The 72,089-nt window shown below is 46.1% G+C and overlaps 2 pseudogenes; one reads left to right on the forward strand and one right to left on the reverse strand.

Annotated features, from left to right (window-relative positions):
- Positions 1 to 13,196: 13,196 nt before the first annotated feature.
- On the forward strand, positions 13,197 to 18,063 carry LOC123409763 (annotated as a pseudogene).
- Positions 18,064 to 21,940: 3,877 nt separating this feature from the next.
- Positions 21,941 to 42,640, reverse strand: LOC123409066 (annotated as a pseudogene).
- Positions 42,641 to 72,089: the final 29,449 nt, after the last annotated feature.

Genomic DNA, 72,089 nt, shown 5'->3' on the forward strand with positions numbered 1-72,089 from the left:
AGGGGACCCCACAAGCCCCCTAGGCGCGGCCAGGGGGACCGCGCCTAGCAGGCTTGTGGGCCCCCTGTGGCACGTTTGACCTACCTCTTCCGCCTATAAATTCAGAAAAAATCCAAAACTGCGCGAGAGATCCACGAAAATACTTTTCTGCCGTTGCAAGCTTCTGTCTCCGCAAGATCCCATCACGGGCACATTCTAGTGTCCTTCCGGAGGGGGATTCGGATACGGAGGGCTTCTTCATCAACACCATGAGCTCTCTAATGATGCATGAGTAGTTCACCATAGACCTTCGGGTCCATAGCTAGTAGCTAGATGGCTTCTTCTCTCTCTTGGATTTTCAATGCAAAGTTCTCCATGATCTTCATCGAGATCTATCCGATGTAATCTTCTTTGGGGTGTGTTTGTCGAGATCTGATGAATTGTTGATTTATGATCACATTATCTATGAATCTTATTTGAGTTTCTTCTGATCTCTTATATGCATGATTTCATATTCTTGTAATTCTATTCGAGTAATGGGTTTTGTTTGGCCAACTTGATCTATTATTCTTGCAATGGGAGAAGTGCTTGGTTTTGGGTTCATACCGTGTGGTGACCTCTCCCAGTGACAGAAGGGGCAGCGACGCATGCATCATGTTGTTGCCATCAAGGGTAAAAAGATGGGGGTTTCATCATTGGTTTGAGTTTATCCCTCTACATCATGTCATCTTGCTTAAGGCGTTACTCTGTTCATCATGAACTCAATACACTAGATGCATGCTGGATAGCGGTCGATGTGTGGAGTATAGTAGTAGATGCAAAGAGTATCGGTCTACTTGTCTCGGACGTGATGCCTATATGCATGATCATTGCCTTATATATCGTCATGACTTTGCGCGGTTCTATAAATTGCTCGACGGTAATTTGTTCACCCACCGTATTATTTGCTATTTTGAGAGAAGCCTCTAGTGAACACTATGGCACCCAGGTCTAATTCACACCATATTTTCAGCCTTACACTTTTACTTCGTTACACTTTCTGCCTTCAGATCTCACTTTGCAATCAATCTTGAAGGGATTGACAACCCCTTTATAGCGTTGGGTGCAAGCTCTTTTGTGTTTGCGCATGTACTCTGGACTTGGCGCGATTCTCCTACTCGATTGATATCTTGGTTCTCAAACTGAGGGAAATACTTACTGCGCCTGTGCGGCATCACCCTTTCCTCTTCAAGGGAAAAAACAACGCAAGCTCAAGAGGCAGCAGAAGGATTTCTGGCACCGTTGCCGTGGATTTCTGTTGCTGTAGCAGTGGCCCACGACTTTGACTTGCAAACGTAATTAATCGGAAGCCTTCCGAGGCCCCGTGAACTAGAACCTCACAATAGCCCGAGTTATATCGGCCACGCTAGCAGGCCCAGAGCGCTCATTTAATGGGATCTTGTAATTTTGTTTCTCCGATGAAAGATTAATAATTTCATGTTTCCCTCTATTTATTTGTGTACTTAGTACACTGGCACGTCCCCAACATTTATTTCCCCTGACGCGTAGAGAGATAATAACATAACCACCACATTATTGTTTATTATTTATCGCGTCGAACACTCTAATTGCAATAGCCAGATGAGATACCCTGTGCTCCTTATTTAAGATGAAACGATATGTTGTTGGACAAGGAAGAAGCAATTCATCCGGAAGCAGTAAGAAGAACTTCAGTAAATCTGTTAGATGAGGAAAGGTTTGGTGTTTATTTTGCTTTGCAAGTGACCAGAGCGGAGATGGATCTATTCAAGTAGAGGATAAGATACTCGTTGCAAGCCTGTTGAATACATGCATACAAACAGTTGAACAAAAACCCAAAGAGAAGAAAATAAATAAATTGCGGAAGGCCAAGAAATAGTTGTCGCAAGCAAAGGGAAAGGTAGAGTTGGAAGAAAGAGAAAAATCTAGACCCAACAAGGGCATTGACAATCCCCTTGAACGGAAGAAGAATTATTCGATCTCTAGCAATGTCTCTCGGTATTCCCTGATCGACCGTACACATGAGGTTCAAGTTAGGTGAGCTGAAACGTTTCAGTTGCACCGTGAAGCCTTCCCTCAAGCAAAAATAAAATATTGCAAGGCTGAAGTTTTGGATGTCCATGCTCGATGAGCTTTAGCTCTCAACTCATGGTCCTCTTTTCAATCGAATGACAGACATGGTGCATATAGATGACAAGTTGTATGATATGACAAGAGTTAAAACATGTACTATCTACTCCCAAAAGAACCTAAACCCGAGCGCCTCGTGTTGAATACGAACTAAATTGGCAAGGTCATGTTCTGAACAGCTGTGGCCAAGCCATGATATAGTGACGATGGGTAGGTCATATTTGATGGCAAGATTGGAAGAACCATCTTCATACATCATTATAATGCCAAACCACATGTCCTCCCTGATGACGTGGTTATCAATAGGCTGTAGCACAAATAGATCTTGAAATTCGGTTGTTGCAACAGCCACCCAACCACATTGATATGAATAATTTAGACCTTTTCTTGCACTACTCTCTTCATTCCCTAACTAATTGCTTTTCACCTAAAAATATTCAGGAATTGTAGAAGGCGTGGAGGAATAGTTCAGGCACTATGATGTTGAGAACCCGTTTAGAAGCTCTTTGACACTACAAGCAATTACAACTGAGTTTATGAAAAATAAAGGAGGCAAGGAGTATACACTCCGCATTTGCATAAAGATCAGGGCCCTTATAGAGAAAAGGGGGAATGAAGGAATGCAAGGAGCATCAAGGAAGGCCAACAATCTTTATAGCTTGGGATGCTCAACTAGTTGCTGAGATCAGGGCCCTTATAGAGAAAAGGGGGAATGAAGGGAGGGGCAGGAGAGAGAGAGAGAGGAGTTAGGGAAGGAGAGAGAGAGAGGAGCTTTATCTTATGTATTGTTGTATTTAAATAATTGGAGTAATGTGTAGTATTGTGTATATATTGTCTTGATTATTTGAATTTATTTGACTTTTTGGAATTTATTTGAATTTGTTGGTATATATAGGAATTTATGGCAATCGGACTATTGGACATTGATGATCGTCTACTCATGGACAGTGCTACTCCACATGGACAGTGCCTATCACATTTGGGGAAGGGAAAAGGAAAGGCGTAATTGAACATGACCATGCAAACTATCAACAATCGAGTGAGTTGGAGTAACACTAACTCACTAATCAAGCATCCAAATTTTACTGCATATCCATTTAGTCCATTCATATTTTTAGTCCATTTACATTAACCTAATCAAGCATCAAACAATACTCCCTTCATTCCCTTATACAAGACCACTATGGATAATAAATTTTGTATTTATATAAGGCCACTAACAGTAATCGAGGCAAAAATTAATGATGTTTTTTGTAGTACTACCTCCCTCACAGTTTAGAAGGCACACACGTGTACCTAGGTCGTCAATTTGACTTATATAAAATCTATTGTTTAATATAAAAATTATATCATTAGAAAATAGAACATCTAAAGTTTTTGCTGATATATTTTTTGTAATATATGCTTATCATTAAGTTGGTCAAATTGACGGTCTAGGTACAAGTGCCGGACTTACATTCTGAGATGGAGGGAGTGGCAAGTTACTCTCCTCGTTCCTAAATATAAGACCTTTTGGAGATTCCACTATAGACTACATACAAATGTATATAGACATATTTTAGAGTGTAGATTCACTCATTTTACACCGTATGTAGTCCATAATGAAATCTCTAAAAGGTCTTATATTTAGGAATGGAGGGAGTATTTAATACCTGCATGCATGTAGTCATAATGACACTTAGTTTTTTCTTCTCATTCCTTCCTTGCATGCATGTGGCGTATTAATGACCCCGGTTAACGAAAAAATTGATTTACAAAGGAGTCATTAATTTTTACCTCGGTATCTATAATATGAGTTTGTCTCCTTGTATAAGGGAATGTGGGAAGTAGGTGATGTGATGCACATAATCCATGTAATTTGCTCTGAAAATCCAGGGGCATCAACATTGCACACATTAACAAATTTAACATAAAACTTATACTCATGTAAACAGAGTATCCAGGAGCATAAACATTGCACACGCTAATTAGGCTAGTAATTATACTCATCCATAAGTAAATAGAGCATCCAACACACATGACCATTCAATTAATCTCCATCATAGCAGTACACACAAACCATGAACTAGATGCTAAATTGAAAAACATAGGAGAAAATCCATAACTTAAAAAGTGCACGCAAATCACAACTAGCACCATGAACCAGTGTACCACTAGGAGCAACAGTTCCTGAATCACCAGGATTCAGGTCATAGAACAGAGGAGTGGGAGGAAGAATTTAAAAACAGTGGTTATAGCCGATGGAGAACACAACTCTGTCACGATTGCGGCAAACAGAGCACCATCGCCGTCCCTACACGGTGAGGAGGAGATCACTGCATCACGCCAACACCACGCGCGTCGAGGAGGAGCACCAAGAAGCGCCAGAGGACGCACCTGATCACATCGCCACTGTTAGAATTGTGTCGAGTATTGTACAAGGTAGGTTACAATTGGACTTGGATTAGACTATGTGTAGACAAGGTAGGAGTCGTGTTCTATTAGGACACATGTACCTCTAGGCCTCTTATATAATGAGAGGGTAGACACACAATGTAATCTATGCCAACATAATAGCACATGTACGCGGGGGAGCTGGTGGCATGTGCCGGCACCTGGGCGGCTAGGGTGTGGAATTGTGAAGGTGTCATGGGGAGGAGCACCCGTAGTCATGCCCCAGGGATGTAGCCGTACCGGTGAACCTCGTTAACAAATCTCGGTGTCGTGCTCGTGTGATTTCTTGGTCCTCCATAAATGGACGAAAAGCCTCGGGTTGTTCTAACAGGCTAGTATTAGAGCCTAGGTATCCAAAATAAATCTTGGTGAATCACGGGTGGTCGGTCATGGTTGGTGGGCTGGAGACACTGGTATTAGCGGGCGCGTGGTGACCGATGTGTGAGGGGGAGATTATTGGGTTTAGTCCCACATCGGTTGTGGGAGGAGAAGTAACATGACTTATAAGGATGGGGGTGTCCTCTCCTAACATGCTAGTCTTTTTTGGGGGGAGAAGGCCCAAGGCCTCTCATAAATTGGTGTTGTTCCCCGGTTTGGCTCGCTAGACGAATGTGGGTCGGAAACGATGGTGTGAGCGGACCCGGGATTGCGTAACAAGTGGTATCCTGAGCAAGGTTGCAAGACGCGGGAGTCGAGGGAATTGATTTAGAGGAGGAAAACTCAACGTGGATCATGTTGTCCGCACGATCATGTGCAGGCACGAAATTGATCCGGAGAGTCAGTGAGTACAGATAGCAGTCAAAGCACCAACTAGAAGGCACCAATAGTTGTGCGATAGGATCAGATCATCGTGTAGAGGCAACACCGGGTGCACGTACAGCAGACGACCTAGCATAAACGACGGCGAAATATGGATCAGGTCAAGGCGAATTCAGCGAGATCGAATCGAAGCTGAGACAGGATTGGCTGCCCGAGCCAGGCGAAAAGTGGGTGGGGAAGCTAGGTGGGCCGCTTGCCCATGTTGGGCTGGCCAACTAAGGTGCACAACGTGCAGGAATGGGGCGATTAAATTGGCTGCACACGAGGCATTGGTGCTAGCTGCAGAGGCATGAAGGTACGGGATTTGTTTGAAAATATATTGGTTCGAGGAGGAGCTGCAACGTGTTGGAACATGGGATTCATTGGCTGCCATGACATGTTGATTTCGTGCACGAAAAAGAATTGAACAAGAAAATTAGTCAATAAGTCATATGGTGCTACTCATGTGGACGAAACTGCTTGAGTTGGTTGCACACGTACACAAGAGACTACAGGGACTAGTTTTGGGTTCTTCGCTTCGTACACTAAACAGTTGATGACATGGTAATAGTGGTGTTGTTCGACTAGCAGTTAAACGGGAACCGAGGCTGGTGGCGTGCGTATAAGGCTCGGAGGAGTCTTGAGTTCATCGTGGAAGGATCATGCAAACACAGGGCGTCAAGCAATGCATGGAGATGTGCAGGCGGACACGACGCATGGTGAAGCATGGTTGCAGTCGGATATTTTCGGCTAGATTGGACTGGACAGTCTGATGGATCGACATGGATGTGGGTCAAAGCAGAAGATGGCGATGATTTCAGCGACAACGACATAGGAGCGTGATGCTGATGGTGGCCAACTTCTAGGGAATGGAAACACGTGGTGTAGTCCCAAGGGATTGGGCGGCTTCGACAAGACTATGACGCGGGGTTGATTCAGGACAGCGCACACATGAGAGCTTGAAGTTGATAGGGCATTGGGTAGCACGACCAACTACATGGAGTCATGTTGAAGGTGGAGTTGGAGTCTGCTGGAAGACTTCACTCTATCCTGATGAAGGCGCTACGACGTAAGAGTTCGAAGAATCATAGCCTATTTCAGTGGGATAGCGATTGGACTGGGTACGAGTGGTCTCATTGGGACATGATACTCGGTGTTGGTCGGTGATGATCGATGGTTCTCTATAGTGGGGGTTGAGTGGTGTGGGTTCGCGGCCCTGGAGTCTTGACCAGGACAGCAAAGACTCAACACAGTGATAGCAGTGAGGCATGCTGTAAGCACAGGACACAGCGACAGTCCAAGGCACTGGTGTTGGGACAAAGTGTGCAGGGTGCTGAACAGTGTTGACGAGTACAAGATTGAAGTTCGTGACTGGTTCTATAGGTGCTAGTTGATGGACAAGAGTTGGCCATGGAAAATCTGAGAAAGTGATGGAAAGTCCTAATTGTCATAAGCAAAGAGAGTATATGCCCGTATATTATGTGGTGTTTAGTGCACATGGCAAAGTGCGGATGACAAGTACAGAAGGAGGCGGAGTGTTATAGCCGTTGGACATGTCAGAGACTATCCGGGAAAAGAGTGAGATAACTGCGAAATTGACTCGGGGTGACACAGGACGACGATGAAATTCCTTCATGTTTCAGACGGACGGTCAAGGAAGAGCGAGGTTGTTGAGTTCAGGTAACTCTTATATGTGAAATCCAATATGTAGTTTGTTCACTTTCATGTAGGTCAGTGATCAGTGTGTGATAGCGTTGAACGGATATTCCGGAAGTTGGAAGCACAAACTAGAGTAATAAGATACTTAACTTTGCTCGAGGATTGACTGTGAAGAAGACGAGAAGGGACTACAGTTGAAGGTGGACTCACATGGAGTCTGGGAGTAGCAGTGGAACTCATGGCGTATCTCAAGTCCAATGTACATGGAGGTTTGATGCATGGACGAATCCAAGGTGGCGGAGAATATTCGCCAAGGTGGAGTTTGTTAGAATTGTGTCGAATATTGTGCAAGGTAGGTTACAATTGGACTTGGATTTAGACTGTGCGTAGACAAGGTAGGAGTCGTGTTCTATTAGCACACGTGTACCTCTAGGCCTCTTATATTATGAGAGGGTAGACACACAATGTTATCTATGCCAACATAATAGCACACGTACGCGGGGGAGCCGGCGGCGTGTGCCTGCACCGGGGCGGCCGGGATGCGGTATCGTGACAGTGTCACAGCGAGGAGCGCCCGTGGTCATTCCCCGGGATGTAGTCGTATCGATGAACCTCGTTCACAAATCTCGATGTCGTGTTGCTTGGTTCTCGGTAGATCGACGGAAAGCCTCGGATTATTCTAACAGCCACAGCAACGATGCCACCGGATCGAGCTTCCCGCTACCAGGTCTACAACGCTACCAACGGATCTCGCACTTCTGCCTCCGGATGAGTAAAAAATCAAAGGTTTTTCCACCACCAAGTGTTGGAGGTGAAGCGCGAGGCGAGGCGAGGGTGAGGTGCTGCTCCACAGAGCCACGAGGGAAGAATGCGGCGAGGTGAGGTGGCATGGGACGGTGGCAAGTTGGACGGGGTGATGGATGGAAGGAGGACGGAGGCGAGCTGGATGGGGGAGGAGTGACGATGGGGGAGAGGAGTGGCACGGGGGAGGAAAGGAGTGATTGTGGTGGTGGGAGGACTCGTTCATTGTTATGGAGTTAATTATACAGAAGTATCACAATTGGGGTAGAACGTGCAGATTGGTACCAAGATTTTTTATGTTTTCATGTCAGTACCAACTTTGTGTGAGGCGGTTGCAAATAAATCTCTACCTGTGTTTTATACGTATTGACGCTCGATATGACCGGTCGGGCCCACCCGTCAGGTGCTACAGTGGCTAATCGATGCGTGCCCGCGCATTGACGAGGACGAGCCTGACGCTGTCGCTCTTAATGAGCTCGGTCGAACCGAGTCGAGCACTTCATCGAGCTGGACCCCTTTGACGAACCCTAGCTCTCCCTGTCCTCTCTCCCCTCTCGGGTGATGGCTGCGGCGACCCCCGGTGGCGGCGGTGTTGTGGGCAGCTACGATGACCTTCCTGGCCTCGGGGGCGATGACCGCGTGGGTCTTGACGGCTCCAATGGATCGTACTACACCGGCGACGAGGAAGAGGAGGAAGATGTCCCCCTATCCATGGATCAACGGGTGCGGCTCGCTGAGATGTGGTTGACCAACCCCACCACAAGCCATCACTGGACCAGTGGAGTTGGCGGAGCGTTGTAAGTCCCTCCATATTTGCTTTTGTCATTTGCAAATCAGAGGCCTTGGGTGTGTGTTCTAAAAGCTTTGAAAATATTCAATTTTTGCCATGGCTTGTAGGTTAGATGATGCTCTATTGGATGTTAGGATTCACTTTGATGTTGGGCACAATATTGATAGGAAGATCTGCAGCAAGTTCATTAGTAGTGTTAATTCACTTTGTTAGAATTCACTGTTAACTGAAATAGAAAACTATATTGATTAGTAGTGTTAATTTTTCTTTCATTTATTTTGTAGGTTGGATTAGGAGGAGGGGATTCTCAAGGGGTGCACGCCATTCATTGGTTAGTTTTTGAACCTTGCGCACCACTTACATATTGTATCTCATTTGAATGTATTAAATTTCTTTGAATCTTGATTATGCAGGTGTTGATGGATGCTTTATTAAGCTCATTACTCGTGCTCAACTCCTTGCTGCCACTGGTAGAGATGGCAACAACAATATATATCCATTGTCATTTGGCATAGTTGGACATGAGGACGCACCTAGTTGGTGTTGGTTTCTACACCAACTCAAAATTTGCCTAGGGGGAGAAGTGTGACAGTTTGAACCATATACTATAATGTCAGATAGACAAAAGGTATGTGTATGCACATTTAATTGTGTTTTCCATAGGTGTTTACAATGGCTTGCAACACTTCAATTTGTTATCTTTCTTCTAGCTTGTAGCTTAGACCTTTGAAATTGTGTGTATCAGGGGTTACTACATGTAGTGAACGTCATGTTTCCAAACTGCAACCAAAGATTCTGCCTTAGACATATATATGCAAATTTCCAGAATGCTGGGTTTAGGGGGGAAGGTCTTAAGAAGTGCATGTTTAATGCTAGCATGCCTACAATGAACACAAATTTAATATTGCAATGAATGATCTTAGAGGTGAAAGTGAGGAAGCTTGGAAGTGGCTTAGTGCAATACCAAAAAAACATGGGCAAGGCATGAATTTGACACAAACTGCAAAACTGACTCGGTAGTGAACAACTTGTGTGAGGTGTTCAACAAGTACATTCTAGATGTTAGGAGAAAACCTATAAGGACAACGTGTGATGGGATAAAAGATAAGAGGATGGTATGATGGCACAGGAACACAGATAGTGGAAAGACAATAAGATGGAGGATAACACCTCATTATAGTGAGAAGCTAGAGATTGAGAAGGAGAGGGAAAACTACTACAAGCCAATACAAGTTGGGGTGAACTTATGGCAAGTTACAAGTGGGCAGCGAACACATGTTGTCAACTTGGAACTTCAGACTTGTGGATGCAGGAAGTGGGATCTTACTGGCATCCCATGCAACCATGCCATCTCTGCAATAAACAAGGCTAAAAGGTTTCCATAGGATTTTGTCAGCAAATTCTTCAAGAAACAATTTTATTTGGCAGCTTAAGAACCAATGATCTTTCCTATTATTGGTGAGGATGATTGGACAAGGAACAGTGGTCCGGAAATAGAATCACCTGCCTTTAAAGTGAAGAGAGGAAGAAAGAAAGAAAAGAGGATCAAGGGCAAATATGAAGTACCAAAGCCAAAAGACAGTTCAAGAATGGGGACTATAACCTGTGGAAATTGTGGTCTCCAAGGGCATAGTACACAAGTTGTCTTAAACAGCTGAAGCCTAAGCTAGCTTTGAGGAAGAACAAACATGTGGTAATAATGTTTCACCTTAAAGTATACTACTTTTTCCTTTCTTGTACATTTCTTTCCTTCGAGTATTATTAATTATTTTCCCTGTGTATGCAAGGCTACTCCAAGCAACTCACAGCCAAGAGCTACTGGTCATGCTCCCACAACACCATCAACACTGGCAAGAGATGCTGCTACAACTCCTACACCACCACCAACATAGCCAAGAACTGTTGGCAGAGGAGGTGCTGGCAAAGGAGGTGCTGGCACAGGAGGAGCTGGCATACACTACTAGGAAAAGGGCTATAGATAATATAGACACTAATGGCACACCAGACCAGTGGTGCGCCACTACTATATAGCAGTGGCGCACCATGTGCAGGTTCGCCATTAGTGCGATGGACACTAATGGCGCACCACACACACGGTGCACTACTACTAACAAACTTTTTTTTTCCAAAAGTACTAATGGCGCACCGGGGCAGAGTGCGCCATTACTAGTTTAAGTAGTAATGGCGCACCACTCACCCAGTGCGTCACTACTATAATTTTTTTTTTGCAAAACTACTAATGGCGCACCACCAACTGGTGCGCCATTAGTAACCAGGGTTACTAATGGCGCATTTGTAGGTGGTGCGCCATTAGTTACCTTCAAACGCGCGGGACACAACGAAATATCAGGCGGGCTTTCCCCAAATCGACCGCACGCTAAGTATTTTTGCCAAATCCTGTCGCTCACCTGCCCGTGCCCTCTCCCTCCCGTAGCAGATCTCAGCGCGCCCCTCAATAGAGCCCCCTCCACCGGCGCCCCACCGCACCCTCCACCGGCACCACCCACCGGCGCCCTTCACCGGCAGCCCCCACCGGCAGCCCCCACCGCCCCCTCCACCGACGCCCTCCACCAGCGCCCCCCACTGTCCCCTCCTCCCGTGCCGCCTCCCTCCCGCAGGAGATCCCGCCGGGCCACCGCTACCGCGCCATCTTCTCTCCGCCGGCAGGCCCTCACAACCCTTCTCGACCTACCGGCAGCCAGGCCCATCTTCGCGCACTACAAGCCGGCGTACTACGCCATCCTTGCCTTCGTCCTCTTCGTCGCCGTGCCGGTGGTGCTGGCCACCGCCTTCTACCTGCCGTGCTGCGCCGACGGCCGCCGTCGCCGCCTCCTCGGCTTCGCCAGGGGCTCCTGCCCTGCGTTTACGTGCTGCTCCTCGTCGTCATCTCTGTGGGTGGGTTCGTCCCCTTTAAGTTCTGACCTTTAGGTTATGTTCTTCTTGATGCTCTGCAAGGAAGACATGTTGTGTTAGCGAATCTGAATCTGTATGCCGCGGTGCTATCCTCTGCCTGCAAACAAATAAGTCCTTGTCATGGTGTTCGTCCATGTGTCCCATATATGCACTCTTCTTCCTCACATACGACTATACGAGGATGGGTTCGTCAATACAAATTTCATGCCTGGCTCTGCTTGGATTCAGATTCTCCTGGTATTTGATTCGGATTGTTTTCACTACATTAATTGGCCTGATTTAGTATTCAGATCGTTTTGGGTGGAGTAAAACTGGCCTGGTGTTGGATTCAGATTGATTTGACTGCAATGATTGGCCTGATATTGGATTCAGATTGTTTTGAGTACATCAATTGGCCTCGTATCGTATTGATTCGTATTTTTCTGAGTACACACTGATTGGCCTGGGCATTGAATTCAGGTTGTTTAGGTACACATTAATTGGCCTGGTAATTAGATTCAGACCTCATGTATATGTGTTGAGTAACGCTACTGATCAAGATCGAGCAACCCCTCTTCTTTATGCATGTCAATTTTTACCTATGCCATCATTAGTTAGTAATGTTCCTCATGTGTTGTATATATGTTGTAGTCTATTGTCTGTTTGTCTTACTCTTGTATGACAGTTATTTTAGGGCTTAAATGGCAGATCCATCGAGTTGATGTGCTTGCACTGTTTACCAATTCAGGAACGGTTTTCTGGGAAAAAGTTAGACTAGTAGCATTTCTAAATGAAGGAAATGGAGCCATTCCAGAAGAAGCATGCGAATATGCCCCTTTTTCCACAGTTTACTACTCTGCTCGAGCAGCAGAGATCCTGGATGGAGAAAGATTGGTCCAACCGATGTTGAAACGAGGCGGTTTCGGGTTTATAATAAGAGCAAGATGGATCTTGTGGGCTTGGCTATCATAATACTAGATTACTCTTCAGTTTAATTGAGCTCCTCCTTATTCGCTTTTAGTTATTTTGTGTTATTACCATTCAGTTTATGCAGGGGTTATTTAATTGCACTTCTTGGTGCAGAGAGTGTGTGTGTGATTAGAGAATGTTCAGTTCCCATCGTGGTAGCCTTTGTCATTTATTTAGACAATATGTGCAGGTTCACATGTGTGAATAGAAAGTTTTCATGCAAGGTGGCAGGAAAAGGCCTTACGGTTTTACCTACGGTACCACGAGTGGCAAATATATGAGCCCATTCCTTGCATGATGAGGTGTTGAACCGACGGTGTTCTTGACAATAGTTGCATCACTGCACATGAGGTCCAGCTAAATATATACCAATGCCTAGCTCGGTGTACCATGGCCTTAGATCTTGCACTGGTATATATGTAGGTACGGTATTAGATCCTACACTGGTATATATACCAGTAGTTTACCATGTCTAACTAAAAATAAGTGTAGGATGATCCAATACCGGTCTAGCTAATGAGTATATACCAGTCTTCTCCAGCTATTTTTTATGTATGAAAATAGATAATGTGTTTGTTTGTTTGTTTGTTGTGTTTGGTTCCTGTGTCTTTTAGTCAATGCACCTGTAACGCAATCAACAAAAGTAACCATAGACCCTTCTTGCTAAATTAGAATATAACAGTACAAATCAGCTAGATGGGCTGCCGATGCTCCTCATTGTTACTGAATGATAGGACAAAACGTTATCTGCACTCACCACGAATAGCTTATCTAGAGCTTGGACAATCAAACAAGTTACTATATAAAGCAGTTCTCTTAACCTACTACCAGCCACCGACCGCCCTATCCATTCCCCTCTCTAGGTGCACATAGTTTCTTTGTGAGTGCTCAAGAAGTAAAGCCAAATCTGCATTTTTCATGTTCAATGATCTCTGATCACTGAGTTTCTGTTTCAGGTGACCAATTTGATTTCGGTCCATTACTTTCTACTATGTTGATAAAAGATTGAAGGATCGTTGTGAGGCACATCGATGTCACGAGGTACCTCCATCTATTTACCATATTCGATATTCAATTTTCTGTGTGTTTTTGAGTCGAACGAGAAGACCCACTCACAATAGCTGTTAGAGCATATATCTCCATATGTGGTTTTGGTAATTGATGACAATTCCTATGGACTAATGGTTGCCTTAAGTTACATTTATAGGATTTGTCCATAGGCACTTCTTGAAGTGCATCTGTTGGGTTCAAGGAGTTTATATGATGACCAAGATGGTATTCAAGGTATTATCCAAAGAATGGTCATAGAGACACATGGTTGATCAAGATCTCAGACAAAGAGTAAATCAAGATGATCAACACAAAAAGCGTACAAGATGTACCGAGACGGATCAAGTGATCCCATGGTATGGTAATTATTGTCCATTACGTGTTTGTGTACTAACCCATGGTCTTCGTGAGAGTTCTATGTGGGGGTTAGGTGTGTTTCCATCGGCTTGCGTCAAAGGGAAGATCTCATACAACCCATGAAGTATGACGTCAAGTTGTGATCGTCATCAAGATTGCGATGTGCAAGTTCAAGTGGATCAGCACGAAGATATCATGCTTGAAGCTTGCCTTCCATTCTGGTGGCAATGGACTTGTGAAGATATGCTAAAGAGTGGCTCACCCATAGTGAGTATGGGGGAGCAATCAACTAGTCCTCATCAAGCCAACGCAATCAAGAAAGGTGGTCCATCTTGAGGAAGCCAAGATCATCATCATCTAGCTCAAGAGGACGAGGTGTAAGGTATAGGTTTGCCCTTGATGGGTTTTCTGTTTAGGATAGATTGTTGTACTATCAAGGGGGCTCTCAAGTGAGTAGCTTGATCGTATCGTTCGTTGAGAGCTCAAACCATTTGCATCCTTGCATCATACTTCTTGGTTCTTGTTTGGTGTTTCTCTTTGTGAGTTTTAGAGCTTATGGTCATCTTCGTGACAAGCTCGAGTTCATCGAAAATGGAGTCCATATGCATCTACTATGATGTTTTCGATGTTGGAGTTTTTGCCGGTTCTTCATTCATAGAGGACTCACATCTCTATATCATTGGCATTTTCATATCTGCATGGTCTTAAGATTTCCAAGTTTTTAGTACCGTCATCTTTGCGGTTGTACTGCGTCGGACATTTTTGTGAAGACTTTCTTGGCGGTGGTTGGCCCGGTAGTATCTTTGCGCTACCATGGGCTCACTGGTAGTACCGCTGCAGCCAGCGGTAGTACCACTGGAGGGTCAGCGGTAGTACCGCTGCAGCCAGCGGTAGTACCGCCGGAGGGTCGGCGGTAGTACCGCTGGGCTCGGGCTGTAAGTGGGGGTAACGGTCTGATTCCTTCCCCCACTATATAAAGGGGGTCTTCTTCCCCCTTGGCCTTATCTATCCGTTGAGCTCTTGTTCTACCTCCATTGTTGACATTCTTAGAGCTTGCTTACTCTCAATCCCTCCAATGATTCTTGCTTGTTCTTGAGGGAAAAGAGAGAGGAGATCTAGATCCACATCTCCACCAATCACTTTCTCCTCTATGTGAGGAGAACCCCTTGGATCTAGATCTTGGAGTTCTTTGTGAGCTCCTTGTTCTTCCTCTCATATTTCTCCATAGCTTTCGTTGTTGTGGAGGGATTTGACTGTGAGGGACTTGACCACTTCGTGTGTTCTTGCCATTGCATTGGTTGCATCGGTTTGAGTTCTCCACGGTGATACGTGGAAGTGAAGTTTGAGAAGCTTATGACCTTTGGTACTTAGTACCCTAGATATTGTTCTTCGTGGATGCTTTGGCGTCCTAGAAGCTTGGTGGTGTCTCGGAGCTCAATTATTGTGGTGTGAAGCTCCGGGCAAGCGTCGGGGTCTCCAATTAGGTTGTGGAGATTGCCCCGAGCTATTTGTACGGGTACCGGTAACCGCCCCAAGGGTTGCCACGTGTACGGGTTCGGTGACCGCCCCCAAGGTTTGCCATTTGTACGGGTTCGGTGACCGCCCTCAAGGGACCCTTAGTGGAATCACGGCATCTTGCATTGTGCGAGGGCGTGAGGAGATTACGGTGGCCTTAGTGGCATCTTGGGGAGCATTGTGCCTCCACACCGCTCCAACGGAGATTAGCATCCGCAAGGGTGTGAACTTCGGGATACATCATCGTCTCCGCGTACCTCAGTTATCTCTTACCCGAACCCTTCACTTATGCACTTTACTTTGTGATAGCCATATTGTCTCTTGTCATATATCTTGCTATCACTTACTCCCTTCGTTCCTAAATATAAGTCTTTTTAGAAGTTTTACTAATAGAGTACATACGGATGTATATAGACATACTATAGAATGTACATTCAATCATTTTGCTCGTATGTAGACTCCTAGTGAAATCGCTTAAAAGACTTATATTTAGGAACGGAGGGAGTAGTTGTTTATCTTGCTTAGCATAAGTTGTTGGTGCACATAGGTGAGCCTAGTTGTTTGAGGTTTTGTGCTTGACATATTAAACATTAGTTTTATTCCGCATTTTTTCAAGCCTAAACCTTAATTATTTTAAAGCGCCTATTCACCCCCCCTCTAGGCGACATCCACGTCCTTTCAATAGCTTAAGAGCTCTTACAGTTCGTCGCTGCCATCGGCATGGGCTCCGTCATGATGATTTTGATCTGTGGATACTCTCTAGGGGTATGGTATGGAGCCACGCTGATCATAGAGAAGGGATACACTGGTGCCCAGCTCATCAATGCCATCTTTGCGGTGCTTACCCACTCGCTATAAGTGATCTCCACACCTTCCCGATCATAAATTCAGTTGCACCAATCTCAGTTTTTTGATTAAATATTAGTCTTATCAGGAAAGAGAAGGTATGTTTCACAACCATCAATGGTTGGTGCTAGGTGGCATCGTCCTGGCCATCGTCATGACATGTATTTAATTGTCATGACATCGTCCTCGAAGGTCGCCGTCTCCGGCGCGCTCGCGCTCACGCTGTCCTTCTCCTGTTGTAAGCCATCCATCTTATCCTTCCTTCATATTCAGCCTCCTGAGTGTGAGTGTAGCATTTTCTAGTGGGAACTTCCCCTTGATGGGTACGTGCTTTGCAGTTGTCGGTCTGGCCAATGCCAAGGCCGGGGTCAACAAACCCAAGTTGCTCCCCAAGGAGTTCACCACCGTCATCGAAGTCGCCGGTTCTCTCTCCGCAGGCCAGGTAAATTTACACCTCAAATCTTGCACCATGAGTTGTGTGTCTGTCTGCCTGATGATTCACAGCCACTTTGCAAATTTGGCGTCCGCGAGAAATAGAGCGGCGCTGAAACCAACACAACAGTGCAAGGATGAGATGGTGTTTTCCATCCTTGCCTTGCCTGATAGTTCCCTTGTGCCTAATTTTCTTTTTAACATGTCGTATTGACTTCCATTCCATAAGGGTGCGACTACAAATATAGTTCTTATCTTCAGAGGGTAGTCTTAGTCTCCCTACCTTTTATTTTTTTGGTCGAGAATTGGATAACACATGTTATGTTAGACGTACGGTTGCTGACTATTTTGATTTGTTCCTAGGAAAATCGTATACGTCAAGAGATAGAAGACCTATAGAAGGACACTGGGTATAAGCTGAGAGTTCTCGCACAAAATTACCCGAATACACCAGGTGACTGTTGCTTCTTCTTTTACACATTTGTATTGTATGAGTCGCTTTGTATTTTATTTTATTACTGTATTTTATATTGCTGATCCTAAGATAGCACCTTTTGACCCTGTGGAATACAAGTCTGGCCCATGAGGGCAGGTGCATATGTATTCAATGGATCGGGAATGCTGATGCCCTGCGTTTGCTGGACTTATGCAGATTAATTTTTGAATCTATCTGATTCTTTTTACTTGACAATCTTTTTTATCAATGTATAGAAACCTCGTGTAATATGGAGCAGGATTATTCTCTCCTTATGTGACAATCATTTACTCTCAAAACCAATGTAGAGCTTGTTGTTGCGATTATCATTGGCCAACATGACATGTATAGACTATTATCATATAATGTCTTATTAAACTATTAGCATATAATGTCATGTCAAACATGTGTTATAGTAAATTTATATAGAAAATTTACATGTTTTGTATTTGCATACAAAGCATTTGTCAAAAACCTGTGTGGTCAATTCACCACACTCCTCTCAACGTGGCTTCACCAGTGCATCCGATGTGATAGTCCTAATTTTACTTTTTATACTAGACCCTGTTTGAAATGTAGGAACTTCACTGAATCATTCTTGTGAAATCTGTAGAGTATTTCTTATGTTTTTGCTCCAGGTATATTTTTGCAAAAGTTGTTTTGGTGTTCTTATGTCCTATCTTGAATTTTTAGTTTTGTAAGTAGAGATCATTTGACCCATTTGAAGATCAAATTTATAATTAGAGACCATTCTTGAAGATATTCATGATTTAGAGTGTTAAATTTGACATGTTGATGATTTCATCTTGTAGGTTGCCATGCGGATGCTCTTTGGACTATGATATGGACATGAAGGCATTTGTTTTAGTGCCAAATATTACTTACTAATGCCCGCAAAGTATCATTGTGTATTATATTTGCTATGGAGCTATGTATGTATGGATGTTGTGGAACTATATGTATATATGGATGCTATGGAATTTTGGATGTATGGATGCTATGGAATTTTGATATATGGATCATGAAATTTGTTATGCAACTTTGCATATATGTTATGTGTTGTGGATCAGTAAAACTATTGGGCACATATTATGTATTATATATTTGATATATATGTTATGTGTTGTTGAATTCGTGGTTTTGAAACAAAACATATATATGCCAGAATACCAGATACTAATGGAGCACCATGGGCTATACTAATGGCGCACTGCCTGGTGCGCCATTAGTATATATGCCCTGGGAGGCATATAATGGAGCACCATGGGCTATACTAATGGCGCACTGCCTGGTGCGCCATTAGTATATATGCCCTGGGAGGCATACTAATGGAGCACCATGGGCTATACTAATGGCGCACTACCTGGTGCGCCATTAGTATACCAGATAACATTAGTAAAAAATTCTAATTGCGTGATGCTAGTGGCGCACCTGTAGTGCGCCATTAGTAGCCAAAACAGGTGCGCCACTAGCAGGCCTTTTCCTAGTAGTGATAGGTGCTCCAAGGCCATTCACTGCCCCTAGACAATTTGTTGCCTCCACTTTTGGTGCTATTCCTACTCATGGTACACACACTGGATGGATGGCCTACTTCACTGCTAGCGGTGTTGGAAGATGTGCCATGTAATGTTGAACTGATGCTAGAGTTTTCCATTATTTTGGTTCATGGTACAATGTAATGTTATGCTACAAAGTGATGTTGAACTTGATGGTGTTATTTATGGACTTGATGCTACAATGTGTTGCTTTGGTTCATGTGTACATGATTTGATTCCTCTGTTGTTTACTTTTATTATGTGGATGCATATGTTGATGGATATGTTGTTACTTGTTCAACTCATAAATCACACCAACTCAGATATCACAACTCCAACTCAAAAAATAGCATAAACCTAACAATTACCATAAACCTCAAATTCACAATTAATACCCGCAATTCACAATTAATACCCACAACTCACAAATAATACTCACAACTCACAAATCACCTGAATATCACCAATCACAAATCATACGAGCACAAAGCTCACAATTACCATAAACCTTGCAATTCACAAATACATAGTGGAGTTCAAATGCTTAGTTCAACATACAAGAACCATGGTTCACAAATACATAGTATGGTTCAAATGCTTAAATTCATCCTTTGCTCACAAAGGATGACAGTTGCTTGAGCTCTTGTGAGGTTAACCAGGAGTTGATACTTGTCATTAAGATGCTTGGGATCTCCATCTTTCTTTGCCATTTGTCCTTTCATATCAGCCACCAGTTCAATTTTGCATTGATGCTGATAGGTTAGGTTAGACTGCAGATAACTAGAATCAATCACCCTTTCCTCCTGGAAATCCATCAGTTCATGCACATCTTTAACTAACTTGTCATAGTTGGCATCCAGAGCATTCTTCTCTTCTGTTAGATGGTGAACAGTCAGAGCACTTTCAAGATTATCAGTCACCCTAGCATTCATGGAATCTTCAAACATTGCCCAAAGCTTCAACAATGCATTCTGCATTGCTATGGGCCACTCCTGATCAACCCATTCAACAAAATCACAATTATCACCTTCCTGCAAAAAGAGCTAAATAACTAGTGAGTTCATAATATGGATGACAACATGTGCATCCCAAAATTAAAAGACTTGTGCCATTCAACAAAACCACAACATGATATGGAGTTTACTTAACAACAATCGGAGCTCTAAAATTCTGCTATCCATTGTTCAAAGGCAAGATTAACAACAACTGGAGCCCGAAAATTCTGTTGTTCTTAAATGTTATTAGAGCATAAGTACATCAATTACTCTAACAATAACTATATATCTCAAATTCTGCACTTTTTGTACAGCAAGAAGAGCTCTAAAATTTTGTTGTTCTTTGTTCAACTACAATATTATCCAACTACAAGAGCATATGAAACTGGCATCAAGCACGCTATCATTTCTTCAGAGTAAACAAACAAATATAACTGCCACTTTCAAGCTATATAACTGCCACTGCTCGAATTACTACTTATCATCTGAGAAAGAAACTTACAGGCTCTGCACATGCTAAGAACCTTCTCCCTGTGTTTGTTCCTTCAAATGCAACATGCCTCTTCGATGCCCTTCCGTGCTTATCACAGAACAACATTATGTCAAGCTCAAGCCCATGGTAATCCGGGTTCAAAACTGAAACTGGAACCTGCACAGGCTAATACACATCACTCCACTGCCAAAGGATGAGGAACAAACCAAATCAAAAGAAACCTAAACAGAAAAATCCCCGAAAATTCTAACCCTAACCCTAACCCTATCTCGAATGAGCTCACCTGGTAAATCCCGTCGGTGGAGGAGTTGGAAGAGTGCATGTATGGGAGACTAGACTGGTCGTCGCTGCTCTCGTCCTCGAAAACCATGGCGGCGATGACGATGCAGTGTTGCGGGCGTGTGGCGCTCATGACCGTCGGCGAGTGGTGGGGTGGGGAGAAGGGGAGAGTGGTCGGGTGGGGGAGGAGGGAAGAGGTCAACGGGGTAAGAGAGCGACCGCGTCGGGCTCGTCCTCGTCAGCGCGTGGGCACGCGCCGATTGGCGACCGTGGCACCTGACGGTTGGCCTGACCGGTCAGATCGAGCGTCAATACGTATAAAACACGGGTTTAGACTTATTTGCAATGGTCTCGCACAAAGTTGATACTCACATAAAAAAATTAAAAATCTTGGTACCAATCTGCACGTTATGTCTCAATTATGATACTTCTGTGTAATTAACTCGTTGTTATGCCAAACGGCTTTTTTTTGCAAATGCCCGTTGTCATACACTTTAATCGGGAGAGGGGGGAGGGGAGTATAAGAAGAGTTCATAAATCATTAAAAAATACAATAATATAGATATAGAAAGACCAGTATTCAAGGTCAAAAGATATAAATGAAGCATATGAAAAATACTATAAAATCAAACTCAAAACTATTAAGTAAGACACAAAAAGCCTAAATTTATAAATAAACCAAGTACTATAAAAAATCATTGTGAACCAGCATGATGAATCACTGAAAGAAAACAAAAACAGATGCTCCAAGAATTTTTAGTGTCCCTCCTCCATATGAAGTACAGTAGTTTGCTTCGCACCTCCTCGTCCCTAACGGCCATTTCCCTTACCTCCTCGGCAGTGAACGGTGGCGGCAACGTGCACAGCTCGTGCCCGCCCACATACTTCTCCCTCGACTCCATCATGAGAGCATCTCCAACAGACGCCCAATATTAGTGTCGTGCCCAAAAAATCACAAGTTTAGCGCGCGCGGAGTTAAAAATTACACTCCAACAGACGCTGTATAATAGAGCGCGCCGTAAAAAATGTTCAGCGCGCTGGGAAAACTGAACCGGATGCAGTATATTTCGTGGGCGAGCTCGTGTGCGCTGAACTTTTCGTGCGTGCTGAAACTCCTCGCGCTGCCCCTCCCGTCGCGCGCCGCCGCCCAGGAACTCGCCGTCCTCGCCCGACGCACAAACCCGGCGGCCACCAAGGCCTCGACCCCGTCGGCGCTGTCCAGCCGCCCAGGACCTTACCGTCCTCGCCCGACGCACCAACCCGGCGGCCACCAAGGCCTCGACCCCGTCCTCGAGCTGGTTGACGGCGGGTCGCGGCGGCGGGGAGGGGCAGGCCGCGGCGGCGGGGAGGTGCAGGCCGTGGCGGCGGGGAGGGGCAGGCCGCAGCGATGGCGGGCCGGGGAGGAGCAGGTCACTGCGGGGCACGTTATTTTTGGGCGTCTGCTGGAGATGGTACCGCGCGTTATATTTTTGAGCGTCTGTTGGACATGTTCGGTCATCCGGCGCGGTAAAACGTTGTTTTGACGGTGTAAAATATTTTTAACGCGCGGCTTTGTAGTGCGTCTGTTGGAGATGCTCTGAACTCCCTCTCGCGGCCACGCCTTGGGCAGGCCATGGACTCGGCGCAGAGCTCCACGGCTTTCTCGGGCACGGTGGGCTTGTATCGGAGCAGCGCACTGTACTGCGTCAACACGTGGAGCATGTACTCGTACACGTAGTCCATGCCCGTCTCCTCCCTCGCGAACCCGCTACCTTCTTCACCCATACGTCGCGCCTGCTCCGGGTGGGCGTTGCCCCAGTCGACGGCGAACTTGATGGCGACGCACTTGCGCGCCGGGTTGATGGGCCAGTAGTGCTTGCCAGCGACGAGCCCCCGGGTGAAGAAGTCCTCGAAGGGCGTGGCAATGGCAAGCATCGGCGAGTCGCAAGCGAGGATATACTTCTCGCTCACCGACCACGCCTGTCCCTGCACGTAGATCTTGTACCTCTACCGGCACTGCTTCGCCAGGTCAGAGTCCCTGAAGCCGTTGCGGTGGGCGGCGTTCCAGTCCTGCGCGAACGCCTGCACGTTCCAGTCCTTGCTGTTGTTGCAGAACCTGGCTGAAACGCGATTGACACAGAGGAATCAACAGCTCACACGAGCGAAAGGAGAGAGAGAGGGTTTTGGTGATGCTCAACTGTCTGCAGCATTTTCTTCTGTTCTGTTATTCTGGCTAACCGAGAGGGGATCTTGTGCCGATTACAAAGGGAGGAAATAGCCCACGCTCGCCTTGCCTACTCATCGTTCCATCCCACGATGCTTAGCTTGCGGGGCTGTTAAAATGCCGCCAATACCGCGTCTCCCTGCCATCCCAAGGAAGCGGTCTTGCGGTTGCTACTGCTACACTAGACTGAAGGAAAAGTGCTAACTGAAGAAAATAAACAGCAAACTCTAAACCGAACATGGACATGTGCACGTTATCGGCCAGTGCTTATTCTTCTAAGTGTAGATTGTAGTTTTTGCAACGGGATTATACTTCAAATCACCCCCTAATCCTGTTGCACCTTCTTCACTTGAACGATCCGGAGCCGGCACCGCAGCTCCGTGAACTTTGCGCGCCCAACTGACTTCGTCAGTAAATCTGCCAGCTGATCTTCAGTTCGGACGTGCTTCACCTCAACTCTTTTTTTCTTCCACGCACTCTATGATGTAATGATAGCGCAGATCAATATGTTTGCTCCTCTCGTGGTGTACTGGGTTTTTGCTCAGCTCAATCGCCGATCTGTTGTCGACATTGAGCTGCACTTGCTGGTTGTCTGTCCCGAGCATTTCTGACAGCAGCCTGCTGAGCCAAACAGCCTGGGTTGAGGCTGTTGCCGCTGCTATATACTCGGCCTCACAGGAGGACAGAGCAACGATCTTCTGCTTCTGTGAGAACCAGGTAACAATGCTGGGTCCAAGGAAGAAGACCAGCCCTGTTGTGCTCTTTCGGTCTGTCAGATCCCCAGCATGATCGCTGTCGCTGTAACCTGATAGTGCAGTTCCTCCTCCAGCCTTATAAGTACACCCATATCTGAGAGTTCCTTTAATATACCTGAGGATTTTCTTGATGATCAGCCAATGTTGTTTGCCCGGGGCCTCCATGAATCTACTGGCCACCCCCACTGCGTAAGCTATATCTGGTCGTGTGTTAACCAAATACCTCAAGCTCCCAACCACACTTCGGTATCTGGTGGCGTCCACTGCTTCTCCGATGTTCTTCCTTACCTTCAGACGATTCTCCATTGCTGTGTAGCTAGGGTTGCAGTGTTGGGGAACGTCGCATGGGAAACAAAAAATTTCCTACGCGCACGAAGACCTATCATGGTGATGTCCATCTACGAGACGGGATGAGTGATCTACGTACCCTTGTAGACCGTACAGCAGAAGCGTTAGTGAACGCGGTTGATGTAGTGGAACGTCCTCACGTCCCTCGATCCGCCCCGCAAACTATCACGCGATCAGTCCCACGATCTAGTGCCGAACGGACGGCACCTCCGCGTTCAGCACACGTACAGCTCGACGATGATCTCGGCCTTCTTGATCCAGCAAGAGAGACGGAGAGGTAGAAGACTTCTCCGGCAGCGTGACGGCGCTCCGGAGGTTGGTGATGACCTTGTCTCAGGAGGGCTCTGCCCGAGCTCCGCAGAAACGCGATCTAGAGGAAAAACCATGGAGGTATGTGGTCGGGCTGCCGTGGAAAAGTCGTCTCAAATCAGCCCTAAAACTTCCGTATATATAGGTGGGAGAGGGGGGACCTTGCCTTGGGGCTCAAGGAGCCCCAAGGGGGTCGGCCGAGCCAAAGGGGGGAAGGACTCCCCCCCAAACCGAGTCCTACTTGGTTTGGTGGGTGGAGTCCTTCTTTCCTTTCCCACCTCCTCCTTTTTTTTTCTTTTCTCTTTGATTTTTCTTCCAATGCCATAGGCCCCTTTTGGGCTGTCCCACCAGCCCACTAAGGGCTGGTGCGCCACCCTCAAGGCCTATAGGCTTCCCCGGGGTGGGTTGCCCCCCCCCCCCCGGTGATATCCCGGAACCCATTCGTCATTCCCGGTACATTCCCGGTAACTCCGAAAACCTTCCGGTAATCAAATGAGGTCGTCCTATATATCAATATTCGTTTCCGGACCATTTCGGAAACCCTCATGACGTCCGTGATCTCATCCGGGACTCCGAACAACATTCGGTAACCAACCATATAACTCAAATACGCATAAAACAACGTCGAACCTTAAGTGTGCAGACCCTGCGGGTTCGAGAACTATGTAGACATGACCCGAGAGACTCCTCGGTCAATATTCAATAGCAGGACCTGGATGCCCATATTGGATCCTACATATTCTACGAAGATCTTATCGTTTGAACCTTAGTGCCAAGGATTCATATAATCCCGTATGTCATTCCCTTTGTCCTTCGGTATGTTACTTGCCCGAGATTCGATCGTCAGTATCCGCATACCTATTTCAATCTCGTTTACTGGCAAGTCTCTTTACTCGTTCCGTAATACAAGATCCCGCAACTTACACTAAGTCACATTGCTTGCAAGGCTTGTGTGATGTTGTATTACCGAGTGGGCCCCGAGATACCTCTCCGTCACACGGAGTGAGAAATCCCAGTCTTGATCCATACTAACTCAACGAACACCTTCGGAGATACCTGTAGAGCATCTTTATAGTCACCCAGTTACGTTGCGACGTTTGATACACACAAAGTATTCCTCCGGTGTTAGTGAGTTATATGATCTCATGGTCATAGGAACAAATACTTGACACGCAGAAAACAGTAGCAACAAAATGACACGATCAACATGCTACGTCTATTAGTTTGGGTCTAGTCCATCACGTGATTCTCCTAATGACGTGATCCAGTTATCAAGCAACAGCACCTTGTTCATAATCAGAAGACACTGACTATCTTTGATCAACTGGCTAGCCAACTAGAGGCTTGCTAGGGACAGTGTTTTGTCTATGTATCCACACATGTAAATGAGTCTTCATTCAATACAATTATAGCATGGATAATAAACAATTATCTTGATACAGGAATTATAATAATAACTATATTTATTATTGCCTCTAGGGCATAATTCCAACAGTCTCCCACTTGCACTAGACTCAATAATCTAGCCCTCACATCATCATGCGAATTACATTGTAATAAATCTAACACCCATACAGATCTGGTGTTGATCATGCTTTGCCCGTGGAAGAGGTTCAGTCAGCGGGTCTGCTACATTCAGATCCGTGTGCACTTTGCATATATTTACGTCCTCTCCTTCGACGTAGTCGCGGATGAGGTTGAAGCGTCGTTTGATGTGTCTGGACTTCTTGTGAAACCGTGGTTCCTTTGCTAAGGCAATGGCACCCGTGTTGTCACAGAACAAGGTTATTGGATTCAGTGCACTTGGCACCACTCCAAGATCCGTCATGAACTGCTTCATCCAGACACCCTCCTTAGCCGCCTCCGAGGCAGCCATGTACTCCGCTTCACATGTAGAATCTTCTACGACGCTTTGCTTGGAACTGCACCAGCTTACGCACCCCTATTAAGAATAAATACGTATCCGGTTTGCGACTTAGAGTCGTCCGGATCTGTGTCAAAGCTTGCATCGACGTAACCTTTTACGGCGACCTCTTCGTCACCTCCATACACGAGAAACATCTCCTTAGTCCTTTTCAGGTACTTTAGGATATTCTTGACCGCCGTCAAGTGATCCACTCCTGGATTACTCTGGAACCTACCTGCCATACTTATGGCCAGGCTAACGTCCGGTCTAGTGCACAGCATTGCATACATGATAGAGCCTATGGCCGAAGCATAGGGGACGGAGCGCATATGCTCTCTATCCTCATCAGTTGCTGGGCACTGAGTCTTACTCAATCTCGTACCTTATAAAACTGGCAAGAACCCCTTCTTGGACTGTTCCATTTTGAACCTCTTCAAAACTTTATCAAGGTATGTGCTTTTTGAAAGTCCTATCAGGCGTTTTGATCTATCCCTATAGATCTTAATGCCTAGAATGTAAGCAGCTTCTCCTAGGTCCTTCATAGAGAAACTTTTATTCAAGTAATCCTTTATGCTCTCCAAAAACTCTACATTGTTTCCAATCAACAATATGTCATCCACATATAATATTAGAAACGCCACAGAGCTCCCACTCACTTTCTTGTAAATACAAGATTCTCCAACCACTTGTACAAACCCAAATGCTTTGATCACCTCATCAAAGCGTTTGTTCCAACTCCGAGATGCTTGCACCAGTCCATAAATGGATCGCTGGAGCTTGCACACCTTGTTAGCATTCTTAGGATCGACAAAACCATCGGGTTGCATCATATACAATTCTTCCTTAAGGAAACCGTTAAGGAACGCCGTTTTGACATCCATCTGCCAGATTTCATAATCGAAAAATGCATCTATTGCTAACATGATTCTGACGGACTTAAGCATCGCTATGGGTGAGATTGTCTCATCGTAGTCAACTCCTTGAACTTGTGAAAAACCCTTTGCCAAAAGTCGAGCTTTATAAACGGTCACATTGCCGTCAGCGTCCGTCTTCCTCTTAAAGATCCATTTGTTCTGAATGGCCTTGCGGCCCTCAGGAAGTACCTCCAAAGTCCACACTTTGTTCTCATACATGGATCCTATCTCGGACTTCATGGCTTCTAGCCATTTGTTGGAATCTGGGCCCACCATTGCTTCTTCATAATTTGCAGGTTCATTGTTGTCCAACAACATGATTGATAAGACGGGATTACCGTACCACTCTGGAGCAGCACGCGGTCTCGTCGACCTGTGTGGTTCGACAGAAACTTGAACCGGAGTTTCATGATCATCATCATTAACTTCCTCCTCAACCGGCGTCGCAACGACAGAGGTTTCCCCTTGCCCTGCGCCACCATCCAGAGGGATGAGAGGTTCGACAACCTCGTCAACTTCTATCTTCCTCCCACTCAATTCTCTCGAGAGAAACTCCTTCTCGAGAAAAGCTCCGTTTTTAGCAACAAACACTTTGCCCTCGGATTTGAGATAGAAGGTGTACCCAACTGTCTCTTTTGGCTAACCTATGAAGACGCACTTTCCGCTTTGGGTTCCAGCTTTTCAGGCTGAAGCTTTTTGACATAAGCATCACATCCCCAAACTTTAAGAAACGACAAGTTTGTCCTTTTGCCATACCACAGTTCGTATGGTGTCGTCTCAACGGATTTTGATGGTGCCCTATTTAAAGTGAATGCAGTTGTTTCTAATGCATAACCCCAAAACGATAACGGCAAATCGGTAAGAGACATCATAGATCGCACCATCTCTAATAAAGTATGATTACGACGTTCGGACACACCATTACGCTGTGGTGTTCCAGGCGGTGTCAACTGTGAAATAATTCCACATTGTCTTAAGTGAGCACCAAACTCGAAACTCAGATATTCACCCCCACGATCAGACTGTAGGAACTTGATCTTCTTGTTACGATGATTTTCAACTTCACTCTGAAATTGCTTGAACTTTTCAAATGTTTCAGACTTGTGCTTCATTAAGTAGACATAACCATATCTACTCAAATCGTCAGTGAAGGTGAGAAAATAACGATATCCGCCGCGTGCCTCTACGCTCATCGGACCACACACATCGGTATGTATGATTTCCAACAAGTCACTTGCACGCTCCATTGTTCCGGAGAACGGAGTTTTAGTCATCTTGCCCATGAGGCATGGTTCGCACGTGTCAAGTGAATCAAAGTCAAGTGACTCTAAAAGTCCATCGGCATGGAGTTTCTTCATGCGCTTTACACCAATATGACCTAAGCGGGAGTGCCACAAAAATATGGCGCTATCATTGTTAACTCTAACTCTTTTGGTCTCAATGTTATGTATGTGTGTATCGCTATCAAGATTCAATATGAACAATCCTCTCACATTGGGTGCATGACCATAAAAGATGTTACTCATAGAAATAGAACAACCATTATTCTCTGACTTAAAAGAGTAACCGTCTCGCAATAAACAAGATCCAGATATAATGTTCATGCTCAACGCAGGCACTAAATAACAATGATTCAAGTTCATAACTAATCCTGATGGTAACTGAAGTGAAACTGTGTCGACGGCGATTGCATCAACCTTGGAACCATTTCCTACGCGCATCGTCACTTCATCTTTCGCCAGCCTTCGTCTATTCCGCAGTTCCTGTTTCGAGTTGCAAATATGAGCAACAGAACCGGTATCGAATACCCAGGCACTACTACGAGAGCCGGTTAAGTACACATCTATAACATGTATATCAAATATACCTGATTTTTCTTTGGCCGCCTTCTTATCTGCCAGATACTTGGGGCAATTGCGCTTCCAGTGACCCATACCCTTGCAATAGTAACACTCTGTTTCAGGCTTAGGTCCAGCTTTGGGTTTCTTCGTCGGATTGGCAACAGGCTTGCCGCTCTTCTTTGAATTACCCTTCTTGCCTTTGCCGTTTCTCTTGAAACTAGTGGTCTTATTCACCATCAACACTTGATGCTCTTTACGGAGTTCAGACTCTGCGACTTTCAGCATCGCAAACAACTCGCCCGGTGACTTGTTCATCCCTTGCGTGGTGTAGTCTCAACGGATTTTGATGGTGCCCTATTTAAAGTGAATGCAGTTGTTTCTAATGCATAACCCCAAAACGATAACGGCAAATCGGTAAGAGACATCATAGATCGCACCATCTCTAATAAAGTATGATTACGACGTTCGGACACACCATTACGCTGTGGTGTTCCAGGCGGTGTCAACTGTGAAACAATTCCACATTGTCTTAAGTGAGCACCAAACTCGAAACTCAGATATTCACCCCCACGATCAGACCGTAGGAACTTGATCTTCTTGTTACGATGATTTTCAACTTCACTCTGAAATTGCTTGAACTTTTCAAATGTTTCAGACTTGTGCTTCATTAAGTAGACATAACCATATCTACTCAAATCGTCAGTGAAGGTGAGAAAATAACGATATCCGTCGCGTGCCTCTACGCTCATCGGACCACACACATCGGTATGTATGATTTCCAACAAGTCACTTGCACGCTCCATTGTTCCGGAGAACGGAGTTTTAGTCATCTTGCCCATGAGGCATGGTTCGCACGTGTCAAGTGAATCAAAGTCAAGTGACTCTAAAAGTCCATCGGCATGGAGTTTCTTCATGCGCTTTACACCAATATGACCTAAGCGGGAGTGCCACAAAAATATGGCGCTATCATTGTTAACTCTAACTCTTTTGGTCTCAATGTTATGTATGTGTGTATCGCTATCAATATTCAATATGAACAATCCTCTCACATTGGGTGCATGACCATAAAAGATGTTACTCATAGAAATAGAACAACCATTATTCTCTGACTTAAAAGAGTAACCGTCTCGTAATAAACAAGATCCAGATATAATGTTCATGCTCAACGCGGGCACTAAATAACAATGATTCAAGTTCATAACTAATCCTGATGGTAACTGAAGTGAAACTATGTCGACGGCGATTGCATCAACCTTGGAACCATTTCCTACGCGCATCATCACTTCATCTTTCGCCAGCCTTCGTCTATTCCACAGTTCCTGTTTCGAGTTGCAAATATGAGCAACAGAACCGGTATCGAATACCCAGGCACTACTACGAGAGCCGGTTAAGTACACATCTATAACATGTATATCAAATATACCTGATTTTTCTTTGGCCACCTTCTTATCTGCCAGATACTTGGGGCAATTGCGCTTCCAGTGACCCATACCCTTGCAATAGTAACACTCTGTTTCAGGCTTAGGTCCAGCTTTGGGTTTCTTCGTCGGATTGGCAACAGGCTTGCCGCTCTTCTTTGAATTACCCTTCTTGCCTTTGCCGTTTCTCTTGAAACTAGTGGTCTTATTCACCATCAACACTTGATGCTCTTTACGGAGTTCAGACTCTGCGACTTTCAGCATCGCAAACAACTCGCCGGGTGACTTGTTCATCCCTTGCATGTTGTAGTTCAACACAAAGCCTTTATAGCTTGGCGGCAATGATTGAAGGATTCTGTCAGTGATAGCCTCTTGCGGGAGTTCAATCCCCAGCTCAGCTAGACGGTTTGAGTACCCACACATTTTGAGAACATGTTCACTGACAGATGAGTTCTCCTCCATCTTGCAAGCATAGAATTTTTCGGAGGTCTCATACCTCTCGATCCGGGCGTTCTTCTGAAAGATAAACTTCAACTCCTGGAACATCTCAAATGCTCCATGACGCTCAAAGCGACGTTGAAGTCCCGGTTCTAAGCCATACAAGACTGCACATTGAACTACTGAGTAGTCCTCCTTACGTGCTAACCAAGCGTTCTTAACATCCTGATCAGCCGTAGCGGGTGGTTCATCTCCTAGCGCAGCATTAAGGACATAATCCTTCTTCCCAGCCATAGCTTTCTCTAGGAACGTATTAAAATTCACGGTGACTGTCGCGTGAGCCATGATCTACAACACAAATATATTCAAAGTGGACTTAGACTATGTTCAAGATAATTAGAGTTTAACTTAATCAAATTATTCGCTAAACTCCCACTCAAAAAGTACATCTCTCTAGTCATTTGAGTGGTTCATGATCCACTTACACTAGCTCAAGTCCGATCATCACGTGAGTTGAGCATAGTTTTAGTGGTAAGCATCCCTATGCTAATCATATCATCTATATGATTCATGATCGACCTTTCGGTCTCATGTGTTCCGAGGCCATGTCTGCACATGCTAGGCTCGTCAAGCTTAACCTGAGTGTTCCGTGTGCGCAACTGTTTTGCACCCGTTGTATGTGAACGTTGAGTCTATCACATCCGATCATCACGTGGTGTCTCGAAACGACGAACTGTAGCAACATTGCACAGTCAGGGAGAACACAATTTTGTCTTGAAATTTTAGTGAGAGATCACCTCATAATGCTACCGTTGTTCTAAGCAAAATAAGGTGCATAAAAGGATTAACATCACATGCAATTCATAAGTGACATGATATGGCCATCATCACGTGCTCCTTGATCTCCATCACCAAAGCACCAACACGATCTTCTTGTCACCGGCGCCGCACCATGATCTCCATCAACGTGTCGTCATCGGGGTTGTCGTGCTACTCATGCTATTACTACTAAAGCTACATCCTAGCAAAATAGTAAACGCATCTGCAAGCACAAACGTTAGTATAAAGACAACCCTATGGCTCCTGCCGGTTGCCGTACCATCGACGTGCAAGTCGATATAATCTATTACAACATGATCATCTCATACATCCAATATATCACATCACATCGTTGGCCATATCACATCACAAGCATACCCTGCAAAAACAAGTTAGACGTCCTCTAATTTTGTTGTTGCATGTTTTACGTGGTGACCATGGGTATCTAGTAGGATCGCATCTTACTTACGCAAACACCACAACGGAGATATATGAGTTGCTATTTAACCTCATCCAAGGACCTCCTCGGTCAAATCCGATTCAACTAAAGTTGGAGAAACTGGCACTTGCCAGTCATCTTTGAGCAACGGGGTTACTCGTAGCGATGAAACCAGTCTCTCGTAAGCGTACGAGTAATGTCGGTCCAAGCCGCTTCAATCCAACAATACCGCGGAATCAAGAAAAGACTAAGGAGGGCAGCTAAACGCACATCACCGCCCACAAAAACTTTTGTGTTCTACTCGAGAAGACATCTACGCATGAACCTAGCTCATGATGCCACTGTTGGGGAACGTCGCATGGGAAACAAAAATTTTCCTACGCGCACGAAGACCTATCATGGTGATGTCCATCTACGAGAGGGGATGAGTGATCTACGTACCCTTGTAGACCGTATAGCAGAAGCGTTAGTGAACGCGGTTGATGTAGTGGAACGTCGTCACGTCCCTCGATCCGCCCTGCGAACTATCCCACGATCTAGTGCCGAACGGACGGCACCTCCGCGTTCAGCACACGTACAGCTCGACGATGATCTCGTCCTTCTTGGTCCAGCAAGAGAGACGGAGAGGTAGAAGAGTTCTCCGGCAGCATGACGACGCTCCGGAGGTTGGTGATGACCTTGTCTCAGCAGGGCTCTGCCCGAGCTCCGCAGAAACGCGATCTAGAGGAAAAACAGTGGAGGTATGTGGTCGGGCTGCCGTGGAAAAGTCGTCTCAAATCATCCCTAAAACCTCCGTATATATAGGTGGGAGAGGGGGGACCTTGCCTTGGGGCTCAAGGATCCCCAAGGGGTCGGCCGAGCCAAAGGGGGGAAGGACTCCCCCCCAAACCGAGTCCTACTTGGTTTGGTGGGTGGAGTCCTTCTTTCCTTTCCCACCTCCTACTTTTTTTTTCTCTTTGATTTTTCTTCCAATGCGCATAGGGCCCTTTTGGGCTGTCCCACCAGCCCACTAAGGCCTGGTGCACCACCCTCAAGGCCTATGGGCTTCCCCGGGGTGGGTTGCCCCCCCCCCCCCCCCCGGTGAACTCCCGGAACCCATTCGTCATTCCCGGTACATTCCCGGTAACTCCGAAAACCTTCCGGTAATCAAATGAGATCATCCTATATATCAATATTCGTTTACAGACCATTCCGGAAACCCTCGTGACGTCCGTGATCTCATCCGGGACTCCGAACAACATTCAGTAACCAACCATATAACTCAAATACGCATAAAACAACGTCGAACCTTAAGTGTGCAGACCCTGCGGGTTCGAGAACTATGTAGACATGACCCGAGAGACTCCTCGGTGAATATCCAATAGCGGGACCTGGATGCCCATATTGGATCCTATATATTCTACGAAGATCTTATCGTTTGAACCTCAGTGCCAAGGATTCATATAATCCCGTATGTCATTCCCTTTGTCCTTCGATATGTTACTTGCCCGAGATTCGATCGTCAGTATCCGCATACCTATTTCAATCTCGTTTATCGGCAAGTCTCTTTACTCGTTCCGTAATACAAGATCCCGGAACTTACACTAAGTCACATTACTTGCAAGGCTTGTGTGTGATGTTGTATTACCGAGTGGGCCCCGAGATACCTCTCCGTCACACGGAGTGACAAATCCCAGTCTTGATCCATACTAACTCAACGAACACCTTCGGAGATACCTGTAGAGCATCTTTATAGTCACCCAGTTACGTTGCGACGTTTGATACACACAAAGTATTCCTCCGGTGTTAGTGAGTTATATGATCTCATGGTCATAGGAACAAATACTTAACACGCAGAAAACAGTAGCAACAAAATGACACGATCAACATGCTACGTCTATTAGTTTGGGTCTAGTCCATCACGTGATTCTCTTAATGACGTGATCCAGTTATCAAGCAACAACACCTTGTTCATAATCAGAAGACACTGACTATCTTTGATCAACTGGCTAGCCAACTAGAGGCTTGCTAGGGAGAGTGTTTTGTTTATGTATCCATACATGTAAATGAGTCTTCATTCAATACAATTATAGCATGGATAATAAACAATTATCTTGATACAGGAATTATAATAATAACTATATTTATTATTGCCTCTAGGGCATAATTCCAACATGCAGTCCACCATGTCCTCGTCCTCCAGTATCTTAGCCGCATAGCCTGACTGGCATATGGTGATCATGTCAGCCTCGTGCTTCACCTCGATCCCGAGATAATAGCTGAGCAACCCGAGATCTGTCATCTGAAACAGTTCCTGCATCTGCGCTTTGAAGCGTGCAATTGCACCAGCAGTGGTACCCGTGATGATCAAGTCATCCACGTACACCCCCACCAGCAGGTAATCAGCCTCGTCTCCCCGCTTGTACAGAGCATGGTCGAGTTTGCACCTCTCAAAGCCAAGGGACTGCAGTGTGAGGTCCAGTTTTGCATTCCATGCCCGTGGTGCTTGTCGGAGCCCGTACAGTGCCTTCTGCAGCTTGAGCACCTTGTCAGCATTGTCGTTGTCGATGAAGCCCGCCGGCTGATGCACATACACCTCCTCCTCCAACTCCCCGTTGAGGAATGCCGATCGGACATCCATGTGGTGCACACTCCAGCTACGATGTCCAGCCAGCGCAATGAGAATGCGCACTGTCTCTAGTCGAGCCACAGGAGCGAAGACCTCGTCGAAGTCGATCCCCTGTTTCTGAGTGTATCCCTTCGCCACCAGTCGAGCCTTGTGCTTCACTATGTTCCCCGCCGGGTCTCTTTTCACTTTGTATACCCACTTCAAACCGATGGCACGGTGACCTGCCGGAAGTGTCGCAAGATCCCAGGTATGAATGGACTGTATAGACTCCATTTCCACCTCCATGGCCTTCCTCCATGCTGGTTCATCTAGGGCCTCGTCGACAGATGCTGGTTCTTCTGCAGCTGAGAGGCATAGTCCAGTGAACTCCAGTGTGCGCGCGGGAGCATGATCGATGAGATACTCCACAGACTTGTATTGCAGTGGTACACCTTCTGAATCAAAGGATTCCCCGACAGGAGCCGAAACCCATCCATCATCATCGGTGTCAGGCGGATCAGCAGGAGGAGTGTTCTGAGCTCCAACTGGAGCGACCGTGTCGCCGGCTGAGCTTGGAGTGTGAGGTGAGGTCTCATACCTTGTTGGTGTGGAGGGCTCCCTCATCGCCGGAGAGGGAGGTGTCGACGTTGTTCCAGTGCGCAGGGCGTAAGTCACCGTTACTGGGGCGCCGGTGTCGGTGTAGACGACCGTGAGCCCCTCTGCTCGAGTGCTCCCCGCGCTGTCGTCGATCACCCTCCAATCCCACTTGCGATCTTCCTCGAAGCGCACATCTCGCATGATGTGCAGACGCTTGGTCACCGGATCATAGACCCGATAGCCTTTTGTCCCTGGTTCGTAGCCTACGAAGACACCAGGGCGCGATCTGTCCGCCAGCTTCGTCACGCCCGGGCCGACGATCTTGATGTGTGCGACGCACCCGAACGTGCGCAGGTAGTCCACCACCGGCTTCTTACCGCGCCATGCCTCATACGGGGTGATCCCCCGCAAGCTCCTCGTCGGCGAACGGTTGAGAATGTGAACTGCAGTGCGCACGGCTTCACCCTAGAATGTGCACGGCACATCCATGGCCTTCAAGAGGCTGCGCGCCATCTCCACCACTGACTAGTTCCTTCTCTCCACAACCCCATTCTGCTGTGGGGAATAGGGTGTTGTCGTGCTTCTCTGAATCCCAAGCTCATCACAGTAAGCGTTAAATTCAGTTGACAGGAACTCACCCCCTCTGTCAGTACGAAACGCTCGCAGCTTGACATTTCCCTGCATCTCAGCATGGGCTTTGATCTTTTTGAAGAAACGAAAAGCTTCGTCTTTGCTTTTTAGCACCTCGAGCCACATATACCTGTTGTAGTCGTCGACGATCAGCAGGAAGTATCTGTTCCCGCTTGCTGTTGCCGGCGTGACCGGTCCGCAGAGATCACCGTGGGCGAGGTCGAGCGGCTTCTCAGCACGGTACGTCGTCGCTCGCGGGAATGGGGTGCGGTGCATCTTGCCGATCGTGCACCCCTCGCAGAATTGCTTTGTATGAGCGAGCTTCGGCATCCCGCGAACCATGTCCTTTGCTCCGAGATCGTGCAGGGCACGGAAGTGCAGGTGCCCGAAGCGAGCATGCCACCTCCATCCCTCATCTGTAGCAGCCGCGAGGAGACACACTGGGGTGGCCAAGTTTAGAGCCACGGCGTACAGCCGGTTGCTCGTCCGCCGCACCCGTGCTAGGAGAAGGTCCTGTCTGTTATAGAGACACAGTTCCCCGTTGTGGATCACTGATTTGCAGCCGTGCTCATCCAGTTGCCCGAGGCTCACAATGTTGGTTCGCAGCTGTGGGATGTAATAGACATCAGAGAGTGCGCGGTGCTCCCCACTGCGGCACGAGAACAGAACTGCCCCGCGCCCCGCAATCTAAACCACAGAGCCATCGCCGAACCGAACTTTCCCGCGCACAGTTTCATCTATTTCTGTCTGCAGTTCTTGGCAGCCAGTCATGTGATTGCTAGCACCGGTGTCAAGGTACCATCTGTCGTCGTTTGTGGCCGTGGGCACGACGCGCTCCTCATTGAGGAACACTTGCTCACCACCTCCCTGCAGTGTGTCCTCGACGGCCTCACTCCTATCTGCCTGAACTGCATCTTCAGCTGCACACGCAGCGAGCAACAGGGCAGGTTGTTCGTTCTCCACCTGGGCAACGTTTGCCTGTTGATCCTGGTATTCCCGCTGCTCCCGTTCTTCCTTTCGGCACTCCTTCACCCAGTGCCCCGGGATGCCGCAGTACCGGCAATTCCCTTTGCGTCTGGGTTGAGCGGATCCACCGTTTCCGCGGCCACCGCCCTGACCACGGCCACCCCCTCCTTGGGTGTTTCTGGGCTTGCCGTTGCCGCGGCCGCGTTTGTCACCTGGGTTGTAGGAGCCACCTCCTTGATCTGCCAGCTTGTCGCGGGCGCGCCACTCGTCGGCCGTGAAGAGTAGCTGAGCCCCTGATGCCGGCGCTTCTTTGTGATCTCGTTCCTCCACAACCAGCAGCCGCCCGCACAGCTCCTCGAGAGACAGCAGCTTTGTGTCCACAAGAGACTCTATTGCCACCGCCATCTCTCGATATGGCCTCGGCACCGTCCGGAGAACTTTGAGGACGGCCTTGTGCTCATCCACGGGATCTCTGAGCGCCGACAGTTCGTCGATGATGGTCCTCAACCTCATGACGTAGGACTCGATCCCCTCGCCGTCCTTGTACCGAAGCGCCTCGTACTCGGAGCGTCGGGTCTGCGCCTTCGCCTCGCGGACGCGCTCCACCCCGACCCGCATCGTCTTCAGGGTGTCCCACGCCTCCTTGGCAGTGGACTTCGCCCCGAGTATGCGCATGAGCTCTGCCGGCACGCCCTTTAGAAGGGCGATCATGACACGCCTGTCGTCGTGCTCCGATCCTTGCCCTGTCTCCACCACGCGCCACAGCTCGTCGGCCTGGAGCTGCAGCTTGGTGAGCATGGCCCAGTCGGTGTAGTTCGTGCGTGTCAGCATCATCGGCGGGCCGCCACCGCCGCCGCCGCTGTGCACGACACGCTCGACGATTCGCACCCCCAACGTCTCGTCAGTGGTGAGACGCGCCACGATCTTCTCCGCCGACGTAGCCGATCCCTGATCCTCCTTCAGTTGCGCCTGTGATTTCTCATCGCCGCTTCCGGCCATCGCTCCGACAGATCAGACACTGTCGGTACCTTCGGATCGATGGATCAACCCGAAGGCTCTGATGCCACTTGTTGTTGCAGAACCTGGCTGAAACGCGATCGACAGAGAGGAATCAACAGCTCACGCGAGCGAAAGGAGAGAGAGAGGGTTTTGGTGCTGCTCAACTGTCTGCAGCGTTTTCTTCTGTTCTGTTATTCTGGCTAACCGAGAGGGGATCTTGTGGCGATTACAAAGGGAGGAAATAGCCCACGCTCGCCTTGCCTACTGATCGTGCCATCCCACGATGCTTAGCTTGCGGGGCTGTTAAAATGCCGCCAATACCGCGTCTCCCTACCATCCCAAGGAAGCGGTCTTGCCGTTGCTTCTGCTACACTAGACTGAAGGAAAATTGCTAACTGAAGAAAAGAAACAGCAAACTCTGAACCGAAGTGGACATGTGCACGTTATCGGCCAGTGCTTATTCTTCTAAGCGTAGATTGTAGTGTTTGCAACCGGATTATACGTCACTTGCCAGCGGCGGAGTCGTTGTTGCACCGGAAGAGGTCGCCGCGGACCGGCGAGACGTTGGGGTTGCCCTTCCAGAACGCGTAGGGCTCCCTGTCGGGCCACGAGAGACGCGCGTTCTCTCGGACGAAGTCCTCCATGAGCGGCCGCCATGGCCGGACGTTGACCTCTGGCCAGCCCCAGAAGGACCAGTCGGGCCAGAGGATGGCCAGTTCCGTCTTGTCCTTGCAGTAGCGGAAGAGCGGCGGCGCGGTGGAATGGTCGGGGTAGTCGGCGGCGCGCAACACGGGCAGGTCGCCGGTGCTGAACATGATGTCGACGTCCGGTACGCGGCCGGGGTAGCGGGCGAGCAGCTGGAGGATGCCCCACTGCGTGAAGATATCCCGTGTCTGAAACGATCCCCGGTACTTCTCCGCGTAGGCGCGCCCGGAGACCACCACACGAGCCGGAACTGCGCATTCGGCCGGGCGCGCTCCACCGCGTCGCGCGTGATCCCCGTTGGGCGCCAAGGCTCCATGTCCGTGTGGATGTGGCGGAAGTAGTCCGGGCACCAAGGTGGCGGCACGCCCGGGGAGTACTGTTTCTGTGACTGTGATGATGAAGATGGTGATGGTGCTGACGGTGATGCGCGGCGGCTGCAGAGTGACGGGGTCGACGACGAGTCGTTGCCGCAGATGAAGGGTATGGGTACGAGGGGCGCCGTGGATGAGTGGGTGCGGCCAGGAGCACGTCCATGCCGACTGAGGCTGCCGCCGCCGGTGACCGGATGGAACGAGTAGTCCTGTTGGTGCAGACGAGAGTTAATATATTATACGCACTAAATTTAAGCCTTAATCATGGTGCTGCTAGCAAGCTCGAGCATAGTTCTCCTCGGTTAGAAAAAAATGACCTTTGATATTTCTTATTACAATGCAAATAATGATTTTTTTTAAACACGTTTTGTCAGGCATAATTTTGTACCACTGTTGTACGCATATACCAGATATGCTTTTTATCATCAACATTTTTTCAAAAAAAAAAAGTTTTTATGAGTTATGTCTCACTAGTGAGTTTTGTCACTAGGAATTATAACTTCTCAAAGATGCCATCCCTTTCATAGGTGCATGTTTAAAAATGCAATTCGACACCATTACTATCAGCTCAAACCTCGTTTGTCATATTATAACAATTAGAATACCTATAAACCAACATGTCAATTCTCTCTCCATCCCACTACAATAAAATATGGGTCCCATTTGATCCCAGCAATGTTTTTATTTTCCTTTAAAATAATCCGTTCGCTTAGTCCTGACAAATGGGGTCCGCACTTATCATTATGAGATAAAGAGAGTGGACATGTGGGTATAAGGGTAGTTTCGTCATATAACATGGTTGACGAGTTTCACCTTATAATAAAGATGTCTAATGGTATTTTTAAGAAAACATTTAATGAAATGATGACATTTTTGGGCAAGCATCTCACGAAACGATGACATTTTTAAACAGTTATAATTTTAATGGCAAAAATAAATAGGAGGGCCCATCTAGTGGCATAAATGATAAAAATCTAAAAATATATATCAACATCATATTTAAGCGGCAAATTCAGAAAAAACCTTGACTTTATAGTCGAGGTCTGAGATGAACCCTCATCTCCAAATCTTTGAGATGAACCCTATATTACCTAACCCCCGCTTATACTGACCCTTCTTAGCTGAGAAGTCGTTTATCTCCGCCAGGACTGCACATGTGGCACAGAGAGGGGAAAATCACACCAAACAAGGCTTCATCACCGGACAAGAAGACGATCCTGGCGACCGGTAAAGACTCTTGTAAGAGCATCTACATTCAAACTTGGCAATTTCAACCCTTAAAATCCACGGACGCGTGTGGGCACGTTCGCGGATACTAGTGGATCACGTCTCAAAAAATGCATTTTACAACCGGACGCATTAAATTATAAACTTCAAATCCATATTATTACATTCAACGTAAACCTAATACAAAAGGAGCTCGTCGAGCTCCGACATGCCCATGTCCGACGGCCGGCTGTGTCCCTCGTAGTGTTGGTCCGGTCGCTGACGAGGTAGAGTAGAACATGTAACACTAGTCGGCTTATGGGAGTCGAGCTCCCGTCGTCTCCCAGGCCCTACTCTTCCTTGTGAGAGCCCGTAACCTGGATGGTGTCCGTGGACGTCAGGTCAAAGACGAATCCTTCATGAGGGAGACAATGTCTATCACGACGCGGTTGTGGCTCCCGCACTCGTGCATTATACGGGGCACCAGAGAGTGTGACTCCGCCTCTCCACATCCACCGTCGCGAGGGCCTCTGCCGCCTCCTGCGCCCACTTTCTTGCACGGCCGCATGCCGCGCAAAGTTAGCGTCCGAGGACTTCCATGGTGCGTCATCGGTGCGTCAATGGAGGGGTTGTGCGTTCCCCATGGCGTTCGGACCCTAGACGAACTGCACCACCTCCCATGAGGCAGCGATGCCGGATCCAAGCACCGTCTATGCCGGCACAATGGATTCACGATGTCGCGATTCCGCGTGCTGCCGGAGGGCGGACGCCTCTGAGGAACGACGAGGCACAACCTGGACGGTCATCTCCTCCTTGGGGCCGCATGGGATGAGCTCGTGGTCGATGGATCTGGAGGTGAAGGACTCGGATCCGCTACCTGCAATGTGGGAGAAGATCGAAGATCGCTGAGGTGAGCTCGGGTAGTGGATGAGAGTGGATGGGAGTGGAGTGAAGTCGCTAGGGTTTGGTCCGACAAGCGGATGAGGGCAAATATATGTGAGATCTATGCGGGCCAGGCCGATGTGGCGAGCGTGCCTGGGTGCGCTCGGGCTCCCCCATATCCAGCCCATATTTGGGCTGGATATGAGGGATGCCGGTCAGCCATGACGTTTGAGTTTCGATTGAGGCGTTCGGTTGGGTCAAATTTTGTGACCGATTAGTGACTAGGCGACCTGTCCGGGTGTTTGAGACGACTATGAGCGGTCCGAGTGTAGATGCTCTAATCCTCTTCCCACCCTCCCATTATTGTCTTAGTCTCATCCATGTTAGATGATTGTATGTGTGTGTATGTTGGGCATATTCAACGCATGCCTAACATCGTTTGGGAAGCTCCAGCGTATAGGGGATGGCTAAAGCATGCTGATAATGTCAAAAGAGGCCCGTGTAGACCGAACTTGACATGAGAGGAGTTTGTAAAGAGAGATACGAAGGACTCGAGCATCATCAAAGAACTAGCCATGGAAAAAGATGTGTGCAAACTTGTTATCCATGTGTCAGAACCATGAGTTAATCGTAAGATATTATGAATTTCAATTCTAGTCTATCCCAACTTATTTGGGACTAAAGACTTTGGGGTTTCATGGGACGAGGTTTGCTTGCTGCGACAGAATTAGGCTATTAGGGTTGACAACACTAATCGGCGATGCTGGCTGGGCCAACGACATCCAGAGATCCATAGAGAGGGGCACATGGGGGGGGAGTTTATGAATAATGTCCTCCCATCCTATGCGTGTCCACGAGTCCATGAGTGTGTTTAGCAACGTAACACATATCCTTGATCTAGTAGGCTTTGGTCTTCGGTGGATCCCTCTAGATTCAATCGACATTGGTGATCTTTGGAGTATCCACATGCACATCAAAGTTGTAAGCGTGTTCTGGTCTACATGTATGACTTCCCTGCCATGACTTTTATAAGGTCCCGAGTTTAAAAAAGTTCGCTCTAACGAGACGAAGACCCAAAAAAGGCATAGAGCTTTCCTCACGGTGCGTCAATGGACGCCGGAGGAAGAAGATTTCTTCATCCCAAAGTTTGGATGTAACTTTCCTTTTCTCCATGGATGTGTTTGTAATGCTTTGATATCTAACATATGACATTACAACATCTCAACACGGACCCGCATATTTCCTCCTGCATAAGTCCACACGGACAAGGGGGCCACAAACACGGTTGCCGAAGCCCACCATGCAAGTTGTCTTCATGCATTTTAACCACGTTTCCAAGTAGCGGGATGTAATTCATGCAAAAACAACAACTTTTCACATAAACCGGCAAGATTCATTCAAAGACAATAGATTTTCATTATATTTCAAATATTTAGGACAAAAAAATAACCCCGACCCTAAACCTATCCTACAGAACGACGACCGTCGTCCACTTCCTTTGTATTCTTCATCAGCGCCCACATCCTCCATCTGTCATCTCCATGAGTGCGGATGAGGTTTAAGACGCTTTAAGTGAAGGTGCGGTCTCCGACGAGGAAGTGTAGGACATTGAAGACACACCGGTCGACATGGGACACGGACTGGTCCACATGGGACACCAGGCCATGCCGCCTCCCATGCCCTACTCATTCTAGGAGGATTCCCCGGTATGTCTGTGACCAATCGATGCGAGGTCCACGATGGAAATGGAGGCACCGACGCTCTCCTCCTCCCATCGAGCCTCCCAAAAGTTCGTCGACGACGCATATGACGCGCAGCCAGCGTTGTTCTCGTCCACGACCGCGTGCAGTTGTGCCTCCATGGAATCCTATTCCTTGCAAGCAGCGGCTTGAGCGCGGGCTGTCTCATAGATCGCACGCTGCTCTGTGACAAAGTTGGGGTCCGCCGTGGTCATGGACGCCATGGCCTCCTTGCTCATGTGCTCGCCGTCGATTGGCCCTCCGTGAGTCGGCGTTGCTAGAGGAGGAACACATTGTACTTTTGTTCCTCCTGCGCCTGCTGGAATGCAGACATAGGTGTCGGCGTTGACTGCTCCTTCATCATGTCAAAGTTGAAGTGCGCATGCGCCCGCTCAATGGTGAAGTCGACATGCACATGTGCGGGTCCTGGTGCAGTGTCGTAGGATCCAGTCTTCATCATGAGGTCGTCCTCATCGTCGGAGACCTCGGGCGAGATGGCCGGCATGTCGGCCTCGATCCGCCTGGCACAACGACTTGTCAGGCAGTCGCACGGCCAGCCACCTCGTGCGTCATCTCCGTCCGAAGGCTATCCCATAAAATGTTGTCGCCTACAGTCATGGCATATGTGGGGAGAAGGATGTGAAGCGGCTTGTGTTGTGGTGTGGAGTTAGCCTGATGTGGCCGTCTTTAAATATCATTTTTCATCGAGATCACATGTTCGGGTGCATCATTGTGCAGCGCTAGAGTGGGTTTCTGGGGAGCGTGCTTAATTATGACATTAGATGGGCGGGGCATTGGACAGGTGTGGTAGATATCCATCATGTTTCGTTCAGTAACGTGTCTTCGTATTGAGCAAGTGCGGACACAAGGAACGCGTCGCGGGCGATGCCCTCATATGATGCGTCGCTTCAATGGCAGAGCCAGTGAAAAATACGTCCGCTCTCGGCCGATGTCAATACGGAAAAACCGCTCTGCAATTGTATAAATGTGGATAGGTGGCATCGAACGGGAACTCACGTACACAAGTAGGAGAGGATTTTAGATGGATCAGGGTGGTGAGAGACGGACGTGCTTGTTATGCGGACGCGTGCAGATGAGTGAACTCAACAAAAGTTTAAAGCTACATAGATTTGGGCACACATTTATTGGTCATTAACTCAACAAAAGTACTCCCTTCGTTCCTAAATATAATGTGTATTATATTTTGAATTTTTTTTTTAATTTTAACCAAATTTGTAGACAAAAATATCAAGGTCTCGAATAACAAATCATTATCAGTAGATTAATCATAAAATATATGTTTATATTTATATATTTAGTATTGTAAATCATCATATATTTCTCTATAAGATTTTTCAAACATAGACAAGGTTTGACTTTTTTAAAAACTAGTACATCTTACATTTAGAAATGAAAGGAGTATTAGATTGAAGTTTTCATTTTGTCTTCGATTTATGAAAGAAAATGTATTTGCATCGCCATGTGAAACGATGCAAGACCATACTGAATCTGAACCGCACGCTCCTATGGGCGCCTTAGGCATTTCGCACACAAAAAATAGTACGTAGTTAGGATTATTAACTCATGAGTTCTACGTGTATGTGTATACTTTTTTTTTTGTTTTTACGTGTATACGTATCTTAAATTGGTGGCAAAGTCATTGACTGCAATTAACTTAAGTGTATGCGACTTCCGACGTGATGAACGTTCGATTAATTGGCCCTGTTTGAAACCACAATAGATTATAATAATCTGAATTATGAAGATAGATTATATAACCTGGTTTATAAAAATAATCTAGGTGGGCATGTTTGGAGGTCAGATTATATAAACTGTAATTCAGGTTTTATATTGTACAATGACATGTTTGCCCTCTGCTTTTTAGCTGCAAAAGGTAATAATCTAGGTGGACATGTTTGGAGGACGGTGACGGTGGCAGTAGGTAATTATCTCCAAGTTTTCAAGGGTAATGGGTCATTAGTAATCCATAATTCAATTTTAGATGGGGTAAAGTAGAATATGAGTTTTTAATAATCTGTGCATCTAGTTTTTATAAACTGCAATATAATCTGTCATGTTTGAAGACATAATAGATTATAAAAACCGAATTATATAATTTGGATGGTTTCAAACGGGCCTAAGCTAATTTAGTCTAATCTGCGCGTTTATTTACTTAAGACGGCCGCTACAGGGTTCAATACAGCGAATGCATGCTAGAGATTTACGCAAAGGTGGCTTGACTATACCGTAAAATATTGGCAGTTGCTAGTGCAAAATACTCTTTTTCCATCTTTTTATCCCTGTCTGGCGAGGGAACCTACAGTTAATGGATTGAGAACTGGTATATGTTTGCAACCTATATTTAATAGAAATTAAGACCGTTACCCATAGCTACAATCCTTCAAATTTTATGAGATCACCCCGCATTTTTTTGTGAGATCTCTAATGTTATACGTAGTAGCTAGCTTGTCATAGGTTACGGCTTGTTTATTGGAGTAAGTTCATTATCAGAAGTACTTAGAGCAGGTGGGTACTGGCCTATATTTTCGAAAGGAGGCGATTACCTCGCTTTATAATCGAAGCCCTTTGTAAAAGGTTACATTTTTCCAGTATTTGTAAAAGGTTCAATGATACGTGTGGCTCTCTACACAATCATGCATTGCAGTGAATATGTGTGTGTATGTAGGAGGTACACTTACACCAGCAGCGTCGTAGTGGATCCAATTGGTGCCGACGAGCAAAGCAAGAAACACAAGGGTGCCCATGACCACTCCAATGCCGCTGCTCGTCGTCGTCTTCCAGCACGGCTTCGTTGCTGGTGATGACGACGGCTGATGCTCCACCGGCTGATCGTCGACAATCTCGTCCCCCGCTGGAGGAGGCGGCGGCACCATCACCACCATCTCTTCCTCGACGGCTGCTGGATTGAAACTCTTCATCCAACTATAGCTTTTTAACTGGCCAGTAGTAAGAGGCTCTGCGTACATACATGCATGTACTGTATATAGTTATATATAGTGTGATGGCCGGATTGCTCAAGTGCGACTACATTTTTTTACAGCTTAATATCATCATTAGTACACGAGCTTGCACAGCATTAACAAATTCATACACAAGCTTGAAAAATTCATAAAAGTGGCCACAGAACTCACTTACAGTTTAATATCATCACTGGTACACGAACTTGCACAGCATTAACAAATTCATGCTTGAAAAAGTCATAAAAGTGGCCACAAAACTCACTATGCTGTACCAATTTGGTACAAAATAATGTAGCAGCTGCTAGTTCGGACGCCACGGCAGCGAGTGCACCAGCGCTCCTTATTTCAAGAAAACCCCATGATTAAACGACACATATTCCAGAATTTCTATGAAGTTAAACTGTTCAGAATCTTCTTTTTTTATTTGCAAAAAATTGGGTGCTGAGGGCATCTGCAATGCTGGCTCTTAAACCGCATGCAACGGTGTGGATCATACAGTCCGAACGTGTTGTGTTGTTTAACGCGATCGTGCACAGGTCTCTTGGACTATTTGGATTCATTTTTTTATGTAAATCAAAGACAAACATGAAAGGGCTTTGCTGGCATCCGGACCGTTGCTATCGCCCGCTTCTCACTGGAGCCACTAGTTAGCAAGCATTCCTTCAAGAGCCTTCCAACGAGCATTCCCATGCATCGTCACTTGACGTGTTCTCAGTCGCCGCCACGTGTCGTGCTTCGAGCGTTTCTTTTGAATTTCTTTATTTATTTATTTTTTCGCATGCGTTTTTGGCTTTTTAGATTTGTTTTTTCTGATTTTGTTGGTGTTTCGAGTTTTCACCGGTATTTCTTAGTTTTTGACGATTGTTTTTTTCATTTTTTTGCAAGAAAAAACACATTTTTGTTTTTTTCGTGAGAGGCATGGTTTTGCTTCTACGAGAGGCACGACCGTACCTCTGAAAGGAAAAAAAAATGTTTTCTGTTTTTTTATGAGAGACATGGTTTTGCTTTCGCGAAAGACACAATTTTTCCTTCGTGAGAGGCACGCCCGTACCTCCCGAAAAGAAAAAAAACAATTTTTTTCGCGAGAGGAATGGTTTTGCTTCTGCGAGAGGCACGATTTTGCCTTCGTGAGAGGCACGGCCGTGCCTCTCGGAAAGGAAAAAAAATGCATTTTCTGTTTTTTGTCGCGAGGGGTTCGTTTTTTTGGTCCGGTTTTTTTCATGAATTTTTTTCATCAAAACCTATCAACATGGTATCTAGTTTTGAAGATCTCGATGCGAGAAATTCAATGATGAAAACGGTTTGAGATTTGGACACACGGTTTAGGAGAAAAAATGATTTGAAAATACGAATGTATGAAAAAAGGAAAAACTTCCCGGTTGCGACAAGTGGCACACATGCAGTGCGCCACTTGTCGCAACCTCAGGAGGTGAGAGTGATCTTTGAAAGGTGTACTGCTCAATTAGTGATTTTAGTTTCTAACTACCTCGGCCCTTCTTGCCCGTTCGCCCGCCCGACGCCAATTGCCCGCATTCATGTCATTGTACAACGGTTGCTCCATATTGACACCTACCAGAGCGGACATGACCTTTTACTCGCCCTGCCATTCAAGCGGCGCACCGGCCGCGACACGTCCATGGTGTGCGCGCATGTTCAATGCTGGAGACGCGTTACTGGACGTGACGGGACGGATATCTGCCATGGATGTTCAATATCCCATCTGTTTGTATGTTGCCATAAAGCAGGCTCGTTGGACGAGAATCCCACTTTAGCGTCACGCATTGACGCACCCGGACGCCTGGCCTCACCGGAATCCATTATTTAAAGACGGCCACCCCTGACTAACTCCACATCACAACACAAGCTGCTCCACATCCTCCTTTATTGCACCACATCAGCCATGACTACACGTGGCAATGCTCTATGGAAGAGCGTTTTGACAGAGATGAAGCACGAGCTGGCCGCCCTCGCGGCTGCCATGACTAGGGAAAACCCTACCACTAGCGCTGGGTTGTGACCTACTAGTAGCGTTGGTAGGCGCGCTAATGCTACTTCGATACAACTAATTTTTACAAATAACGCGCTTTTAACTCACGCTACTCTTAAAATCACATATCAGTAGCGCACCTTCGACAAGCGCTAATGCTAATTATCTGCATTGCGTGTACATGGACAAACTACTATTAAACCCGCACTACTAATAAACCTTGGCCCCACGCCACTACTAGTGTTTTATGTTTTTTTGTTTGTTCGTTTTCTCGCTCTATTTAAAAAGGTTTATGCATTGCAACACATGTGATACAACATGTCTAATCGTGCGCATCGATGAACAAAAGTAAGTCTCTCATCTCATATCATCATCATCACTCATAGTCGAACAAATGTCTCGAAATAGCGATACAGGTTATTACAAGTCTCGAATACATGCAACTACACATGGTCACTGTGGCAGCCCCAATGCAATTCTTCCCCTTTTGTTATCCTTTCCATGTTTGGCAACCTTGATGTGGTATTATATGTGGTGTGAGTCCATCATTGTGTCTTCATTCCATGTACATTAGACATCATGCATGGCATCATCCTTTGTCTTGTCTTGTTGTTTGTGTTGCACCTGTTGTTGTTGAAAGTGGAGTGCCTTGTGAGTGTGGCTTTGTGTTGTTTGTCTGATGAGAGTGGGTGCAACAAGAGCCAGTTCAAAAACCCTTGTTGCATTATGACAATAAAACCCTTCTCTCTCATTTCAATTTATTGTGGCTGTTTTAAAGTTTCTTTTGGCCCATTAAAAATGTTCAACATATTAGAAAATCCTTTTAATTATTTGTGGGTGGCAACACTCACCTATTTGAATTTATTCTCCCTTTGTTTTTATTTTCAAGCAGGGCCAATTTCTAATAAAACAACTTATTTTCTTTTACCCTAAAATGTCCCACCTATTTTTATAAATAGGAGGAAAATTTTAGAAGCTTATTTTTATTTTCAGTTTTATTATCTTTCTTCTTTTCCCCTCCCTGGCTTTTATTTCAAATCTGGTTTGTTTTTATTTTAAAAGCCAGCCTGTGTTTATTTTGAGAGGGAGTGAGAGAGCAGGATGGGCTCCTGGCCCATCTTCTTTCTCGTGGTGCCAGCCCACGCCCCTCTCCTTTCTTTCCTGACGTCGTCCCTTTCCCTCTCCTCTTTATGTCAGTCAGCAGAGCGCGTGAGAGAGAGGTTGCCGCCATGGCACCTCACAAACGTCGAGGTCCATCTCTCGTCGCCCTATTTAGTCCCGCAGTAGCTTAGGGTTGCGAGCCATTCCCTCTTGCGCCGCCATCTCCTCCTTCCCCCTCTTCTCCCCCTCTCTCAGGTAAGCTTCAGATCGATGCCGAGTTTCAGAGAGAGAGAGAGGCCGATCCTCGTCACCGTCCCCGCGTCCCCATCGTTGCCGACAACCTTCCCCGTGGAGTCGAGGTATCCGCGAGGATGCAGGAGGCATCCTCGTCCCATTCCTGCCGCTAAGGGAGGGCGGAGTCCTCCCTGGCGTCGCCTCCCCGTCGCCGTCGTTGGGCTGGAGCAGCCGCGCCGCAGAGTGCCTGAGCCATCTTCTTCTTCTTCCCGCGTGCCTCGTCCTCGCCTTCGGTGCAACCTAGGTGAGCAGCGTGGCCCCTCTTCCCCTCTCCCGCATGCTCGATCCCCTCGTAGTCGCGTAGCATCGCCGCCGCAGTGCTCTGCCATGGCCACAAGCACCAAGCTTCTTGCGCCACCAGTAGGTTCCCCTTCCGCCGCGTTAGCCCCGAGAATGGAACCCCCTAGGACCCCACATCCCGTGCCGGAGGCCATCCCCTTCGTTGGTGGCCCGTGTGCTCATCGACGATCGCCTCTGTTTCGGTCGCCGGAGTTGCAATGCAGCGTAGAGGGAACTGCTCAAAAGAGCAAGGCCCCCTCTATGTTCAGGCCCCCCTCCTAGCCCAGTGGTTCCAGCGCTCGTCTCGAGCCCGTGGTCGTTGGTTCGAATCCTTTCTTTTATCTGTTTTTCCTGTTGCGGTAGCAGTAGAGATAGCTCAGCGAGGTTAAGCCCCCCTCTGCTGCGCTGCAGTAGCATAGTGGTGTGGTGTTGCGCTTGGGGTGTGCCACGTTCAGGGTTCGATTCCCATTGCACCCCCTTTTTATTTTTCTTTTAGGTGTGTGTGTGTGTGTGTCTGTGTGTTGTGTGTTGTGGGGCATGGCCCACTCGCATACACCCACTAGGGGGCCCTCATGAGTATGGCCAGTGGGATCCCCTGATGATTATATGAATATTATCTTTTTTGTTGTTGTATTTGTGATGTATTTCCAAATCTGGAATATTCGAGAAGACGAATATGCCAAATCTGGCATATCAAGAACAACCCTTTGTTCTTGTTATTATCGGAGTTTGATCCTGTGTAGTTTTCCCTTTGCTGTTTGTGGTGTTTTTCTTCATGCATATATAGCCGTGTAATATATGAATTTGGGGTAGGAGAACCCAAGGAATCCAATGGAGACACTAGTTTCCAGTTTTGAGCAGTTCTGCAGATGTGTCACTTTGTGATAAGGTGGCACTTGTTTACCGATGTAGGTTGGGTAAAGTGCATCAATAGGGGTTGAGCATCCATGCATTATATTAGGTAGTGCATCTTGTTGTGCATATGTTGTGGTGGATATATGGGTTGATTCTTGTTTCCATTTGCTTCGTCTCGATAGAGTTCCGCAAGCGTGTCGGAATGTGAGGATGCGTTTAACTGCGTCGGTTCGTCTGCTTCACGGAGTCATTCTTCTTCCAAGTTGGATCCTAGGCAAGATGACCATTTCCCCAGATACCATTACTACCATCGCCATGCTAGTTTTACCATTTCTATCGTTATGTCTCGTTGCCTACCACCTGTTAAATATCAGCCTCCCAACATTGCCATGAAAACCTTAACCCGTTCACAACCTAGCAAACCACTGATTGGCTATGTTACCGCTTGCTTAACCTTGTGTTAGCGTTGCTAGTTGCAGGTGCAGTTGTTTCCAAGTGATAACATGGGTTCCTTGTTATATCACCCTATTAAATGCTATTTAATTTAATGCACCTATATACTTGGTAAAAGGTGGAAGGCTTGGCCTTTCTAGCCTAGTGTTTTGTTCCACCTTTGCCCCCTTAGTTTCAGCTACCGGTGTTAAGTTCCATATTTGAGCGCTCCTAACACGGTCGGGGTTGTTATGGGGATCCCCTTGATAATTCGTCTTAGATTAAACTTGCTCTCACAAGGCCCAAAATTGGTATTATATTTGCCCAACATAATAATTCTATTAATACTGAAATGCATACGGAGTTAGCACTACCCGAGGAGTAATTCTACATAATACAGGGGGGCCAATGCTGATAGTGTTGGTCCTAAAAGGGCAGACCGTGGGGCCACCATGGGGCAACTCGAGGTTTGGTACCTGTAGCCTTTCCCACCCGGTCGTGTCCTGAGAACGAGGTACGCGGGTCCTATCGGGTTCGTCGACACGTCGGGCGGCCTTGCTGGATTAGTTTTACCTTTGACGAATGTCTTGTGCATAGGGATTCCGTTGATGCTTTGGGTAATCTCAGAGTTGAGGTTTTCCACTAAGGAGTCCAACGAGATCGCGAGTTTCATGATCGAGGATTTCTATGCGGCTTGTGGTAATTTGTGATGGATTAGTTGGAGTACCCCTACAGGGTTAAATCTTTTGAAAAGCCGTGCCCGCGGTTATGTGGCAACGTGGAAACTTTGTTTAGCACTGGTTCTAGACAACTTGAAGTTTACTTAATTAAAACTTGCCAACTGAGTGCGTTACCGTGACTGTCTCTTTCGCAAGTTCCTTCTCCGATCGAGGACACGGTGGTGTTCTGTTTGACGTAAGTAGGTGTTCAAGATCATTCATTTGATCATCAGTAGCTCACGTCCGTTATACGTAGATCTCCCCCCTTCTTATTCTTGTACTCGTAAGTTAGCCACCTCATATGTTGCTTAGTCGCTTGCTGCTGCCTCACCACTTACCATACCTCACCCATGAAGCTTTGCTACTCTTGATACCTTTGGAAATGAGATTGCTGAGTCCCCTGTGGCTCATAGATTACTACCACACCAGTTGTAGGTACAGGTAAAGGTTACTTGACGTGAGCGCGTTGATTGTTCATTTGTAGTTGCTTCTTCTTCTTCTTCATTGATGTAGGATGGGTTCCAGGTCGGCAACCTGGGATAGCAAGGATGGACGTCGTTTTATTTTCTCGTTTGTTTTCGTCCGGAGTCGGACCCTGCTCTTCTTCATGATGTTTATGTATTGTACTGATGTGACTCTGATGTAGCTTGTGGCGAGTGTAAGCCAATTCCATATATCTCATCTTTTCAGTACATGTACTTGTAACGATATCCATTCCTGTGAAACGACGAGATGCACTTCTATCCCTGACGAGGCCCTCATGCCAAATTAAGGATAGGGTCGCATCTTGGGTGTTACAAGTTGGTATCAGAGCAGTACCGACCTAGGAGCCCCCTTGATTGATCGAACTTGGCCGAGTCAAGTCTAGTGAAAAACTATTTTGAGTCCTAGTAATATCAGAGAGTAGGATTCTTTTTTCTCCTCTTCTATGCTCTGGTGAGGTTCACGACTCACGAATTTTAATTCTACTCCTCTTCTCACTCAAAATTTTTTTAGGATCACGCGGTTATTTTTGGAATCTATGTGATGTCGATGTGACGGAGTTCTGTCTTGGTGCCTCCTGTCTGACTTGATTTCTTCCGGGGAGTTAAGCTCCAGGGGATTCTTGAGCACATTGCTATCATTCAGATTTCTTAGTATCTTAGGACGAAGGATGTTCAAAATTACTTCAATACTAGTAGTGGCGAGAGGAGTCCGGATTCCCCAGTACTAGCGCAGAGAGTTCCGGATGTATCGCCATACTTAGTATCGTTGTGATTGCGAGGGTCTGAAATACACGAGGTTCCGAGATTCTAGTTATGTGTTGACAGATGTGATACACTGGACGGGTTAGTATAGGAGTTGTGTGAGATATTACTCCTTGTATCCGTGGACCAGATTGCATGACTAGAAATTTCGGGAGTTTTTAGGTGGGAATTCAAGTAGTTACTTATAGGACAATCTTCCAACAAATGCATGATGTTAGGTTGGGGTTCGACATCTAGTGGATTCGTTTGTTCACGGTCGACTTACAGCGGTTCTTGATGTGTATTAAAGAGTCCTTGTAGCTTGCTATGACTCGGGGACGCTTCGTATGTCGTGTGCACTGCCTTGCACAGGATGACTACTGTAAGGATCGAGCCGTGCGATCCTGTCCATGAAAATATCGGATGCAATCTTTCTCATGACTTTGTTCTGGCTAATTGCAAGCCGCATTCTTTGTTTTGTTGAATATGGTAATTCGCGTTGCTTTGATGTCAAGTGGTGATTTCATACCTTTCCAAGAGCTATTCTCATATTTCTATGGGTATGCTCATTAATTATGTTGCTCAAATCAACTTGTCTTATCAACTCTTGTCAACCGGAGTTGTCATATCAATTCTTTTTCAACCGGCGTGCTTCGCTTCAGTCAATTCTATCCTCTCCAATTTTCGCAAGATCATTCTCTCTTTTCTTTCCAGAGTTGTCTCATCTGTCCCAAGTTATCTTTGTTTTTCCCGCCCTCCCACCCTTTTCTTCAGTGATTGGATTTCATCCAAGTGCATTTCATTTCATTGTTGCTTCCGCTATCTGTTCTTTTCTCTTACCCAGTGATTCATTGTGCAGATTCTCAGGAGCTTCGTGTTCATCTTTATTCATTCTTGTCATCTTTTCCGGTGAATTCAAATTAGTTGTCCGTGTCATCATATCCTTTTCATCCTTAAAATTCTTTCCTGTGGTGGAAATTCTTATCAGTCTTCTTGTTGTCATTTCTCTCGATTCTATCCGGAGTGTTCAAGTTATCTCAGAGGGTTTCTTGTTTTCAATTCTTTCAATTATTTCGAGGTGCTAACCTCATCTAGTTTTCATTTGTACCGGTGCAATATCTCTTTCTGAGTAGTCTTTTCAACGATGGTTTCTTTGAGTGGGCCCATAACTCATAGGTTTTCCCAGGATCTTATCTGGCTCTTGTAATCTTTCCGGAGTTCTCTTATTCTTTTCAACTATGACGTAAGTATGAATTTCATCAGTCATATTACTTCTTCAAGATCAATTTGAATTATTTCTCGTCTTTGGCTCAACCTTTCATTCTTCATTATTTCGGAGTGTCGCAGTTATTCTTGGTGGTGTTCTCCTCTTCATTTTCAGCTTGGAAGACCGAAGGAGTGTTTCTCTCAAATCTTGGTCTATTCTCTTGGAGATTCATCATTTGAGCTTTGTGCAATCATCTTAATTGTTGTCAATCATGAGTATTCCTTCCATGTCTAACCGGTGCATTATGTGTTGTGTTCATTTTTCAATCCTCCGAAGGCCATCATTTCAGAAGATTCTTCATTCTCAGCTTTCAACTTTCATCCTCAATTCTTATCAATCGTTGGCTCTTCGTTCGTCTCTCATTTATTCCGTGTCTTGTTTAAGTTTTTCTCTCAGGTGGCTCATGATCTCTTCATTCTCATGTATCTCCATTCATTCATGGTTGCCCCATTTAATCCAATTCTTCCGGTGTCTCCTTCAAGAATTCTTTAAGTTTGTGCTCATGTCTCTCCACAATCATTTCTAGAAGAATAAGTGCTATGCTAAATCCTTTGCTTGTCATCAATTAAACTTGATGAAGGATAAGCATAACATAATTCTTATTCTTGTTCATAGTAATCTGAATTCTTATTTCGGAGTGGCTCATGATATCAATTCTTTTCTCAAGTGCTTATCTTTATTTTCCGAAGTTCCAAGTTCTATCAAGTATCTCTTTGAGAAGCTTCATCTAAATCATTGCAAGGCCTTTAATCTTATTCTTTCATCATTTCATTCCGGTGTTCCCCAAGAGGTTCGTCATGGTAGTGCATCAAGGTTTCAATCCATTCTCAAGTGTTCTTCAAGATTCTTGTTGGAGAACCTCAAGTATTCTTTCTCTTGCATTTCCAAGTGCAATTCTCCCTCCTTTATCCTTTGAGGTGGTATTGTAACATTCTTGTTAGTGGAGTCTCGAAAAGATTGTTTCAAGAATGAGATGATTAAACCCACCATTCTTTGATCATGAGATATTTTCAACCCATGATTTCTTTATTGAGCTATCTTGGTTAAGATTCACCTGAAGCTTTTCCTATGGATTATTGCTGCTATGGTGATTATCGATGATCCAAGTTATCAATGTATGCTCTTGCTGAAAGAAGTTTCCCTTCTCTTGTTTCTCCCAATCAATCTTTGTTTCCGTTAGTGGCTGGTTGTCAACTCATTGTTAGAGATGGTTTTCATAAGTCCACTACAAGCTTGTTCTTTCGTTTTTGATTTTCAACAACTCCATTTAATTCTTGTGTTAGGCTGCTATTCAATTCAATTGTGATAGTAGTTGTCATTCTCTTATTCGTTCTTTCTTCCGAATGATATAGTTTCTATTCTCCTGTTCCGGAGGCATTGTGATGTTGGTCTTTTGGGTCAATCATCTTGTTCTATTAATATCATGTTCTCTCATGGTTTATTCAATTTAGTTGTTTGTTGTGGAACTTGTCTAGTTCTCCTATCTTATCGAATTTTTGTCCCCTTCCTACCGAAGTGCTGCCGAAATTTTGTGTGAATTCTTGCTTGTTCCTCATGTCATTCTTCATCTCTTTGCAACCTTCAAGGATCGTTGGTTTCACTCGTTTGCCAAAGAAGTGACTAAGTTCTTACCTTTTGCTCTTCTCATCCTCTCCCCCTCTTTCATTCTTAGATCTCGGGGCGAGATCTCTTGTTAGTGTAGGAGAGTTGTGACAGCCCCAATGCAATTCTTCCCGTTTTGTTATCCTTTCCATGTTTGCCAACCTTGATGTGGTATTATATGTGGTGTGAGCCCATCATTGTGTCTTCATTCCATGTACATTAGACATCATGCATGGCATCATCCTTTGTCTTGTCTTGTTGTTTGTGTTGCACTTGTGGTTGTTGAAAGTGTAGTGCCTTGTGAGTGTGGCTTTGTGTTGTTTGTGTGATGAGAGTGGGTGCAACAAGAGCCACTTCAAAAAACCTGGTTGCATCATGACCATAAAACCCTTCCCTCTCTTTTCAATTAATTGTGGCTGTTTTAAATTTCTTTTGGCCCATTAAATATGTTCAACATATTTGAAAATCCTTTTAATTATTTGTGGATGGCAACACTCACCTATTTGAATTTATTCTCCCTTTGTTTTTATTTTAAAACAGGGCCAATTTCTAATAAAACAATTTTTTTCTTTTACCCTAAAATGTCCCACCTATTTTTATAAATAGGAGGAACATTTTAGAAGCTTATTTTTATTTTAAGTTTTATTATCTTTCTTGTTTTCCCCTCCGTGGCTTTTATTTCAATTCTGGTTTGTTTTTATTTTAAAAGCCAACCTGTGTTTATTTTGAGAGGGAGTGAGAGAGCAGGATGGGTTCCTTGCCCATCTTCTTTCTCCTGACGCCAACCCACGCCCCTCTCCTTTCTTTCCTGACGCCGTCCCTTTCCCTCTCCTCTTTCCGTCATTCAGCAGAGCGCGTGAGAGAGAGGCTGCCACCGTGGCACCTCACGGACGTCGAGGTCCATCTCCCGTCGCCCTATTTAGTCTCGCGAGATCCTAGGGTTGCGAGCCATTCCCTCTTGTGCCGCCATCTCCTCCTTCCCCCTCTTCTCCCCCTCTCTCAGGTAAGCTTCAGACCGATGCTGACTTTCAGAGTGAGAGAGAGGCCGATCCTCATCGCCGTCCCCGTGTCCCCATCGTCGCCGACACCCTTCCCCGTGGAGTCGAGGTATCCGCGAGGATGCAGGAGCCATCCTCGTCCCATTCCCGCCGCTAAGGGAGGCCGGAGACCTCCCTGGCATCGCCTCCCTGTCGCCATCGTTGGGCTGGAGCAGTTGCGTCGTAGAGTGCCTCGAGCCCTGTTCTTCTTCTTCTTCCCGCGCGCCTCGTCCTCGCCTTCGATGTAACCTAGGTGAGCAGCATGGCCCCTCTTCCCCTCTCCCGCATGCTCAATCCCCTCGTAGTCGCGTAGCATCGCCGCCGTAGTGCTTTGCCATGGCCACAAGCACCAAGATTCTTGCACCACTAGCAGGTTCCCCTTCCGCCGCATTAGCCATCGAAATGGAACCCCCTAGGACCCCGCAACCCCCGTTGGAGGCCATCCCCTTCGTTGGTAGCCCGTGTGCTCCACGGTGATCGCCTCTGTTTCGGTAGCCGGAGTTGCAGTGCAGCACACAGGGGAATGCTCAAAAGAGCAAGTCCCCCTCTCTGTTCAAATCCCCCTCCTAGCCCAATTGTTCCAGCGCCATGTCTCAACGCCGTGGTCATGGGTTCGAATCCCGCCGGCGCCCCCTTTCTTTTATCTGTTTTTCCCTTTTGCGATAGCAGTAGAGATAGCTTAGCGAGGTTAAGCCCCCCTCTAAGCTCAGCTGGCTGCAGTAGCATAGTGGTGTGGTGTTGGGCTTGGGGTGTGCCAAGTTCAGGGTTCGATTCCCCTTAACCCCCATTTTTATTTTTATTCTAGGTGTGTGTGTGTGTGTGTGTGGTGTGTCTTGTGGGGCATGGCCCACTCGCATACACCCACTAGGGGGCCTGGTGAGTATGGCCAGTGGGACCCCCTGATGATTATATGAATATTGTCTTTTTTGTTGTTGTATTTGTGATGTATTTCCAAATCTGGAATATTCCAGAAGAGGAATATGCCAAATCTGGCATATCAAGAACAACCCTTTGTTCTTGTTATTATCGGAGTTTGATTCTGTGTAGTTTCCCCTTTGGTGTTTGTGGTGTTTTTCTTCATGCATAGATAGCTGAGTAATATATGGATTTGAGGTAGGAGAACCCAAGGAATCCAATGGAGACACTAGTTTCCAGTTTTGAGCAGTTCTGCACATGTGTCACTTTGTGATGAGGTGGCACTTGTTTACCTATGTAGGTTGGGTTCAGTGCGTCAATAGGGGTCGAGCATCCATGCATTATATTTGGTAGTGCATCTTGTTATGCATGTGCTGTGGTGAATATATGGGCTGATTCTTGTTTCCGTTTGCTTCGTCTCGATAGAGTTCCGCAAGCGTGTCAGAATGTGAGGATCCGTTTGACTTCGTCCGTTCGTGTGCTTCACGGAGTCATTCTTGTTCCAAGCTGGATGCCAGGCAAGATGACCATTTCCCTAGATACCATTACTATCATTTCCATGCTAGTTTTACCGTTTCTATTGTTATGTCTCGTTGCCTACCACCTGTTAAATATCAGCCTCTCAACATTGCCATGAAAACCTTAACCTGTTCACAACCTAGCAAACCACTGATTGGCTATGTTACCGCTTGCTTAACCTTGTGTTAGCATTGCTAGTTGCAGGTGCAGTTGTTTCCAAGTGATAACATGGGTTCCTTGTTATATCACCCTATTAAATGCTATCTAATTTAATGCACCTATATACTTGGTAAAAGGTGGAAGGCTCGACCTTTCTAGCCTAGTGTTTTGTTCCACCTTTGCCCCCTTAGTTTCGGCTACCACTGTTATGTTCCATATTTGAGCGCTCCTAACACGATCGGGGTTGTTATGTGGACCCCCTTGATAATTTGTCTTAGATTAAAGCTGGTCTGGCAAGGCCCAACATTGGTATTATATTTGCCCAACATAATAATTCTGTTAATACTGAAATGCATAGGGAGTTAGCGCTACCCGAGGAGTAATTCTACATAATACAGGGGGACCAATGCTGATGGTGTTGGTCCCAAAAGGGCTGACTGCGGGGCCACCACGGGGCAACTCGAGGTTTGGTACGTGTAGCCTTTCCCATCCGGTCGTGTCCTGAGAACGAGATACACGGCTCCTATCGGGTTTGTCGACACGTCGGGCGGCCTTGCTGGATTAGTTTTACCTTTAACGAATGTCTTGTGCATTGGGATTCCGGTGATGCTTTGGGTAATCTCAGAGTTGAGGATTTCCACTAAGGAGTCCAACAAGATCGCGAGTTTCGTGATCGAGGATTTCTATGCGGCTTGTGGTAATTTGTGATGGATTAGTTGGAGCACCCCTGCAGGGTTAAATCTTTCGGAAAGCCGTGCCCGCGGTTATGTGGCAACATGGAAACTTTGTTTAACACTAGTTCTAGACAACTTGAAGTTAACTTAATTAAAACTTGCCAACTGAGTGCGTAACCGTGACTGTCTCTTTCGCGAGTTCCTTCTCCGATCGAGGGCATGGTGGGGTTATGTTTGAAGTAAGTAGGTGTTCAAGATCATTCATTTGATCATTAGTAGCTCACGTCCGTTATACGTAGATATTCCCCCTTCTTATTCTTGTACTTGTAAGTTAGCCACCTCATGTGTTGCTTAGTTGCTTGTTGCAGCCTCACCACTTAACCATACCTCACCCATTAAACTTTGCTTCTCTTGATACCTTTCCAAATGAGATTGCTGAGTCCCCTATTGTCACGCCCAAGATGCGACCCTATCGTCAGGGATAGAGGCGCATCTCGTCGTGTCGCAAGAATGGAGATCGTTACAAGTACATGTACTGAAAAGAAGAGATATATAATAGAATTGGCTTACACTCGCCACAAGCAACATCAGAGTCACATCAGTACATTACATAATCATCAAGAGTAAGAGCAGGGTCCGACTACGGACGAAAACAAACGACAAAAGAAGAACGACGTCCATCCTTGCTATCCCAGGCTGCCGGCCTAGAACCCATCCTAGATCGATGATGAAGAAGAAGAAGAAGCAACTCCAAACGAACAATCAACGCGCTCGCGTCAAGTAACCTTTACCTGTACCTGCAACTGGTGTTATAGTAATCTGTGAGCCACATGGGACTCATCAATCTCATTTCCAAAGGTATCAAGACTAGCAAAGCTTAATGGGTGAGGCATGGTTAAGTGGTGAGGTTGCAGCAGCGGCTAAACATATATTTGGTGGCTAACTTACGAGTACAAGAAATAAGAGGGGGAAGATCTACGCATAACGGACGTGAACTACTCATGATCAAAGAATGATCCTGAACACCTATCTACGTCTGACATAACCCCACCGTGTCCTCGATCGGAGAAGGAACTCACGAAAGAGACAGTCACGGTTACGCACACAGTTGGCAAGTTTTAATTAAGTTAACTTCAAGTTATGTAGAACCAGTGTTAAACAAAGCTTCCACGTTGCCACATAACCACGTGCACGGCTTTCCGAAAAGATTTAACCCTGCAGGGGTACTCGAACTAGTCCATCACAAATTACCACAAGCCGCATAGAAATCCTCAATTATGAAGCTCGCGATCTCGTCGGATTCCCTAGTGGAAAACCTCAACTCTGAGATTACCCAAAGCATCACCGGAATCCCGATGCACAAGATATTTCGTCAAAGGTAAAACTAATCCAGCAAGGCCGCCCGACGTGTCGACGATCCCAATAGGAGTCGCGTACCTCGTTCTCAGGACACGACGGATGAGCTAGACGTCGGGATCGCTAAACCTCCGGGTGACCAGAGGGGCGCCGGACATCGCTCAGGTGGGGCCAACACTCATGAGGAGCACCGGCCCGGGGGTTGATTAAATTTCCTCGGGTTAATTACTCCCTATGCAGTTCATTAGTTATTAGGCAAATGTAGTACCAAAGTTGGGCCTTGCCAGACCAGCTTTAATCTAAAATGAATTACCAAGGGGGTCCCCATAACAACCCCGATCGTGTTAGGAGCGCTCGTTTATGGAATATAACACCGGTAGCCGAAATCTAAGGGGGCAAAGGTGGAACAAAACACCAGGCTAGAAAGGCCGAGCCTTCCACCTTTTACCAAGTATATAGGTGCATTAAATTAAATAGCATTTATATATGGTGATAAGACAAGGAACCCATGTTATCACATGGAAGCAACTACACCCGCAACTAGCAACGCTAACAACAGGGTTAAGCAAGCAGTAACATAGCCAATCAGTGGTTTGCTAGGTCGAACGTGTTGAAGGTAGTCATCGCATTGTTGAGAGGCTGAAATTTAACATGTGGTAGGCAACGAGACATAATCGATAGCATCGAAATAACTAGCATGGCAATGATAGTAATGGTATCTGGGGAAATGGTCATATTGCCCGAGATCCCGCTTGGAAGAAGAACAACTCTGAGAAGCAGTCGAACCAACGTAGTCGAATGGGTCCTCACATTCCGACACGCTTGCGGAACTCTATCGAGACGGGCAAACCGGAAACAAACATCAACACAAATATTCACCACACGATGCACAACATGATACACAACCTACTATGATGCATGATCAGTTCAATGATGCAAGGCATGGCATGGCAATTCACCTCACGCAAACTCTACACATTAAGTCAAGCTCGATATGCAACGGGTTGCATATCGACGAAACTCCACGTTTGATTATTTAGTTCACTCCCGATTATTTACACGGCAATATTAAACTGTTTGTTATCATGGCAAGGGGTGAAGCGGGTGATTCTACAAGTCATCCTAGACGGTTAACACACGGAACATAGAGTGGAGGTACGACACAAGAAACATGCAACACAGGAACTTATGCCATGAATGTGTCATGCATGCAAGTTCATAACATCCCGGGCAAGAAGAGAAAGAAACAGGTGTCGCCACGCGAGCAAAAGGAACCATGGCGGCAAGACGGAAACGATGCCACGACAACGTTCCTATCCCGATAACTCGTCGACATATCGTGCCAACGTATAGGAAGCGTCCGCGGGAACTCTAAATAAAGATGGGGTGATCTCGTTTATCGGGTTCCCATGTGTTGCGGGCACAACAAAAGAGGTACACGTGCAACGGGCAACATACGGTGCATACATACATTCAACTCATACAACACATGCATACGGTTCTCGGTCACGTCTGATCGGTATACCTTCGACGCGTGCGAATTGGAGCGGTTCGGTTCTGTTCGGTGAAGGGGAAGAATGGTCGTCGTGGACGTCGTGGAAGTCGTAGTACCGGTCTCATCGACAGTAGTCGTTCGCTCGGCGTCGTGGTTCTCGGGTCTTCGGCGTCGGTAGTCAAACTCCTTTTCTGAAGACGTCCGGGGGTCGTCGAGGACGTCGTGGTACTCGTGAACTTGGCGATCCCACACGGCGGGGACGGTCTAAGCGGCGACGGCAAGTGGCAGCACAAGCATCAAAATGCAAGCCTCACGCAAGGTAACAACAAGCGGCGACGGCATGCAGCTATCGCACCTAGCATCGGCTAGCAGCAACAGCAACTAAGCAACCTAGCAGTAGCATAACGCAGCAGCAAGCAGATTCAGCTAGCAGCAATAGCAAGCATCAGCCTCGGCAAGCAGCTTGCAAGCAAGGCAACAACCTACGCACAGCAACAGCAACATGGAGGCAGCAGGCCAGCAGTCTGCAGCATCAGCAAGGCAACGCGGAGCAGTAACAATCTGCAGCCAGCATCGGCTAAGCAGCCACAAACAGCAGCAGCTACAGCAAAACGGCGGCAGCAACCTCGGCGCGGGGGCGAGCACAGCGGGCTCGGCAACCGGAGGCGGGGACGGGCGAAGACCTCGGGCCGACCTCCAGCGAGAAGAGGCGAGGGGATCGGGATCAGCAGGCAGCCCGGCTCCATGGGGAGGACCTCGGGGCCATGGCAGGCTCGAGGCGAGCAACCGGCGGGCCGTAGGAGACCTGCAGGCGGGGCCATGGCGGTGGACGCGCGGGGCGGGAGCCAGCACGGGGGTGCGGCCAGAGGAGAGGACGGCTCGGGCGGAGACCAAGGGCGAGCACGGGACGACCATGGCGAGGGCGAGGACGAGCTGGCGAGCTGCTGGCGGCGGCATGGCGAGGCATACGGGGTGGAGCCGCTTGGGGGCAGGAGGGAGGAAGAGGGATCGGGAGGAGGAACCGCTGGAAGGAGGGGGTCGTCGCCTGGGGTTGCGGCACAGGGGAGAACGAGGGAGACGATGCTGCGGGAGGAGGGCGCGAGGGGGAAGGGCATCGGGCCGGGGGCGCTAGGGTTGGAGGGGACTTGGGCCGGCTGGGCCTCGCCTTGGCAGGCTCCTCCCCCTTTGGTTTTTTTAAATCTTTTAAAACACAAAATTTTAAACAAAGAAAAGTTTTTAACAAAAACAAAATAAAATAAATGCCTTTGACTCCTTTGAAGAAAAAAATATTCCCAACTACAAGAAATAGTTGGGCATTTTTAAAAGAAATAAAATAAAACCTTTTGAAGAATTAAAATTAAAACCCGTTTACAAAAGAATAAAAAATCAAACCCCTTTTATAAATAAAAGGGTCTCTAGTTTAAAAAAATAACAAAGGAAAAATAAAATAAAAAAAATAAAGCAAAACCTAGGGGTTGCCCCCACATTTAATAAAATGATTTTCTTTAAAAGAAGATGAATCTTTATTTTTAAAATAGGGGTTAAAACGGAACTTTAGCAAAACCACAAAGAAAGAAATAAGAGGAGAGAGAGGAGGAGCTACCCTCGCACTACGACTCGGTGATCACTCGAAGCACAACAACCAATACACCACACGCGACAGGCGATGCAAGATGCCATGTATGATGCGACGATGCAACCTAAATGATGATGCCACCAAATAAAATAACCACATGACGGAAGCAGAAATGAAGGGGAATCTTCTCGGGCGTCGGTCTCGGACTGTCACACATGTGGCTCACAGGTTACTACCACACCAGTTGCAGGTACATGTAAAGGTTACTTGACGCGAGCGCGTTGGTTGTTCATTTGGAGTTGCTTCTTCTTCTTCTTCATCGATCTAGGATGGGTTCCAGGCCGACAGCCTGGGATAGCAAGGATGGACGTCGTTTTCTTTTCTCATTTGTTTTCGTCCATAGTCGGACCCTGCTCTTCTTCGTGATGTTTATGTATTGTACTGATGTGACTCTGATGTAGCTTGTGGCGAGTATAAGCCAATTCCATATATCTCATTTTTTCAGTACATGTACTTGTAACGATATCTATTGCTGCGAAACGACGAGATGCGCTTCTATCCCTGACGAGGCCCTCGTGCCAAATTAAGGATAGGGTCGCATCTTGGGCGTTACAGTCACACTCTTGTTTCATCATCTATGTAAACTATCATATGATCACATAAAAGAGAAGGGCGACCACAAGCAGAAGTGGAATTATGTAGTAGTTCTTGAGTCGTTGGTTGCAATTCCTCTCTAGTGCTAGCGTCCACATCAAATAACTAGTTTTCGCCTCGCTTCTGCTATCAAACCCTTTCTGGTTGCCACCCGGGAAGCGATACACTTGGCCCTGACACTCTGGTCACTCCTCGTACACTCCCGGAACCCTCCCTATGTACACGGCATACCACCTTGCAATCGATGATCTATATACCTTCCAAAGATGCATATATCATCAAGTTAATTCAACAATAATATGCAAAATAATATATGACATTCTCTTGCAGAGAGAAAGAGTTAGCAAATATAAGCACCGTATAGTAAACATAGTTAATGAAATTCATCGTACCCAAACTAACTAACTAGAGCGCGATACCGTTTACATCTAATAGTTACGTCATACAGAGAAATTTAAAGTTTTGTTTGTAGAGAAAGTAACAACTAAACAAACACATTGTCATCGTTTAAGCAGTGCACACATCCCATCCGTACATATCTGGGAGGATGCACCCAAGCTTGCTGAAAAGCGTGTTGTCCTAATGATGTAGGGCTATGCGGGTTCGGACATCAGCCATTTATATTGGGACACCGTAGAACATCGCATTCTCTTCGATGACATCTTTCATGATGATCGACACAACTTCATGCTGGATGTGGTAGAATTCATTTCATAGTTGATGATCCGGTGCGTTCCTCAGGCTTCGTCCCATCTCTGGATATGTGCATCAGTTGAAGATGTCATGCGAAGTAATTGTTGACCCCTTCTATACACCAACATTAGATGGATGATGTAGAATCCATCCTTATTACTTGTTGTCGGTCACTAGACGCAAAAGAAGTCAGTGTTATGGCTGAAACACACCATGCCCTTATATATCTTATGTTGCCACCCTGCATGCTGAAGCCGAGGAGAGCTCTGTCGAGAACATACTTTATGTGTGTGTAATCTTTCTTCTGTATGGTCATGGACGCATCCAAATATAGAACATGGGAGACACACGGGTAAAGAACGATGAGAATGGCGCCCTGATCCCTGCGCAAAAATAAATACATGATCAAGTTAGCCTCCATGCATGCAAAGTAATGATTGAAATGCATGAAAGGATGTATGTGCTATAGTGGCTATCGGCGGATGACTTATTCGAGATGATAAGGTACGAGAATCACTTGCTTGTCCTTGTTGCTAACCATGAATTCTTCGATGTACTGTGTCGCACATTTATGTTTGTCTTCTATCACACCCTCTATTTGTACAACTTTGCTATAACTATGAGTTTAAAAGTTTGAGCCAATTAATTTTTTGTATGCTTGTGATGCTTGACTTGATTGCTTTTTTGCTTGTGTGGTTGTTTGTGTTTTATATCACAAAAATCCCCATGCTCTCAAAACTCATCTCCTTGATCGAAGTCCTTACCCAATGATCATGCCATGCGTATAGTACCTAAAACTATTTTTACAAAATATTATTTTGACCAAAAGCATTTATTTAATTTAGGTTTTCTAAACCCCGTGAATTGAGGTTTGTACTACAAGTCCTCAAATTAGGGAGGATGTTTTTCCCCAAATATTTTATTTGGATCCTATTATCAAGAAGACTTCCCAAAACCACAAAAATATTATTTTAAAAGTTACTTTTGTATTTTACTTAAATACCTTTTTCTGAGGCCAGAAATGATCTTTTATAGGCAAGAAATATTTTTATGTTTCAAAAATATTTGAGAAAATTTAGGGAAACTCACTGGACATACATTTTCCTTAGATAAGAGTTTCAACACATGGTCATGTTAAAAATATTGGACAAAACCTTCCAAAACCCTTTTTCTCTCTATTTCATGTATTTGAAATAGTTCTATAAGAAATATTCTGAAATAAATCCAGGATAATTCTATCAAGTCACATATGCCATGTGTGATGATCTTGGCAAGTTTCATCTCAAGCCCAATCATTTTGGTTTACCAAAATGCCCCCAAACCCTCTTTGTCCAGACCCAAACTTGAGCAACTTATTGTCAAGTTTCTCCATTTTGTCCCAAACTTTGTGGGAATGATCTAATCCCCAAATGATGCTGCTACACCAAGTGGTGCATCAGGGGGAATGGATTAGCATAACTAGATCTAAGAAAATCACTCTCTCCTCATTCCTAGAGTTTACAAAGTTTGCATTGGCAACTTTCTTCAAATGAGCTCAAACTTGGTGATCAAGCTTATTTATACCCATCATTTGATACTGTTAAATATAAGGGATTTTTATATGTGTGCCCCTCGTTCCTTTCCTCAACTCGTTCATCGCCACGCTCTTAACTTTTGCTCACTTTTCACCACTTGCTTGTCTGAAACCCTTAGAAATGGTCACAACTGAGGATGCCATTGGGTCAAACCATTGACCGTTAACTCTTACAAGTGGGGCCGTGCTGGATTCTGTCGCCAGTTGGACCTAACGAGTGGGCCCGCGTGGGAACGGGTCCTCCTTTCAGCCTTGTCATGTGCGGGGCCGCATTGAGATTCATCACATGGGCTTGTCCGAACCTCGAGCTCGAGCCACTACAACGCAACACCGCTCTTCCCCCTCCACCGTAATCGTGTAACCTCCGCCGCTATCATGCCCTCGAATCTCTAACCCCATTTTGCCTCCATCGTCGTCGTGCCCTCTGCCAGATCTACCCCCACACCCCTCAGGATTAAGCAGCAATGTCGGGGAGCAGGCTCTCAAGCCCATCAACCGTTGTGAGGATTGGGTCGAATCGGCGACGATAATTCATGGATGACTTGCAGGATCATCAATTCGGCCCAATTTGACAACTAGTCGCGTGAATCGATTAAATTTGTTGAATTGTTCCTGGCCTAACTGCAACCTTTCCTTATTTGAATCAAATAGGATTGATCCTGCGCTTGGTTTCTGGCTGGCGGTTAGGATGGAAGTTAGTGTGCTGCGCGGTAGAAAATTACATATGATTACTGGATTTTTCTATTCAAAGGTGGTAGAAACAAGTATGTTGTTCAAAAGATTTGCTCGCGGCACTCCGAAATTCTTCATATCGGTGGAGCCCTCGTGATGCTGTTGAACTGAAATTTTTCAGTAGTACCGAACAAATATTTCTCCTACTAACTTGCGATGAGGATGTTGAATTGCTCTTTACTTTAAATGGTGAAACCGCTTCCACTACTGGAATTTAGTTATTTGCCGTCAGCCTCTTCTTTGCCGTCTGCTGGCTGATGGCAAAGACACTATTTGCCGTCAGTCACAAGAAAACGGACGACAAAGGGAAGACTGATGGCAAAGATACTATTTGCCATCAGTCTGGTCTTTGCCGTCTGCTGGCTCAAGGCAAAGAGCAGGAGGGCAGACGGCAAAGAGCACGGGGCGGCCCACCACACACCCCCTCCCTCCTCATAACGGTTGCTCTCTTTGCCGTCTGCCTTACACCTCTTTGCCGTCGGGGGGCGGACGGCAAAGAGAGGGCACCCCTAACGGCCGTCTCCCCCACCCCACGTCTCCCTGTCTCCGACAGTTACTCTCTCTGTCTCTCTCACCCCCTCTCTTTGCGAGCGCCGCCGCCTCCCTTGTCGTCACCCTCCGCCCGCACCCTCGCCCTCGCCCTCCTCGCCGTCCTCCCTCCGCCCGCACCTTCGCCCTCGCCCTCCTCGCCATCCTCCCTCCGCCCTCGCCCTCCCATCACCGGCCAGACCCCCTCCTCGCTCAGCGGCACTCCTCCCTCCACCGGCTTGGAGCAGCAGCCCCATGGCAATGACGAGGTCACCCGGACGCCATTGACTCCCGAGACCAGCGTTGGAGCCAGGAGGAGCAGCCCTTCGACCGATTCCTCTCGCCCAAATCACAAGGTGAGCTCCAACAATGGATTTCTACCAACGTTTTTTGACTTTGGATAAGTACTAGTGGACTGGACAGAAACTTGTTATGTGTTGAATATCCCTTAATTAGTTTATGCCACCACAATCTTGTTTTAGTTTAGGTTTAGGTTTAGGTTTAGTTTTAGTTTAGGTTTATGTTTAGTCTTAGGTTTATGTTTAGTCTTAGGTTAGTTTCCTGTTTAGTAGAAGAAAATAAGAAAAAGTAGAAGAAGAAGAATAAGTAGAAGAAGAAAAAAGGAGAAGAAGAAGAAGAAGAGCTAGAGGAGGAGGAGGAGAAGAAGAAGAATAAAAAGAAGAAGAAGAAGAAGAAGGAAAATAAGAAGGAATAAAAGGAAAAGGCAAAAGGAAAATAAGAAAAGAATAAGAAGAAGAAGGAGAAAGGAGAAGAAAAAAAAGAAGAAGAAGGAAAAGAAGAAGGAAAAGAAGATGAGGAGAAGAAAGAAGAAAAAGAAGAAGAAGAAGAAGAAGAAGAAGAAGAAGAAGAAGAAAAATAGGAGAGGAAGAGAAGAATAAGAGGAAAAAAGAAAATAAGAAGAAGAAGAAGAAGAAGGAGGAGGAGGAGAAGGCCAAGGACCTTCTAGTCCTTCTCCTCCTCCTCCTTGTTCTCCTTCTCCTCCTTCTTCTTGATTTCTTCTTCTTCTCCTCCTCCTCCTCCTCCTTCTTCTCCTCTTTCATATTATCCTTGCTTTAATTAACCCAACAATGACATAATTAGCCCATTTAGCTCAAAAATACCATAATAAGCTCAAAATGGCATAAGAACCTTGGTTAGCTCATTAATATTATATACTTAGCTTGTTTTCCTCTAAAATGACATAATTGGAATATTTGTGTTGATCGGGTGGATTTACATGTGATAGTTCTCTCGTCGCTGTGAGGTCTGCTGTGCGAAGACCTGCCCGTGCGTTGTACGAGCTCCGCCCCTGCATTCGTGGGTCAGTACAAATTTCATCTCCTCCCCGCCCCTTCATTTACTGTGGCTCGGTTTCCGGATGAAACTTTCTAGATTTAGGTAATTCAATTAATTTATCAGTATGCGTGACCAGTATGCGTCTCCCGTTCGAAAGGGCGACATCTATAAATATGCATGTCTTTGCATATTTATAACCGCCATCCTTTTGAATTGTCCAACATTATCCATGGACAGCCCGAGTATGTTTAGATTGGGTTCGTTTTCCCGTATGCTGTGCTCTGGATCCGATGCGGAATTTCGTTAGTGCCTCCCTGTTGTTCTCCGGATGCACATTCTCTCTGTTTATTGCGGAGACGTGTATCAGGAGAACAGCGGGGAGGTGCTGCCGAAATTTTGCGTTGGATCCGGAGCAGAGCATGGGAAAACGAATTGTCCCAATTGCGAGTCTTGCAGGTATCTTGTGGTAGACAACGGTATGGGTGAGAAGAGGCAGACCAAAATCGCAGTTAGTGTTCTTCGGTATATGCCAATCGTACCAAGACTTCAACGTCTTTTCATGGTCGAAGAGACAGCCAGACAGATGACATGGCACAAATTGGGCAAAAGAACCGAACTAGATGGGGATGGGAATAAGATGATGGTACACACATCGGATGGGGAAGCGTGGAAACATTTCGATGGATTACATCAGGATAAAGCGGCAGATCCAAGGAATCCTCGAGTCTGCGCCATCACGGATGGTTTTAATCCCTTCGGCATGACGGCAACCCAATACAGTTGTTGGCATGTATTTGTCATTCCACTGAATCTCCCCCCCGGGCAGATTATGCAAAGAAAGAACATATTTCTGACGTTGATAATTCCAGGGCCCAATTATCCGGGGAAGAATATGAATGTGTACCTGCAACCGCTTAAGGATGAATTGGAAGAAGCTTGGGAAAATGGGGTCAAGACATACGATACCGCTAGAAAAGAAAACTTCAAAATGCATGTGTGGTACATGTACTCTATGCATGACTTGCCAGCGTATGCGCTATTCTCTAGATGGTGTGCGCATGGAAGGTTCCCGTGCCCCCAATGCAAGGCAGCTCTTCAGTTTCATTGGTTGCAGGAGGGTCGGAAGTATTCTTGCTTTGACTTGCATAGACAGTTCCTGGATCTTGACCATCAGTTCAGAAAAGACAAGAAGAACTTTACCAAAGGTAAAGTTGTCAAAAACTTGGCACCACATGCGTCCAGAGGCCAACAGATCCTGGATCAGTTAAACGCCCTCGAGCCTGATCCAGAGCGTCCAGGGTATTTCAAGGGGTATAATTCAAAACATGCCTGGACTCACAAGCCATGCTTCTGGGATCTGCCTTACTTCAAAGACCTCCTTCTTCCACACAATATCGACATGATGCACACTGAAAAGAATATCGGAGAGGCTATTTTTGGTACATTGTTCGACATAGATGGGAAGACAAAGGATAATATTAAGGCTAGAGTCGATCAAGAGACACTATGTCATAGACCGTTACAAAACATGCGAGAAGGCAAAGGAAAGCAGAAGTGGTCGAAGCCAAAGGCCTGGTTCAATCTTGGAAGGCCAGCTATGAGGGAAATTATCTTGTGGGTCAAAATGCACTTGATGTTCCCCGATGGGTATGCAGCAAATCTAAAGAGGGGAGCGAGTCTTGAAAAATTAAAAATCTTTGGTCTCAAGAGTCATGATTGGCACATATGGCTAGAGCGGGTAATGCCGGTGATATTACGTGGCTTTATTCCTGAGGATGAATGGCTAGTACTGGCGGAGCTGAGCTATTTCTTCCGTGTTCTTTGTGCGAAAGAATTGTCGCCTGGCGTGGTAGAAGACATGGAGGAGTTTGCACCGGAGTTGTTGTGCAAGTTAGAGAAGATCTTTCCACCGGGCTTCTTTAATCCAATGCAGCATTTGATTTTACATCTACCGACCGAGGCAAGATTGGGTGGGCCCGTGCAAGATCGTTGGTGCTATGCAACTGAGAGGATGCAGAAGACCCTTCGAGCTAAATGTAAAAATAAGCGTAGAATTGAAGCATCGATGGCTGAGGCATTCATTACTGAGGAGGTGGCAAACTTTGTGACAGCGCACTACGAAGCCAAAAATCATCATTTGCATAATCCGAAGCCTCGGCACAATGATGGAGACCCTAAAAAAGATGGGTCCAACCTCAGCCTATTCAAAGGGAAGCTCGCACCAGCCGGTGTTTCGAAACCAATAACGTTGGATATCGAAGAATGGAGGAACATTTCGTTGTATATCTTCAACAACCTAACAGAAGTGCGGCCGTACATCGAGTGAGTTCTCGGCACATTTTCCCGTAACTTCTAATTCACTTGAACTGCTCTTATTCCCGGATATTTCAAACAACCGTTACGTCGTCAAATTCTCGGATGGAGCGGTGATCGAAAACGATTGCGTCGAAGAGTATGAGCTTCTGTCAAAGACAGGAGGCGGCTATCCCGGTTTCATCTCTTGGTTCAAACAAACGGTAATTATCAATAATGGACCATTTCATTCTTGGTCTAACTTGCGGCTAATGCAACAACCATTTCGTATTAAACTTGTAGGCTAATTCAGAGTCTATGGACGCCGAATTGAGACAAGTTGCTAATGGTTTTGACTATAAGGTCCGTTCATTTGAGAAATACAACATCAACGGGTATCTCTTTCATACCTTTGGCAAAGAGCTATCTATGCCCGACCGGAAATCTACAAATTGTGGTGTCTCTGCTATCGGCGAAGGTGTTATCGAGTATTATGGAAGAGATGAAGCAATTTATGAACTTCAATTCTATGGTGAAAACCCACCGAACGTCGTAGTCTTCAAATGTTATTGGTTCCATCCAAAAAAGACTAGAAGGACTCATGAACATATAGGACTAGTAGAAATCAATCCAAACACCCATTTAGATGTTCCCGATGTCTATATTACGGCTCAACAGGCGACCCAAGTTTTCTATCTACCGTGGGCATGCCAAACGGATAAGAATCTGGAAGGTTGGTATGTTGTTTATGAAGTGCCGCCACATGTCAGACCACCTCTCCCAAATGAACATGATTATGAACCTCACATTAACCCAGACACATATGATGGAGAATTCTTCCAAGAAACACGTCTTTCCAAGAAACATTTCAAGAACCGCCGTGCTTCATCCAAGAACATGGAAGTAGAAAGCGACAATGAATCCGACTCCAGCCCTGAGCCGGAACCAGAAGACCTGGAACTCGTAGAGGTTACTGATGCGGATGACTCGTGAGAAGAAGAAGAGATGAAGAAGAAGAGAAGAAGGAGAAGGAGGATGAGGAGGAGGAGGAGGAGTAGAAGTCCTTGGCCTTCTCCTTCTTCTCCTTCTCCTCCTTCTCCTCCTTGATTTCTTCTTCTTCTCCTCCTCCTCCTCTTTCTTCTCCTCTTTCATATCATCCTTGCTTTAATTTCCCCAACAATGACATAATTAGCCCATTTAGCTCCAAAATATCATAATAAGCTCAAAATGGCATAAGAACCTTGGTTAGCTCATGAATATTATATACTTAGCTTGTTTTCCTCTAAAATGGGATAATTAGCCCATTTAGCTCAAAAAAGACATAATTAG

The sequence above is a fragment of the Hordeum vulgare genome, chromosome 7H (genome assembly GCF_904849725.1).
Source record: "Hordeum vulgare subsp. vulgare chromosome 7H, MorexV3_pseudomolecules_assembly, whole genome shotgun sequence".
Taxonomy (NCBI): domain Eukaryota; kingdom Viridiplantae; phylum Streptophyta; class Magnoliopsida; order Poales; family Poaceae; genus Hordeum; species Hordeum vulgare.